This window comes from Mus pahari, chromosome 19, assembly GCF_900095145.1.
Source record: "Mus pahari chromosome 19, PAHARI_EIJ_v1.1, whole genome shotgun sequence".
In the NCBI taxonomy this organism is placed as follows: Eukaryota; Metazoa; Chordata; class Mammalia; order Rodentia; family Muridae; genus Mus; species Mus pahari.
This window is the reverse complement of record NC_034608.1, coordinates 68,519,592-68,574,591: the sequence shown is the minus strand read 5'-3', so window position 1 is coordinate 68,574,591 and position 55,000 is coordinate 68,519,592. Positions and strand designations below refer to the sequence as shown.

General features: G+C 35.9%; 1 pseudogene; it reads right to left on the bottom strand.

Annotated features, from left to right (window-relative positions):
- Window positions 1–28,865: 28,865 nt before the first annotated feature.
- On the bottom strand, window positions 28,866–47,644 carry LOC110336260 (annotated as a pseudogene).
- Window positions 47,645–55,000: the final 7,356 nt, after the last annotated feature.

The window sequence follows — 55,000 nt, the reverse complement described above, 5'->3', positions numbered from 1 at the left end:
TTCTTTCACTACATAAGGTAGTCATTAAATTACGTTAAGTTTTGACAATTCCATAGGTTTTTAACACATTCTAGGTACTCATTTCTCCTAACCATTATTTTCTTCCTCTCAGACCCTTTTGCAGTTCCCTCCTCCCTTCCAATCCTCTTTCTAGATTCATGGCTTTTGGTTTTGACTTGTGACTCATATACTTTAACCAGGTCCATCTCTGTGAGAATGAACTGGAACTATCATTTGTGTATCCAGTATTATACATGTATATAGCATATCCAATGTTTATACTGCAAAGACAAACACCCTTCTCTTCCTGCATACATAAAGAGTATTAAACAGTTCAGTTTTCTGGGCACCTCCTCCAGTCATGATAGGTCATTTTTATGAGAACTCAGTTTAATCGCCCACAGTTGCTTAGAGTTTAAGATTTCAGTAGCTGAGTTTTTTTTGTTTTTTTTTTTTCCAGAAGATTTTACAGTTCTTCTTTCTGTCCCCAGCTCTGTTAGCTTTTATGTATGCATTGCTCTGTTTGGTTGTAAAAGTCATTTTGCATCAGATAACTTCAATGTATCTTGGATGACCTTAATGCATCACTTAGCTTCCTTGTCTCCTTCTGTAATATAAGTCTGATGCTTGCTTTAAGACATTACATTCAGATACAACACTCCCTTGTGTTAGTGTCTGTTTGTCACGTTTTTTCTGACTCTCTGCCCACCTGTCCTGGGACCCTGATTCTTCCATGGATTGAGGGGCCCACTGAGGCCAATCCGTGGCAAGTAGTTAAGTTGCCTTTGAACAAATAATACAGTTAGGAAAATGTAACAAAAGTATACTGAACCTTATATGTTTTTTTTTAAAAAACAAAATTATTCCAATCTAAAGGAAATAAATGGGATACTATAGCAATTACTTAGACAGGACAATGATAATTCTCCCTCAGCTTGCTATAGATTCAATACCATCATGGTCAATAGTGTGCAACAGTATTGTCAAAATGAATAAAGGGGAAAACTGTACATAAATTTTATGTGGAAATGGTAAGAACTTATAATGGCATTATCAAGTAAGAGAAAAGATAAGTGATGGCCTTGATAGACTTAATCTACCTGTTTACAAACTATTAAGAAACAGAGGATGCTACACATACACATGACACACTATATCCAGCTGAGAAGTTCAACAGGACATAAAAAAATAATGGACTAAAGCTATAGAGTGCCTGGGCATCCCTCTTCTCACTCTTTCCAAGCAGGATGAACAAAGGGGTTCTTTATGAATACCAGCTTTAGTTTAACCTCTTCAGTCTTCATTCTAAACTGAAATTGGTTGCAACATAATGAGTTATGGTCACTTTGTATCTGTGGGGTGTTCTTATAAGAACACTTGAGAATATTAAAACATTTTCCAAATTCCTCCCATAAAACAGTGTATTTGAATAAGATTTATTAATTTCCCTCATACTTTTAGTTATTTCTAGATTATTTATAATACCAAAGTCAAAGTAAATATGATTTATCAATTATATTGCACCTCTAGGAAGTTTTAATTCTATTACTCCTCTACATAAGTAATGATGAGAAGGAAGGTTATATGATCAATAAGTAGGTAAGTTGATGATAGTTGATAGATACATAGATAAGATAGATATAGAGATAGATAGAAAGTTGATAGAAATTTCATATATAATATTTTATCATTCACTGACAAAAATCACTGAAAAGAATTTTTCTATTTAGAGGGCTATATCTATAGGTAAGTACAAGAGGCATCAAAGAACCTTCAGACCAGGGGCAGAATTAAGGAAAATATATTATAAGCAGAGTCAGTATATTACAACATCTAAATACAACCTTGCATAGTAAGCTGAGAAGAGTCCCAAGTATTGCTTTCTCCCTGTGAACTGAATCTACATCAGAAGGAAAGAAAATCCAAGACCTACAGCAACATATATATCTTTCTCAAATCAGGGGTACAGTGATAATTACACTCTAAGTCATAGCAGTGGGTTTTAGTGTTTGATGATGACATGTGAGTAATTAAAGGGAGTAATCTAAAATATTCGGCCACAAACATAAATTATTTGTTTAATTTTTGTTGGCAAGATATCAAACTAAGTCAGGAAAATAAAAATTAAAGTCACAATGAGGTATTCATTTAAATCCACCAGAATGTATTCTATTTAAATAACTGAAGATGACATATGTTAATTAGGATGTGTGGCTACTTGAACTCTCATCATGATTGGTAAGAGTGGAAAATTGTACAACCACTTTGGAAACTAATTAACCAATTTCTCTAGATGTTAAATATTCACTTACACTATAACTTAGTAGTAATTATACTCCCGAGTATTTGCTTAACATAACAAAAACATATGTCTATAAGCAGATTTGTTAGAAGCATATGTACACAAGAGATTTAGTGGACATATGGTACAATAGATTAAACAAAACCTCCCTGATACTTTGTCACAGGCTAAATCCAACTCTGTTTTAAAGACACAGAATGTCCTAGTATCTAAATCTAGGTAGAAATGTTTTGAAACCGCAACATTAATTTCATGTTAAAATCAAGTAAAATGTCTTCTAGCTTTGATATTATAAATCATTAGAATACAAATGGTCAGAAATGATAGGCTTAATAATCTATCATTGAGACACCTTATATTATGAGATTCCCTCCTATTCAAGGATGTTTCCCCCCTATCTCTCTAGCTTCCAACTATAAATCTCTGATAAATTTCTAAGATTCAATAATAATGAAAACCTATTACATAGTTTCTACCACACACCAAAATATATGATATCATATTCTTAGTAATAAATACAAGAATAAAAGACTGATATTGTACAGATCTGTGTGTAGAGAAATCAACAAACGAATTTATGAATGTCCAGGAGAAAACTGTTTTAGTGTTTGATGATGATCATGGAAGGAAACTTTGTATTAATACCCTTTTCAAGGAGAAAGAGGGAAAAGATGTGTGAATCTTTTTAAGGGAAGATCATCAGTAGAAACATAAATTGGAGGTCACAGGGTAGATGGAATTTGTGGCTAAGCTAAATATCAAGTTGGCTGGATTAATTAGGTGTGTGATTCTTCTTAAATAAGTGTGATAAAGCAAGAGCATTTATGAGAAAAATGGAAAAAAACTTGCATTTGTGAGTATTGACAATTGTCTAATGAACATAAAAACTTTATTTCTCAACTTATATATGTGAAATATATGCATACATCTAAAATGATAAAAAGACAAGGTTTATTAAGAAGTAAATAGCTATCACTAATAAATATTTCTGAAAACTATATCCCTTATGTGAAAAAAGACCTTTGCTACAATTGATTTATCATAAACATATAAATCATGTAGTAAAATCCTGCAACAAATATCATACCTAATAAGGACTCTTCTATCCTTTTATTAGATAACCAAATATAAGATTTATTATTAAGGTTATAGTTTAGCTGTCAATGGAATTTCTGATTAAATTTAAAAGAGCAAGGATGGAGAAAGGTGTTATCATGAGTTTTAAAAATTTGATCAAACAAACACAATTACATATAGACTCATATATAACTGTGCTAGAAATTAGGCAGGAGACAGTATAATCAGTATGATGTAATTGACAGCTTATACTCTAGGTAGCATGCCTGTGAATTTCACATTAGTGAAGTATTTCTAGATATACTAACATGATAAATTTCTGTTCATCCACACAAGTTTCTGCAAAGATTACTGTGTCACTAGTAGAACGTGAGTAGCTCACGGTTAAGCTATTTTTAACGGAGTAATCCTTAATTGATACAAAATAGAAAATTAATGAGTTGTATTTACAACTTTCTTAGGTATGAAGTTTTTTTAAATAATTTTTTACATTGAGAATGTCTAAATCAATCTTTTGGGGGTAACCAATCAATATCTAATTTGATGTAAAGCTCATGGCAAGATATGGAACCCAAACATTATGCTGTTTGGGTGACCAAGAACCTGAAACCATATAGCACTGGGAACTAAGGCAAAACCAAATCCCACTCTTTTAAATGAATGTAGCAATTAAATTACTCCTGATGTCATTCTGCTGAGTATAGCAGCTATACTCATAGATCAGTTCTTTGCTAAGTGATCATCAGAGAAGTTTCCTCCTGCAGATGGAAACAAATACAGCGACTTAAAACAATGCAGCATGCAATTAGAACTATGTTGAAGCCTCCATCAAATTCCTTCTGACAGGGCTCAGAGAGCCCCTCAGAAGAGGAGGTGAAACAGTGTAAAAAGCCAGAGAGGAGTGGGACTGCAAGGAAACACGAGCTTATAACACAGTAGGCCCTATGAAATCAGTAGCACATATGAAATCACAGTGACCGAAGATAGTGCCTGTAAGAAGAGGGCACATACCTCCTTCCCTAACTCTGGAGCTATCTTCAATTGATAACCACTTGTAAGTGAAAATTTAGTTTTCTCCAAGGGACTGTCTCAAGAAACAAACTACTCCTAGGTGTAGGCTGCATGTCCAGCAGTAGATGGCCAACAGAAACCAAACTCAATGACAGCTTTGGAGGCTCTTTGGCCGAAGATACTGTGTCAGGCCTTTTTCTTTCATTTTAATTTCATCTTATTTATTTATTTATCCCCTCCCCCTCTCTTTTAACCTGCATGTCGTTTGTGTAAGTGTTATGATTTCAAGTTTTGTGGTTTTTATGGGATTCCTGAGTATGTGAATTAGTGGGTCTTTGATTTTGTTCTATTCAGATGATTTTTTCACTTCATCTTATATTTAATTTTATTGTTATTCTTTAGACACCTGTATATTTCCTATTGATAGAAATTAAGGGAGCAAATTTAAAAGGGAGGGGATTTTTCGATCAAAGAAAAATATGCAAACAACTGTAGGTTGCTGGAAGCGATGAAACTTCATGTAGTAACTGTTGGTAAATGTACAGTAAGGGCACTTAGTTATTTTCTTGAATACACCATAATTCTAGAATGGTGACAATGTATGCTGAGTTTCCTAACTTATTATCCCCCTATTTTTTCTTACTGTCAAATTTTCACTAACCAATTATAAGTTATAAATTTTATATGCAGTTGAAAAGACAAAGTATTTTTTTCTTGTCAAAAGTTTTATACAGTGCAATTTAATTTTAAGAGGAACTTTTACAATGTCCAATTCTAATGGTGTATAGCAGAAACACCATATAGAATATGTTATAAAATTAAGAGAATGTGGTATATCAATAGCAATCCCTTCTCAAGATATCTGGGCCAATCATAGGAAAATCCAAAAGGATGATACAGAGAAAATCAAATTTTATTAAGAGATCAAGCCAGCTTTATAAATGACTTGCATTGTTCGTAGATACACATGTATTCAAGTTATAAACATAAAACTTAATATTTTGAAATCATTAAAAAATGCTCAGTACTTTAAAACAAAATAATGTTGCTACTAATTAATACTAATTAAGTCAACTTTTAAACAGGAAAATAAGGTTAAGTTTGACTTTTACCTAATTATACTATAATTGCATTAAAATACCGTTAGGCCTAGAACAAATACAAAAAAACAATATAGGAGAAACAGGGCACTAAGGATAGAGTCATCAGAACTTGATTGTACTATAAGATAATTAGTAAAGAGAAATAAGATAATTGTTTAATAGTATTGTGCAAATTGGCTCAATTCATAGGAATTTTTAAAAAGGCAGGAGTTCTTCCCCTCAGAACCTAAGGTTGTTTTCTTCTTGTTGTTATTTATATAAATTAGAAAATATATCCGTGTGTTTAAATGAAATGATTTAAAAGTAGGAGTGGGCTATAGGTAAGTGCTAGAGCACTTGCCTTGTGGAGATTAAGCTCTGAGTTTCCTTTGTCAATATTGTTTTCAAATAACTAAAAGACAAAGTAAAGAAGAAGAAGAGGAAGAAGGAGGAGGAAGAGAAGGAGGAGGGAGGAGGAGGAGGAGGAGGAGAAGGAAGAGGAGGAGGAGGAAGAAGAGAAGAAAAAAGTGGATTTTTAAACAATTTTGAAATTTCCTCAATGAGGTGTTTTGTTGTGTCTTGTTACTTTCAAGATTGCCATACTTTCTCATTCGACAGGCTTAAATATTTTAGAAATTTTATTTTATTTTGAAGATACACTGCTATATATTTTCTACTTGTATATATTAGAATGTAAGTAGCAGTATTAATTAAATTTTCCTCTATTAAAAGAATTAAAATACAACAAAGAAATGGTTTCTTCAATGGCAGTACTTTTTGCAGAAATAAGATTAATAATATTTTAGCAATTTTAAATTATGTGATGTATTATTACAATATTTGAAATTATCTATCAACTCTCAATTTAATTTTTATCACTAATTCTGCTGTAGAAAACAAGTTAGAAACATTACATGAAGAGTTTTGAATGTTGTTCATTAGAGTCATTAATGTTCTAAACTTTTAAAATTTAAAATAGGTTTGAATATTTGATCATATATATATATATATATATATATATATATATATATATATGACTTAAAATGTATTACAGATGATGGAAAGATGATATATGTATAAATATAGATTCATATACAGAGTCATTGATGCAAAGTTACACTATAAACAGGTTTATGATTTAGTATTGTGATGCTCTTTAGATGGACTGAGAATAGTGAATGAATTTCTCAATATGAATCCACTACTTCTAGAGAAAAATCACATATTTTAATCAATGAACCAAAATTAGGGAGGATGCTGACACTCTTACTGTCTCACAATTCACCTGCACTGTCCTTGTACAATGATTTAGAGATCACCCTCATTTCTGTGGCCAAACTCTTTCCACCAACCTCCTATGCATACTACTCAGCCAGTACCCTCTTATAATATGTTGGCAAGCTCCTTCTCTTCTCTACCTCTCTCTTGCTTTCAACAACACACTATCTCACTCCAAAACTTTCTAAGTTCCAAGAGTGTTAGGTGTGATTTCCAAAAGATAGAACTCTCTTTAGACCAAATCACCTTCCTTGGGTTTCTTCTAATACCCACTTCTTGCCAACTCACTCTACATGAAAACAACTCCTTCACTCCCTTGCACCTTTTACTCCAAAAGATTAAATACTACCTTTGGAATATTACACCAAATATAGATTACTAAGTTTTAACTCCAACCAAACTTTTTGTGAGGAAGGCACACACAAGGCTCTGAACACCCTCCCCAAAGTGATGGCAGCTTTCCTTTGCCTGGTGGGCATGCTTTTGAGATCCCTGTCCCCCTCTGAAATTCAGTAGTCTTGTGTTCTACAGAAAAGATTTAGATGGTTCTTAGGGTCCTGAGCCAGATGAAGGGTCTGACAATCATCCCTGTTACATATCTTCCTAAACAGCTTGAGACATCGATAAAAGTGGACAGACCAACATGTAAGACTGACCTTTAGCAAATTTGCTGGCTCAAGAAGTACAAAGACTGACCTTTGGACAGGAACATACTATTTCCTTCATTGTCTAAAATATCTTCTGTGTAACCTATGTTTGCAACTTTCCCTCTTTGTAATACATTGCTTTTCACCATCCCTTCCATTAGAGACGTGCTGTCCACTGGTATAATAACCCTATTGCTCCTCCCTACTCAGTTTTCACATTCTTGCGCAGAGGCTCTACAGGAACTAATGTACCATAATCCCCAAAGTACCTTAACTCTAATACCAAATTCAGATCACACCTATGGAATTGAGGGGAGCTCCTCTACCAAACTCCCCAGGGAACTTGGATAGGCAGCTAGGCTACATCATCCAATAGGAAGTCATTAAATTAGGTCCACTTCCTTTTGGGACCACATCACAAAAGGCAGAACTGGTAGCCCTGTGCCCTGAACAAGCTAAAGCTAAGACAATCAACATCAATGAAGACTCTAAATATGCTTTTCACATTCTCAACCATCATGCTGCAACATTGAATGAAAGAGGCTTTTTATGAGCCAAAAGCATACGAACTCATTCTTAAATTCCCTCAGACTTCTTAATTTCCTACAAAGACAGAAGTTGTCTCCTGCTGAGGACATCAACCCCTCACATTAGAGGTAGCTCAGGGAAACACTGTTGCTGACAAGAGTGCTCTAGAATCTCATCTAACTAGCCTACCATGACTTTCAAAGTTTTTCTCCCCTACTGATTTATCTAGTAAATGTTACTCATCTCAACTTCAAGAACTATATCAGGAGCTGTTCCTGAACCTTGGGGCTGGCTGATTGAGGGCAACCTCTACTACCTCTCTGAGGTGTTACCTACCATCAGTCACCTACATTACTTTATTTCACACCCAGGCTTGCCCAGTCATCTTGCTTCCTTCTTCCTCTGCTGTACCAGCATCATCTTTCTTCACTTACTTCCTAGACTACCCAAATGGGCATGCTCTGTACGTATAAATTTTTTGCAACCTACATTTGTTTTAATTAGGTATTTTCTTTATTTACATTTCAAATGCTATCGCCTTTCCTAGTTTCTACTCCAGAATCCCTCTATCTCTTCCCCCTTCCCCCGGCTCACCAACCCACCCACTCCCTCTTCTTGGCCCTAGTAGTCCCCTATATTAGGGCATAGAACCTTCACAGGACCAAGAGTCTCACCTCCCATTGATGACTGACTAGGCCATGCTCTGCTACATATGAAGCTAGGGCCATGAGTCCCAGCATGTATTTTCTTTGGTTGGTGGTTTAGTCCCAGGGAGCTCTGGAGATACTGGATAGCTCATATTCTTTTTCCTCCTATGGGGCTGCAAACCCTTTCAGCTCCTTGGGTACATTTTCTCATTCCTTCATCGTGGACCCTGTGGTTCTGCCTCCCCTCTAGTCCACCCACCACCCAACAGAGGTAATAGAAGAGAAATATTATTAGGATATGAGGGAAGTGGACCTTTTCAGCAATAATTCTTTGGGGGCAAGTTCTATCTTCTTTGACAGTAGTTCAGTCCTGAAGTAAACATCAAATACAACTCAGTAGCTGCAGTTCAGTCCTCTCACTAAGCATACACCAAACATGTACTCGCAGCTACAGTCCAGCCCTTTCAACAGGCTTGTACCAGGCACAAACCAGCATTTGTAGTTCTGTCCTGAAGAAACTGCAAGGCTTAACCACTGGCCTGGGGAAAGGAACCTCATGAGCAGTTCTTGATTGAGTTTCACTAGATGGCAATTTTACCACAAGCTGAGCTCAGCCTATACTATCTAAGGCAAATGAATTCATGTATGTTGTTAGAAACAGAGTAAGGTGGAGCAAACCAAACCAATGCTCAGTGTTTGTCTCCCACTGTCTGTGGAGTTGTATGTATACTCCTTCATCAATTGTCCTTTTACACATTTGCTATATCAAAAGATCCTTTCACCTGTGTCTGCTTCAGGGAAACGTTCTTGCATGTTTCTGCTTTCACAGGACATCCTTCCACCTGTGTGCCCCAGGAAAACATCATTTAGCATAACCGATTTTCCAAACAAACCAGAAATTTCCATTTTAGTGCTCTGAGCCAAAATTCCTCTCAAAGAGGCCTGAGTCCCTTAGCTTCTCTATAATCTAAGCAGCACTGAACGTCCCTCCCATGAGTCAACTGGCAGGTTGATTTTACACATGTGAACCCTCACAGAAGGCTTAAATTTTTCCTCAGTACAGTAACAATCTTTTTAGGATAGGTGGCATCTTTCTCCACTACTTTAAAGATGGATGACATGCTTTCTGCTCCTCTCCTAGAAGACATCCTTCCTGTTTTAGACTTTCTTTTTCCTCCTAGTCTGATAATGAACCATTGTTCATTTACCACTTATAGAATCATCCATAAGGTATCCAAGGTCCTAAAATTAAAATGGGAACTTCTGATCCCCTACAGACATCAATAATAAGAAAGATCGGATGAGATAAAGCAGTCATCAAAACCCATCTCTTCAAACTAACCTAAGAACTACATTGACACTGGCTCTATCTCCTTTCTCTTGCTCTAACAAGAGTAAGGTGTTACAACCATTCTCCTTTTTCTTAGTCTGTTGGAGCTCATATATAGATGCCTCTTCCTCTCCTAGAGTCTAAACTTTACTCTCCTATGTTTAACTTGCTCAGACACCTTTATGAACATGGTCACAATCTCCTCCACAAGCTCACACAGATCCAAATAATGTACCTCTCAACCCTACAAAAAACTCATTCCCAGTGCCTATACTCCTCTAGAGTGGACCTCACCTAGTCATACTCACCACTCCCATGATGGCTGAACTCCCAGGAGTCATACACTGGAGTTATTTCTCACAGCTCACATGCTCTAAGCCAATCCATCCAAGCTTCACCTCACCAGAAGATAAGGATGCTTCCACTTTCATAAGGCCTCATAAGCTTAAGATCCCCACTGTCCTCCCATCTCTCACAATACAAAAAATGTTTACTTAAACATTGTCACTGTCTATTCCTTTCTACCATCCTCTTACCTTTTTATGCATCAATCTCCTCTACTCCTCAATGTGTTTGACATTATCATGTTTTGTTCTCTGAAAGTGATAAAGATGAAAGTACATACTCAACTACATGTTCTGTCCTTTCTCTGGCTCCTCCATGTCAATTGTCCTAAGTTTCTCTTTCTGCAAGTCAACTAATTATAACAGATGCTATCCACCCTCACTCAAACAGTGAGGCACGAAATGTAGAAAAATATCTCTGTCTCACAAAAGAACAAATATAACCATGGTACATCACATAATAAAAATATTGTGTTTGGGAAATTTTTTTGATGGAAGGGCCAGAGAAGTCCAACCACCAGGAAGGGTATACAACCATACCAGAGTAGTAAAAGCAAAGTATGTTATCTCCACTACCATATATTTGGGGCATCCCCAATGAATGGCCAGGGTAAAAGAGTCTGTGGTTCTCAAAAACCCCTCTGAGTAAACACAAACATTTTAAATTTCTCCAGACCATTCACAGGCTAACTGCTGATTCCCTAATAGAGGTATTTGAGGTACAACAACTATTACCACCTAGTTACAACAATTCCTCTTAGATGATCCTCGAAAAAACAGGAAGGATGTTGTGGATAGACCTGGAGCTAATTATACTTAATGTTAATTCTGTTCTCCTGTGAGGGGTTGTGAACAAGGAATGAGCACTTGGGTGATTTCTTGTAAACCTTCTTCCCATTTGTAAATTAAAGGAGAGCTGAGAATTGGGCTGAGAGAGGGAAGGTGGAGGAAGGAGAAAGAAAAAAAAAAGAAGGTTTGAGAGAGAGAGAAGACGGGGGGGGAGGGAGGAAGAAGAAAAGCAGAACAGAAGCATATGGCCTGAAGAAACTGCAAGTTCTCAGGGGTCTTATAAGCTGTGGAAGATGGTAGTGTGGCAGTAGATATGCCCAATCTAGGCACATAGAATGTAATTGTGTTAAATGTGTTGCGTTTTCATTGTCTGGGCCATATTTGGGACAGAGAGATTTACTGCAACAGAAGGATGCCCTCAGTGAATCTCTATGAATCCTTAACTCATTAAACCTTACCTTCAATTATTATGCCTACTTCCTCTTCATTCCTCTCTGAAATCTACAATGGCAGTGGAATTCCTGTATAATATTTCCTATTAATTCATACACTCCTTCTCCATATCCTCCTTACTATATTCCTGATCCCTCTTCTGCAGGATGAGTTGACTATTGACACCATGATGTTAGACAGCAGAAAATGGAGGGACCTATATATTCTTCAATTAAGAATGTACCATTAAGTCAACTAATTTCCTAAAGCTGAAATGGAAATAGCAAACAAGCAAACAAATAAAAATAAATAACAGACAAACAAACAAACAAACAAACACCCTCTAAAATATAGCATACCATTTAAAGGCCAATGGATATTATTCTCCTTTTGGGCCATGGAATACCTTCTGTAGTATCTGTCCATGGCTCTTGTTCTTTCTGGGATTCCTTATTGGGCTTCTTCTCTTCCTATGCCAATACCTCCTCAAATGTGTTCAAATTCAAATAAATTAGACCATACTCTAAACTAACTCCTTCTGACCCATCTGTCTTCCTCATATCAACCTTAAGTTTGGCAGAGGTATTCTATGAATTAAGCACAAGATATTCTATAAACTGAACCAGTCATGTTCAGCCTTTTATCCCCATACTTGGCAACCCTCTCTAGGAAGAATTATCTAGAACAGACCACATATGAATCCTATAATCAACAAAAGGCTGCTCTAATTCACTGGATAAAAGGAACAGTCTCTTCTGGAGAAACAAAAACTACATGTTCTACACATCTCAGGAATCTAACAAAAGACAACACCTTCTTATCATAGCAACCTGCTATCACAGCATCCTGTGATCTTAATTTTTACAGCATCCTGTTCTGTTTAGGACAGTTTTCTGTTTGTTTTCTTCTTCCTTATCATTCCCCTGCCACTCTCCTGGTCAAATTAAACTATCCTATAAAACCCCAAACCTACAATCACCGCAAATTGAAATGCCTCGAATCCAGAGTAAAAGCACATCAATAATAGCCAGGGCAATATGTCACGACCACAGCCCAGCTATCCTACTACAGGAAAGATGAATATTCCAACACAACTGAAGGACAAGAAAATGACCTTAAATCAATTTTATAAAGATGATAGAGGTCTTTAAAGAGAAAATGAATAAATTCTTTAAAGAAATTGAAAAAATATATACAAATAAAAATTTGGAGGAAATGAATAAATCCCTTAGAGAAAAAGAAGAAAGCCAAGAAAAATAAAACAAACACTTGAAGGAAAAAAAAAAGGTCCAAGATCTAAAAATGGAAATAAAACCAATAAACACACACACACACACACACACACAACAATAAGGGAATGTCAGAATAGAAAATCCAGGTGAGTGAACAGGAACTACAGATGCAAGGATCACCAAAAGACTGGAATAGATGGAAGAAAGAATCTGGGGCATTGAAGATATGTTGGAAAAATAGACAAAGAAAATGTTAAATCTAAAAATTCCTGACACAAAGCATCCAGGATATCTGAGTCACTATTAAAGACCAAACCTAAGAATAGCATGGATAGAAAAAGGAGAAGAATTCCAGCTCAAATACTCAGAACAACATGTTTAGCAAAACTATAAAAGAAAAGTTTCCTAACCTTAAAAAAACATGCCTATACATGTACAAGATGCTTACAGAACACCAGATAGTGTGGAACAGAAAAGAAAACCCCTGAGCCAAGTAATAATCAAAACATCAAACTTATAGAACAAAGTAAGAATACTAAGGCTACAATATCAAAAGTCCAAGTAACATATAGAGGCAACCTATCAGAATTTCACCTGACTGCACACCTAGACTGTAAAAGTAAGAAGGGCCTGGGCAGAAGATTTGCAGTCTCTAAGTGACCATAGATGCCAGCCCAGATTACTAACTGAGCAAAAGTTTCAATCATCATAGATGAAGGAAACAAGATATTCCATTATAAAGTCAAATTTAAGCAAAACCTGTCCAAAAATCCAATCCTAGAGAAGGTACTAAAAGGGGGAAAAATACTTCAGTCTAAAGTGGTGAACTATACCCATGAAGACACAGGGAATAAACAACCTCACATCTTCAAAACCAAAAGAAATGGGATACATACACACACACACACACACACACACACACACACACACACGACCATTACCACCACCACCACCAACACCACCACCACCACCACCACCACCACAAACAACAACAATATAATAGGAATTAGCAGTTCACATCTCAATAAAGCTTCATTCTTTCTTCTCAATGCCACTCTAGTGGTCTTACTCTTTTAGAAACCTTACAAAAAAACTTGCATTATTTGTCTTTGTTTACATACACAAAAATCATTCTCATTGTGTAGAACTTTTGTCTTCTATGTGGATGGTTAGTGTGCTAATAAAACAGGTTGTTCTCAAGTTTAATATTGAAAAACCTGATATTGTACATATTCCCTTCTCTTTATAAGTCAGCATTTAAAAGGTTTTTAAGCACCCTGAACTATTTCATCAGCAGATTTAATCCATACCACCATATAATATACATAACACATTCAACACCAGCCAACAAAACACCAGTTGCTTAATGTTTTCATGACCTTGGTGAGGAGACCCTAAATTTCTTTGGTTTTTCAACCTCTCAGTAACGCTATTTACCATAACTTAACTTTTTTTCTTTTAAAGAATTATCTTACATTTTTTGATTTTGAGTCTATCCCCAAAACTCAGAATACCCAAGATACAATTCACAGACCACATGAAACTCAAGAAGAGGGAAGACCAAAGTGTGAGTGCTTTGGTCCTTCTTAGAAAGTCATACAAAGTATTCATGGGAGCAAATAGGGAGACAGAATATGGAGCAGAGACTGAAGGAAAGGCCATTCAAAGACTGAACCACTTGGGAATCCAACCCATAAACAGTCACCAAACCCAGACACTATTGTTGATGCTAAGAAGTGCTTGCTGCCTTATATAGCTGTCTCCTAAGAGGATCTGTCAAAGCCTGACAAATACAGAGATGGATGCTCAAGACAACAATTGGAATGAACATGCAGTCCCCAATGAAGGAGTTAGAAAAAGCACTGAAAAAGCTAAAGGGGTTTGCAACCCCATAGGAATAACAATAAAAAATCAACCAATCAGATCCCACAGAGCTCCCAGGGACTAAACCACCAACCAAGGAGTACACATGGAGGGATCCAAGGCTCCAGCTACATGTGTTAGGAGAGGACTGCTTGTCAGGCATCAATGGGAGGAGAAGCCCTTGGACCTATCAAGGCCAGATGTCCCAGTATAGGGGAATGCAAGGGCAGAGTGGTGAGAGTGGATGAATGGGTTGGAGAACACCATCACAGAAGCAAGGGAGGTGGTATGGTATAGGGGGACCAGGAAAGGAGATAACATATGAAATGTAAATAAAGAATATATCCAATAAAAATTATTATCTTGTAAATCATCGTTTTTAGCCTCTTTTATATAACTTTGTTATACACAATAGAGAAAACTAACTTCAGGAATGGCCTCACATGTACATTGGCTATTGTATCCTATCTGCATATAATATGTTGATGACTTATTCCTATTTCTGTTCATGATCACTTTAAATCATATCTAATGTAAAATCGTCAATCATCACTTGTATTTTGCATGCTAGGCACACAACTATCACCTTCCTCTGAGCTCCTTACTGTTGTTCTTGGCATCTAAAGTGTTCAAAGATTTAAATATATTACTGTACTGATGTTGATGAAATTAATCATGGAACTGTTACATGAAAACTACAACTTTTTCCTTTTACATCTAGGTAAATCCTCCATCACATAATCCATAAATAATATGTTTACACAGTGTGTGACTGTGTCTGTAATTTATACTTTTTGCCTTAGTTATGGTCACTATTGCTAAGATAAAACACCAGGACCAAAGAACCTTGAGGAAGGAGAGGTTTATTCAGTTTGCACTTCCACTTTACCTTTTGTCAGCACAAAAGGAGATGCGCTCAAGAAGGGCAGGAACATCTAAATGATACAGAGACTATGTTTGTTCCCATGGCTTGCTCAGCCTGCTGACTTATAGAACCCAAAAGGACAAGCTCAGGAGTGGAACCACCCACGATGTTCTGGGCTCTTCCCCATCAATCACTAATTAAGAAAATGTCCTATAGGATTGCCTACAGTCCAATCTTACAGATTTTCTAAACTGAGGTTTCACCTCTCTAATGAGTCTAGCTTATGTCAAGTTGGCATAAATCTGACTGATACAATTTTGTATTTCTATTCATGTCTGGATTTTTAATTAATAAGATAATAAATATTGGTTTATATCTGTTTAAGGTAGTTTGGAGAGTTATTTAATTATTCTAGTATTGAACCATTTTTTAATAACTAGGAAGAAGTGAGGTGAGTTTATATGAAATATTTCATATGTCTGATTTTAATTTGTAATATATGAGAGATGGACTATACAAATTATTGTTATCTGTCAGGTGTATATATTAGTATCAATCAGATCATGTTGTAGGTTGTAGGCCTTTGGGCTCAAAAGTCAGTTATGACAAGATGGTGGTTCTCTAGCCTCTGGAATGACTAGGACCTAATAAAGTACTCACCAGGGATCTTTGCCCTTCTGTTACATGAGAATGCTTGAGAAAGGTGCTATCTGAAGCTATTAACAGTTTGACAAATCTTTATCTGAGATTCTCTGCCTCTGGAATCCTCAGAACTAAATACACTTTACAGTTTGTTACAGGAGCATGAATGAAAACAGCAACAAAAGAACAAAACCATAGCCAGGGCTTGGGGAAAAACCATTAGGTAATCTGCATTGAATTAAAAAAAAAACTATTATTTTAATTCAGGTATTATTAGGCTTATAAGAGAAATGGATTAGTGTTCTGTCTCATCACTTTAAGGATGAAAATTTAGAATTGAACTTTATAGAAAGAATGAAAATATGGTGTTCATGTCTTTCTAAATATACACCTTAGCCAATTCATATGGATTTTCAAATCACATGCTACTTTGTTTATATTTGAACAATTTTATAAAACCTTATTTTCTAGATATGATTCCCTTACATATGAGCTTCCAAAATTGTGGCAGCATGCACAACTGCACAGGCTCAAGGCAGACACAACACAGGACTTAAAAGAGGAAAGGAACTTAAAGCCTATCATCTAACCAAAAAGCTATTAGGGATTGATAACTTTTAGGAAAGTAAATATCAGTTTTGTTCAGTAGATTATCAACCATTCTTCACAGTAGGCCCCATGATCATAAATGTTGGCCAAGAACTGTAACAGTTTTGAACAGGAAAATTGATTTAATATTCTTTTATAGTTTAGTTTACAATTAGAAGGTAAAATACTTTCATAGTATTGAATTAGAGCTCTGTGGAAATTCAGCAAACAATGATATTGTGAAAAACAAAATTGAAATATTTAAAAATAAAGTTTAATTAAGTTGTATACTATAGCATTTTTTAAAAAAAAATCATTGAAGAAAGTACCGAAGGAGCTGAAGGGGTCTGCAACCGTATAGGTGGAACAACAATATGAACTAACCAGTACCCCCAGAGCTTATGTCTCTAGCTGCATATATAGCAGAAGTTGGCCTAGTCAGCCATCATTGGAAAGGGAGGCCCCTTGGTCTTGTAAACTTTATATGCCCCAGTACAGGGGAACACCAGGGCAAAAAGTGGGAGTGTGTGGGAGCAGGGGGGGGGAGAGGGTATAGGGGACTTTCAGGATAGCATTTGAAATGTAAATGAAGTAAATACCTAATAAAAACTTGGGAAAATGGTGTGAAAAACCAACCAAAAACAAACAAACAAAGGAACAATAAAACCAATGAATTCATGAAATTCTTAGACAAATGGATGCAACAATAAAATATCATCCTGAGTGAGGTAACCCAATCACAAAAGAACACACATGGTATATACTCACTGATAAGTGGATATTAGCCCAGAAGGTCAGAATACCCAAGATACAATTCACAGACTAAATGAAGCTCAAGAAGGAGGAAGACCAAAGTGTGGATACTTCGATCCTTCTTAGAAGGGGAAACAAAATACCCATGGGAGAAGATACAGAGACAAAGTGTGAAGCATAGACTGAAGGAAAGGCCATTCAGAGTCACCCCACCTGGGGATCCATCCCATATTTAGTCACCTAACCCAGACACTATTGTGGATGAGAAAAAGTGCTTACTGACAGGAGCCTAATATAGCTGTCTCTTGAGAGGCTCTGCCAGTGCCTGACAAATACAGAAGTGGATGTTCTCAGTCAACCACTGGTCTGAGCACAAGGTCCGCAATGGAGGAGCTAAAGAAAGGACTGAACGAGCTGAAGGAACTTGCAGCCCCATAGGAGGAACAAAAATATGAACCAACCAGAACCTCCAGAGCTCCCAGGGACAAAACTACCAACGAAAGAGTACACATGGAGGGACCCATGGCTCCAGTCATGTTGGACATCAGTGGGAGGAGAGGCCCTTTGTCCTGAGAAGGCTTGATGCCCCAGTGTAGGGGAATCCCAGGACAGGGAAGTAGGAGTGGGTGGGTTGTTGAGTGGGGGGGGGGGGNGGAGATGGGATAGGGGGGTTTGGAGAGGAATGTAAATAAAGAAAATATCTAATAAAAAAAGAAAAAAGTTAAAAAAAACAACAAACAAAAAAATCACTGAAGTGATAATACACTTTTTCTAAGGTTAATTTTGTCAAGTTCTTTTGATAGATACATTATATATGCTTTACAAAAACTTTGTTAATTATTATTTTTTCCTATATATTTATATTAACTAAGCAGATATCATGGGAAAATTAAAAGTAGTGGAAAATACTAAGCCAGTAAAATATTGATAAAAATGAGTTATTATGACTTAAAACTATAATCATTTGTGATACATATTTAAGAATTATGACCACATATTAAATCACACCTCATGCATCATTTATTTTCATATATATATATCACATAAGTTGCCAGTTTTACTTGTAGTATAATACTCTCTTGATATTTTATTATTATATTTTAGGGATCAGAAATAAATAACAAAGTAAATGAAGTACAAAAGATTTTTTGGAGGACTGTAGGCAGATAAGGCTGATTGTCTCAAGAGATATTTTGTAATTACAGGATGATTTGTTTTTGTGTGGTCTTTTTTTTTTTTTTTTTTTCGTTTTATTTCTTTTTTGCCATCATTGTCACAAGGAGTCATTTTTGAGGCTGCATTAAGATAAGCATTGAGAAAGAATACTGATGGCTCTTCAAAATGACATGCTTTGCTTGATAATTATGCAAATCCCTGTAAAAGTCTCATTAAAAGATAATATTTAAGCTGAAATGTAAAAATTTCCTTTTAAATTCAGATCACTGAAGCATGACGCTAAGTAGCAGCTCACTCTACACAGTGACATTGATACACAATGTAAATATTCCACTTTTATTTTGTCTCCTTTATGTATCTTATCTCTCCATATGCCTTGTCTATTGTGATACAATTTCCTATATTTTAATAATTAGAGAAGGAATTTTTATGTAAATTTGACATTTTGAGTGAAATTGTAAAAATTCAATATAGGATCTGCACTTCAACTGAATTATATTAATATTATTAGTATAGATGTGAATGTGGTGGTATGAATTAGAATGGTCCCTATAGGCTCATATATTTGACTGCCTAGAAACTAGGGAGTAGAGATATTTGAAAGGATTAAAAAGATTAGGATGCATGGCCTTGTTGGAGGAAGTGTGTCACTGGGGGATGGCTTCAACTCTTCAAAAGCAAATCCCAGACCCACACTCTTTGCCTGTGGTTCAGGATGAGGCTCCCAGCTACTCTTCCACAGCCATGTGTGTAACCATGTTTTCTGCTATAACGATGATAGACTGAGTCTCTGAAACTGTAAGCAATTCCCAATTAAATGATTTCTTTGTCTTGATTATTGTGTCTTTTCACAGCAATAGGACACTAAGGCAGTGAGCATCTCTTAATATACCAATAATAAGTGTTTGGAAATCTTTTGAGAATTAATTAAAAGCATTCTTGTAAACCTACATACTTCATATTGCCTTTGTGTGGAAAAAAAACACCACATTAATCAAAGTATTTGAAAAATAATGGAATTCATTTATAATCCTAGTCTAGTACATATTTTTAGTGACTGGATTTGTCAAATTTAGTGACAACCTGAAGGGCAATGTAGCAGTTGCATTGATTAGCAATTTAGAATGCAGTTTAGGTAATACAGAAGGCATTCTGGGAATTGTTGATAGATGATAGTAATATCACGAAATACCAGCATTAAACTTATGAGATTTAAAGTTTTCTCATCTACATATTTCTAAAAAAAAAAGAAAAGAAAAGAAAAGAAAAAGAAAAGAAAACAAATCAAGATAACTGTCTTTGACGAAGGGGATAAAATATGTTCTTCACGTAGTACATGGATTATGCTTTATAACTACATCTGTAGTTCTCCAAAGATAAATAAAATTGAAAAAGAATTTAAGTTGATCAAAACAAAGATCCACTCACACTTGATGATTGCAGTATTTGTTTTCCATTCTTGTTTATTTACAGAGAATTGGCTTGCTTCATAAATATAAAATTATGTTCAAGCAAAAAGCTCTACATACACATAAACAAGTATCCTTGGAAACATTGAAGATTGTTTACAGCAATAACTTTGAACCAAGGTTAGAAACCTGTATAGTGAATATCTGGGAAAGTCAAAGTGCAATCTAAGTATTATTTTAAAGGTGGACTGTTAATTCTACAATGAAAATTGGAAATCAACTCTGTAGCAGTGAGACAGGTTGGCTCTGCTCACTTCCCATTGCTTTGTGGAGGTTTAATATCTACGATTTAACAGAAATCACTTCCCTTTCTCAGAACTTTTCAGTGAGTACCTATGAGCTTAAGAGAACACTATTGCTGTGATTTCATTTTGAAGGAGTTCTCATTAAATCACACACTGCTGTACTGAAATACATGATTACGCAAAAAGTGCTGACACAAATGTTCTTTGGTGTTACCTTTAACTTAGTTGATTTTCCTGTCAATGTTAAATCAAGGGTGAGGCCACCCTCTTCCTCATCTGCATAGAGATGAACGTGCTGCATAAATTCATTGTTCTTATACTTTAGACACACACATACATATGTCTAGCTGTGAGGGACAAATATTCTGAAGAAATCACTAATAAAACTACCATTTGGTGTTGATCTATGATTTTAAAATTTATACTGGTTAATGAAAATTTCATTTTTTGTCGTTTCAATAAAGTACATAATTTGTATGATTAACTAACCAAAAACACTAAAATGGGCCCTCCTCAAATCATTACAAATTAAGAGGATGACCTACAATTGTATCTTACAGAATCATTATTTCAGTTCAGACTTATTTCTTTTAAGATAACTCTCATGCCAAGTTGACATAAAACTAGTCTACTAGGCACACTATCTTCTAAAATGTACAACCAAAAGCAAAAAGGACACTTTTATGATGAGGGTTAAAAGATGCATTAATGTAAATGTATGATAAGTCATTAACTATCTGTCCAAAATCTAATCACTTAGCAGAGGAATGATAGTAGATTTACCCCGCCCCTGTGTTCTATGACCTATGTGGGTGTAGATTCTAGACCCGGATATCTGTGCTAGATACAATTCTCATCTTGCATTTTAGATCTTACGTCCAATCAGAAAGTGCTTGATTATTCTCATTACCTTAATGTTACTACTGCACCAGGGCTCATGACTTTCTAGGTTGATCATTGTTGTACCTCAAAGAATTCATAGTTAGATAAGACTGATGATTACTTCCCTTCTCTGTTAGCATGTGTAGCACATTTTATCAGTAGGAAGTTTACCCAAGAGGGATTATGCTTCCCCCTCAGCACCAGCATGACATATCCTCCTCAAATGCATTTTAACTTCAAATATTTCAGTATATCTTTGTGATACTGAAGTGATTAAGCTTGCCCACTTCAATTTAAAATCAGATTTACCAATGTGGCTTAGTTAAATAGAAATGTTTTTAAAATATTGTTCTTCTCTTCTGTAGCAATGGAAAAAAAAGTAAAATGCTAAAACATACTTTGTGATGAATAATAAAGTGATTTAAGTTCTTAGTACATCATTTTGAAGCATGAGATATCCCCAGGCATAAAAATGGGTGTATTATTTCAAATCTTATATTAATTAAATACATACAGATTCATGAATATTAATTGTGTTGCCTTATAACTCAAGTACTAATAAATATACTTTATATTATATGCCCTGTTTAATCTTTATTGTTTATGATCATTCATGCTTTATGCAAAAATAATATCAAAGAAAAATAACTCCTATTTTTATTGTTTTAAGGCCTGTAACCCCAGTTTATCAGCATAGTCTCAACATATATTTTGCTTTAATAAATATCAGTGTCACCACTTTTCATACATGTATAAACATCTGTTTTGTATTTTCAAGAACAGTAATGGTATCACTATATCTCTAAAGAAGTGATTGTACCTAGTTCATCAGGAATGGTAGCTAAGCACTCTATCATTGAGTTACAAGCTCTTGCCAAATTTACACATTGTTTTAAAAATAATTCTCATTATTATAGTATGTAAAGTAATAAATTATGTTTCACATGTAAGTGGCAATTTGAATTTTACTAAATCACTACATAAATACATCTATTACTCATATTATAAATGATAAAGTAGAGTTTTACGTAATATGGCTACTTAGAGTCATGAAATATAAATCTGAAAGCACACAAAATTAGTTGAGTTTAATAATATCTAAATGGAGAATATTGGTAGGTAGGAACTTTAGGAAATCCTTGACTTGAAACGTGGTATTTTAATAAGATACTGGAAAGTAAAAGTCTTGCTGGCACAAATGGATCATATCAAAGTTCCTAACAGAAAGAAAAATGGAGAATAAATCAGAAAAACTTCAGAAAATCAATTTTGTACAAATAATAACATAAATGAAAACATAAAAATAGCCTATGTGTATTCTCCAATAAAAATGGAATTCAACACAGTATTTTAAATAATATTAAGAGTATCATCTAGAGTGTTGAGGAAATTTTATTATAGAACAGTTATATTCAAACTTTGGCCATAAATCTGGTATGGTAGAGAATGCCTTTAATCCAAGAAATCCCAAGTATAGGCAGGAAGATATGTATGGTTGGCTAACTTGGTTTCCATCATGGTTTTCAGGTCATCCAGACTTAAAAGAACTGTGCTCATGTAGACTAACTTATACCTGTTTCTCTATAGTTATCTTTTTTTATGGATACAGTTGGTATTAGAAGGTTATAGTCATTATGTTATGAAAATGTATGCTTGCAATTTATTTGTTGAACTGATTCAAAAGGAGAAGGTGGAGTATTAATTGCAGATAGAAATGTAAAACAAAGTAGAATCAAATTAATAGTATATTTTAAATGTTTTATTAAATTGTATTTTTCTAAGTGCTTTCAGCCTACATTAAAGCCATTGAGATCATTCCAGTAAGTTAAAATTTGCATATCAAAAAAGCAGATTTATAGAACATCTTATTTTCTCAGGAGGACACATTTTTCACTACATTTTTTTTTTTCAGATATGATCAAAAATAACAAAGAAAGGAAGACCTCTCAGGAGCTGAAGAACTAGTCAAATAAATTAAATGGCTGAAAAATGCACTTGGGGGAAGATCATAGATTAATTAAGGATTGATAGATCCCATGGAATTTGAACGCAGTGTGTGATAGTCTCATAAAAGTGCTTCAGTCAGATTTCAGAATTTCAGTGTTAACTGGTGACTTCTAAGTGACCTCTTCCTTCATTTTGAATAGAAGTGTTTAAAGCAGAAATCATACACCTGTTTCACTTTATGTATTTTGTAAAGGGAAAGGACATATGTGTTGAGTAATGTCATATATTACTTGATTACTAATATCCAAATCACTTACATTTCATCTCAGTAAATAAAAAGTAGGGACTTTATAGAAGCAGTGACCTTAATCAAATGCTACGAAATTTTCTTATACACAGTAAAGTAATTTTAAGTCATTTTAGAATGGTAAAAGTCTACTATGAACATAATTTTAGGGAGATATTGCAGGCTCAAAAGAAAGCAAAACCAGGCCTTAATGTGAGAGCATGCCTATATTTATAAGAGCTTCACTAGGAGATACTGTGATCAGACAGTACAAAACAAGCAAATTATTGTCAGGGAATGAAGACAAGGACAATTGCAATTCTAAGATCTCTATCATTCCTTGCAAGACTTTTACTTACTACTAGAGCATATAAGTGGCAAACTTTGAAGACTTTTAAAAGAGTAACATCATAATGTAACCCATTGTTTATAATAGGCTCAGGTCTTTCATTATTTTGAGCTCTAGAGAAAAGAGCAGAATCCTGGAAGAGTGGAAGGTGATAGTAGAACATTTGTGGTATAGGGAAGAAAAAAAAAAACTTAAATTTGAGGTGTATGTTGAGTGTTAAAGTTTATTTACACACCTCGAGGCAAGTGGTATGTGGTTGTATAAAACATTAACTGTGTGAACCAATGGGTGCAAAATAATAATTAGCAATCCTGTGTGACCCCAGCTTCAGTTCTTGTTTCCAAGTTCATGCCTTGAGTTCCTGCCTAGCTTGAGTTGTCCAATATCCACACATAGATCTGAGGATGGAATATAGCTTACTAAATTACTAACCAAGAGATAAAACTCTGATGTAAACCGGGCATGGTTGTGTACACCTTTACTCCTAGCACTCGGGAGGCAGAGCCAGGCAGATTTCTGAGTTCAAGGCCAGCCTGGTCTACAAAGTGAGTTCCATGACAGCTAAAGCTATACAGAAAAACCCTGTCTCAAAAAAACCAAAAACAAACAAACAAACAAACAAACAAACTCTGGTATAAATATATGTTTGAAGCCTGTATTTATATACTATTTGTAGCTGTATGATGAAAGCATAGGAAAATGTAGGGATTCGTATACTGGAAACACTCTATAGTCAAAATTGAGTTAATTACCTGAAATGACTGCTCTTGATACAGCACAGTTATATTTTTGTATATTTGATACATATAAGAGTAAATTAAAAATTTTGTAGTTATATTTTTCCATATTTAAAACTTTCCTCTTAAGGGAGGTGGGTAAAAGTTATTTCAATAGAGTAGTTAGGAGAATATTATTAGTGTTATTGTAGTTCATTCTGTAGTAAATTATCTGAGATATTTGGTATACAATAATATAGAGGTGATAAATGGTATTCAGTTCTGGTTAGAGTTAAAGTTGTTCCTGGAAATATGAGATCATTAATGTGTTTGATAATAAATGACAGTAAACATACATATTAATTAAGATGATTGTATGCAATCTAATTTCAGATCAAACAAATAAGAAAACATGCATTAGGTAAAAACTAAAATACTGTGAATAAATTATATACTTTAATAATTATATGTCAACATTGATTCATTAATTACAACAAGTATACTAAACTAATATGAGATCTTCAATGATACTATTATTCAGTTTCTAGTTTTGGAAAATTGAATATTATCTTTGAGGAATTATTTTTGTAAAATTACAGTTATTTTCAAGTATGTCATATAACTGAAATAAAGGTTTTGAGATTTATGTTGTCGATAATAATTACATTCTTTTATATGAACCCTTGGATATGTATATTCATTGACAAATGCAACACTATAGGAATTGTCTGATTATTTCTTTAGAGTTAAGTTTGCCAAAGAATCGAGGGTATAATGAAGGACCAGGTCTGTGAATTTCATCTAATTCAATTTGAAATGAATAGTGAGGGACCTGAATCTAAATTGTTTTTTTTAATTAATATGGAAAACATGATTTTCTTTCATTGTCATCAAGTAACGTAGAGTTTACAGTAATAAAACAAGAAAAATTTAACTATGACATTGGTGGTAGCAATTTGATGGAGAAGAAGAAACTTCTAGAAGTAATAAAACATAAGAAAACTTTATCATCTCTACCATTTGAAGAAATATAGAATGGATGGTTAAAGGGAATTTTATGCATTTTTGACAAATATCTGAAGAAAAAACTGAGGGAAGAATTGAAATACAGATTTTAAAACTATTGGACAACTCAAAATTCCTGAAAGGAAATATTTCAGGCATTGGAAGACATGCAAGGAGTTAGGAAAGTAATTGTCAAAGACATGTTTCGTTCCTTAAACTGGCTGATATTAAAGTATCTGGACATTCTGTTGATAACTAGTACTAATTGTGATAAATGGAATTATAGAAATATTTCTGGCATGCCTAAAGCAATAGGTATAATGGGACTATCAATTGCTTACAGTCATGGTCTGAAGGAGCTGATAGGATTCACAGAGAAGACTAAAAATCGTTGGTGATGGTTGTTTATTGGACAATCATTGAGTAACTTGACTCCAAGTACCTGACTATGAATCTTGTCCTTGATCCATGAGTGAATATAGATAATAGTAGGTTCTTGTACTCATTTTTATTTTATTCAGCCCATGGACTGAATGTAGAATAATCTGAGGAAAGAGAATTTTCTTTTGCTTTTTTGTTTTAATAACAATTAATTTATTGATGGATTGACAAATATAATTTAATGAGACAATAAGGCACAACTGTGGATAAAAAACAATTTGCTATACAGCCAAGAGGGGATTTAATCTTAGAAACTTTTAATATTTAAATCAGGATGCTTCTATAGTATTTCTCAAACAGATCAGTATTAGACAATTATTCCCTTTATACAATTTTTACATCCCATCATTTGATCACAAAATATGACAGATATTTCATAAAGAATTCTCCTGTTCATGTAGACCTGTTCATGTAGACCTCAGCCATCTATTCTAGCCACTATCCTGCTCTTCACCTTTAACAATCCTCATTTCAGTGTTTTTGTTTATTTGGGCTAATAGCAATTTATTTCCTAAAGTATTGGTTATACAACTTGAATAGCCTTCCAAAGTAATGAAACAGGCAAGCAAGGAAGTAACATCAGAGAAAGCCAGCCAAGGGCAGATTCACAGAGACACAGGACAGAAGCGTCCTGATTCAGTGAAATCTAAATCAAGCTGACATTCACAGAGAAGTTGAGCTGGGTCACTCAAAGACATCTAGTGGCACCTCATTTTGTGCCACCAGTCCCAGTTCCCATGCTTCTAAGTGATCTGCATAGTATACACAAGGAGGTAGAACGGTCATGCCATTAGGAAGCTCATGAGACAATACATTCAAGGCTTGGACCAGGATTATTAACTGACTGCACATCTTCCAACATTAAAATTTGCCAATTATAAAATTCATTCTGAGTTTTTTGCAAAACTTTAAGACATTGAGGACAAACTATTTTTTTAGAACTGATATAAGTCAGGCACTTCTGTAACAATAGTTTTCTGTTTGAAAATGTGAAGAATCTTCCAGAGTACAGAACACTGAGGCATAACCCATGCTGTAGAGCAAATGGGGGCAGCACTCCATGGTGCTTAACCTTGTTCAGAAAACTACAAAATGGCTCTCTACCATATTGTCAAAATAGCCACTTAGGTGGTGACAATGTCCCAAAAAGAAGCATACTTCCTGGCAAGAGGCAATACACTATTTTCTGAATGTGTGTGTGTGTGTGTGTGTGTGTGTGTGTGTGTGTGTGTGTGTGTGTACATATATAAAATGTTTGAAAATAAAATGTCAGAACTAGAGAGACCTGAGAAGCCATCTAGGAAAAATGGCTCTGCAAGCTTCACCATGAACACTTTTTAAGAACATGTCTGTTCCTAAGCCCTGTGATGACAGACCAATACAGGGGACCAAGGGGTCCACATGCTTCCAAGAGTAGTAGTGCATTCTGAAAAGCTCCTGGATAGGCAGTGTCCCAGAGACACATCAGAAGGTAGATATAAATCACCAGTCCACTAACTATCCTGCCACATCAGGAACAGGCTTAACAGCAGAGCCCAGAGTCAAGGAGAATACATGGAATCTCAAAGAAAAGGGGGCAGCTAAAAGACTGGATGGAGAGAAGGTTAGGTGATTGGGAGGTTGGAAGTAACAGACACCAGAACTTAGGTACATGATGGAGTCTCGAGAAGGGAAGGCAGTATGAGGCAGTGGGCTGCGCATAGACAGCCTGGTCTCCAGTCAAGCATATGCCTTGAACCCCGGGGGATCTGATGGGTGGTGATTTCCACCTACATAGGATGGAAGGTGTTAGATCATGTCTCCTGGAGTCCTGGCTCCTGTCAAAATTACCACCCCCACAGCTCCTGCAGGAGAGGTGTGTGACTATAAGTCAAGCAAACATTGTCCCAAGCTTCTGGTATTCAAGCTAGACTCCACCCCCACAGTTACCTGACTATAGTCAGGTATGCTCCTCCCCACAGTTACCTGATAGCCCAGCCCACTATAAAAGGAGCTGCTTGGCCCCTCCCCGCTCTCTTTAAGCTCTCATCTTTCTTACTCTCTTCTCTAGCTCTCCTTCTCTCTCTCCCTTCCCCTTCTCTTCATGTGGCCATGGCCAGCCTCTCTCTCTCTCTCCACCCTGTCTTTCTACAATAAAGGTCTAAAACCATAGATTGTCTCTGCTCATCAAGGCCCACCCTGCTTGAATGATGGGACAGTCTTTCCCCTAATGCTTCTAACCTCCCACTGGAAGGCCTTCCTGCACTCCAGCCATGGACAGGACCAAGGACTCTTACCACCCAGCTCCTCCCTCTCCCCATGCCCTCTCCTCCCTTTGGCCCCCAGGCTGACCGAGCCACCCCTGGAGCCCCCATTCGGTTCTCACCTCTTCCATGGAGTCCAGCGGTGTCTGAGATGCCCAAAGCTGAGAACCTGGTACCTAGGTCTTCCCCTTGTCCACCACCCACCAAACTGCGATTCCATGGCTTACCACAGCCAGACACTCACCCAGGGCCTCATGGAAAGCATGCAGCAGTCCTTCTGGGTCCACCAGCCCAGAGCACCAGAACTCTGGCGGATGTGGTTTTTTCCCCAGTGTTTTTATTCCCTCATGCTCACTGCCCTGCAAGGCAGCATGGATATGTTCCTTTTCCAGTGGGAGCTTTGCTGGCTGGTTCTTGACATGAGACCCTGTTTCATTTCCTCAGACAGGATGGATGCATGGCACTCAGCAGGAAAACAGAGGAAGATGGTACTTACAAGTAAAGACCTGGTAGATGAATACTGAATAGGAATAGATAGAGGGTACCACTCTGTAACTCCCTGTTTATACACTAAAGGCAAGTTTGTATGCACAGGAGACACTTCAGGTTGCCGTGCAAGAACTGTAGTGTTCTTGGAATGGGGGATGAAAGGATGGGGTGAGGCTGGAGGAGAGAAGGAGTTTCAGATCTTAAATACTAGAAAGCAAGAATAATTTGGTTTTTGTCCTTTGGCGAAAAAAATTGGATGCTCATCTTCCGTTCTACATCTGCCTTCTCCAAAACCTTAACGAATTCTGTAAAACATGACACTATCACCATCTTCTTCAGCCTCCTGGATGATCCTATCTGCAATATTGCCCAGCTGCTCATCTGAGATATTCATGCCGACCATAAGTCCCAGTACCTTTAACAGTTCATCACGGGGAAATCTTGTCATCTTTATCCAAATCATAGAGTCTGAAAGCAAAGCGCAGTCTGTGGTTCCAGTCCATTCACATCTTTGTTCTTTGTTCTTTTCCATGGGTCAGAAAGTTCTCATGAATCCTTGGAAGTTTACCTGATCCTCTCCCTCAGAGAAAAGCATTGATGATCCGGTCCCCCTAGTGGGTTGATGGCAAGTTCTGAAATCCTCTGGAAATCTTCCCAGCTGAAAGCCCTGTTCTCCCATTTATCCAGGTGTGTGATCGGACTGTGGGAAAAGCCAGTCTCCTTCTTGATCTCCTCCAGTTATTCATCCTGCAGTAATGTGGGGCCCAAGAGCCCATCACCCTGCCACAGTGGCAGGATCTCTCTGGGAACAGAGGCACCAGAAGCAGTGGTGGCAAGAAGTAAGGAGAGAAAGAGTTTAAGTGAGAAATTGCTTCCCTTTGATTGCCTTTAGGTAAGCCAGTGGAACATTTTCTTCATTAAAGTTGTCTTTGGGAGAGCCAAGGCTGTCCTTTGTAGTGACACCTCTTGCCACTGGTATGTGCTTGTTTGAAAGATTAACTGAGTGAACTTTGGGGAGTAAAACAATAAGTCGCAGTCCTCTGTGATCACAGCTTCAATTCCTGTTTCGAAGTTCCTTCCTTGAGTGCCTTCCTGGCTTGCCTTAGTGATTGACTATGGTGCATGAGCCACAATAAATTCTTTCTCTGGAATTTCCTTTGATCATGGTCTCTATCATAAAAATGGAAATCAAACTAAGATATTCAGATATCTAAATTTGGGGCTAAGATATAAAGATATAAGACATAAAAACTCAGAACAAATACCTGGCTATGAACAGTGTGAGAAACATATAACAATGATTTGTTGCTTATCATGAAACTGGAGATAACTAAGGACTAGTCTCATAACACGAATAATTAAGCTTTACAAAGAAGAATGGAAAAAGCTTAAGAAGGGATATTGAAGTAATGTAAACTTTTCTCTAGCTTTTGTTTGATCTTGCTTGTCAGTGTAATGCAAAGCAAAAGAAAAATGAAATATTGATTAAATTCAATTTTATGTTAATACTCCCCCACAGAATTAAATGTTCCTGGAGAACAGCTATTCTGTTTCTTTGTTATATTTGCATACAGACCATTTTGCCTCCTCATGGAATTAACTACTCAATAGCACTCTCCTTTTATCACAAAATGAATTTAATAGGTGTCTGATTTGTTAAACTTATGTAGTACAACCCCCAGACCATGACTATACTTTTTTTTTTCTTTCTGAAGAAATGTTAATGCATTAAGATAGATGATGGATCATGTTTATCATCTCAGAACTCTGGAAGTAGAGGCATGAGGATTGCTCCTTCTTTGAGGACAGCCTATTCTACAGTTAGTCCTAGGATATTCATGCTAGATTTCCATGCAGTCTTACTGTCTGAGATAAAATTGCTATGCTTGCATCTCAATATGACTACTAATATTATTTCACAAGTTCAGTATAAAAATATTTTCTGGTAACTTCACCCATCAGTTTAAATATGAAATATGTTTTCTCTACATGATCACCAAAATCAGCATCAACAATGCCATCATGGTTTTTTCATAAGTAAAAAAAGAGTGCTCTTGGATCCTGGGATGATTAAGGTCGATTTTCAATTGAAAGGATCTGGAACTATCAAGAGTAGAAACATCTGGTCCGTTTTCTAAGGGAGTTTCTACATTAGGTTGCTTGAGGACCCACCGTAAATATATGCAACACCATTGTATTGATAGAGTCCTGGATTGAATAGAATGGAGAAATTAAGTTGAGTATCTGAATATCAGAATTCATTGCACTCTATATCATGCTATCACTATAATGTAACAGGCTGTCTCAAACTCCTGACACTATTACTTTCCATCCTAAAATTGTGAGTCAAAATTAACACTACCTTAAGTTGATTTTATAAGAAACAATACATATAGATAAACAGTCTTTTTCTTCCCAAAGAAAAACTTTCACTTCTGTAATTCCACTTATAGCACAATCCTTGCAAAATTTTTGTGTTGTCTTAAACCTTTCTCTAGTTACTCCCTACCTATGTCAATAAGAACATTGCTTACATTGATTCACTCAACCTATTTGTATTACAAGTTATCACTGATGTATAAAATTCTAAATATAATGGATATTTAGTTTGTAAACTCTCTGATAATTTTTAAAATAAATTTTCAAACAATTTCCATGAAATTATATTGCTATATTCCCTCATTTCTATTACTATTTCATGAATATCTCAATATATATATATATATATATATATATATATATATATTATGATTTATGTTACTTCCTAATTTTGAAACTCTAGAATAATCTTACTTTTTATTTAATATTCATCCCTTGGAGATCTCATACCTTCTGAAGCTTTAATTATCACCTCTGTGGCAAGGATTCTCCAAATATAACACCAATCAGAATTTTCCCCATGAACTCGATATACATAATTTCAAAAGACCTACTCAGATCCCCACATGGCTGTCAAATATTTCCAAATGTAACAGAACTATAAGGAGCTGAGTTACTGGTCTCTTTTTCATGTGGGAATTGGTCCATACCCACTCTTCTTCATTTCTTTAAGTATAACCTCGATTTTCTAGCTCCTTTAGAGAAAGAGAAAGTGGTATTTTCTGGATTATTCTTTCTGACAGCACAAATCTAATTATCAGTAAATTGTGTTATATATACTTCAAATATGAATTCTGTCTGAATTTGATTTTCTGCTTTCTTCTTTGCAATACATTTCTTTGCAAGTTGGAGACTGTTAAGGCAGTACTTTGAGGATATTTACTTCTGTGATCAAATGTCAGGAGTTCCTTTCTGACAGGACAAAGACAATGTGGTCTTCAGTATTACACAAGAGTCTATACTCCTCAATCTTCCTTGATTGCATTATCTTCTTGTCCTTCTCTTGGTTACCCTTTGACACATTGTCTGGGATCCCATTTGTAAACCATGATACACTTTCTCAATCTTGTGGGATTTTCTCTATTTCTTATACCTGTCTAACCCATTTCTCACAGAACTCAAGTTTGACTACCATCATTACCTTCTCTCTTTTAGTCTTAGGTCAAATGTTTGTTTCTAAATTATTTTTAGTATTATATGGTACAAGTTGCTTATTCTCATGACAGACAACTATATATTTGTCAGAATCTAACCTATTATGGTCTCTAATTTTATTTATTAATGTATGTGCATATTTTGTAACCTTACTTGTCCTCAGCTAACAGAAAAAGCATCCAATACTAAGTGCTATTCTTAATTAAAGAGATAAATAAAATGTGGAGAAGGGGTGTTATATAAACTCAAAAAAATAATTTCAATAAAGATGGCACTTTCAGTTTCAAATGAATTAAATAATATTGTTCCTAAACAGAGCAACATGTTCACTTGTGATTTAATAAAATACTGTGAAGTTCTCAGAAATTATAGCAAATCATTTCTGTCACCTGGTATCGTAGGTGAAGTATGCCCACACACCTATGGTCATTTGATTTTTCTCAAAGGAGCTAAAACCATCTAGTGGAAAAAAGACAGCATTTTCAACAAATGGTGCTGGCTCAACTGGCTGTTATCATGTAGAAGAGTGCAACTTGATCCATACTTACCTCCTTGTACTAAGCTCAAGTCTAAGTGGATCAAGGAACTCCACATGAAACCAGCGACACTGACACTTATAGAGGAGAAAGTGGGGAAACATCTCAAAGATATGGACACAGGGGAAAAATTCCTGAACAGAACAGCAGTGGCTGATACTATAAGATCAAGAATTGACAAATGGGGCCTCATAAAATTGCAAAGCTTCTATAAGGCAAAAGACACTGTCAATAAGACAAAAAGGCCACCAACAGATTGGAAAAGGATATTTTCTAATCCTAAATCCAATAGGGGACTAATATCAAATATATACAAAGAACTCTGAAAGCTGAACTCCAGAAAATCAAATAACCCTATTAAAAAATGGGGTACATAGCTAAACAAAGAATTCTCAACTGAGGAATACTGAATGGCTAAGAAACACCTGAAAAAAAAATGTTCAACATCTTTAATCATCAAGGAAATGCAAATCCAAACAACCCAGAGATTCCACCTCACACCAGTCAGAATGACTAAGATCAAAAATGCAGGTGACACCAGATGCTGGTGAGGATGTGGAGAAAGAGGAACACTCCTCCATTGCTGGTGGAATTGCAAACTGGTAGAACCACTCTGGAAGTCAGTCTGGCAGTTCCTCAGAAAATTGGACATAGTACTACTGGAAGATCCTGGGCATATACCCAGAAAATATTCCAACTTGAAATAAGGACCCATGCTCCACTATGTTCATAGCAGCCTTATTTATAAAAGCCAGAAGCTGGAAAGAATCTAGATAACCTTCAACAGAGGAATAGATACAGAAAATGTGGTATGTTTACACAATGGAGTACTACTCAGCAATTAAAGCAATGAATTCATGAAGTTCTTAAGCAAATGAAAGAATCTGGAGGCTATCATCCTGAAGAAGGTAAGCCAATCACAAAATCACACACATGATATGCAGTCACTGATAAGCAAATATTAGCCCAGAAACTTAGACTACCCAAGATACAATTTGCAAAACACATGAAACTTAAGAAGAAAGAAGACCAAAGTGTAGATACTTATGGGGAACAAAATACCTATGGAAGGAGTTACAGAGACAAAGCTGAGAGCTGGGAAGGAAGCACAGACCATCCAGAGACTGCCCCACCCGGGGATCCATTCCATATACAAGCACCAAACCCAGACCCTTGCATATGCCACAAAGATTTTGCTCTCAGAACCCTGATATAGCTGTCGCTTGTGAGGCTATGCCAGCGCCTGGCAAATTCAGAAGTGGATGCTCACAGTCATCTATTGGATGGAACATATGGCCCCTAATGAAGGAGCTAGAGAAAGTACCCAAGGAGCTAAAGGGGGTCTGCATCCCTATACGAGGAACAACAATATGAACTAACCAGCATCCCCCGGAGATGCATCTTGAGTTGCATATGTTGCAAAGGATGACCTAGTTGGCCATCAATGGGAGGAGAGGCCCTTGGTCTTGCAAAGATCATGTGCCCCAGTACATGGGAATGCCAGGGTCAGGAAGCAGGAGTGGGTGGGTTGGGGAGCAGGGCAGTGGGAGGGTAGAAGAGAGTTTCGGGATAGCATTTGAAATGTAAATGAATAAAATATCTAATAAAAACAACAACAAAAACAAAACAGAACAAAAAGTTCATAGCCAGGGTTGTGTAAATATTGACTGGGAAAGATCAAGAACACCAGATATAAACTGAAGTTACTAAAGGACAGTAGAAGAAAGTCTGAATAGAGTTAAGAGAGACCTTGAAATGACTTCTTTATTTTAAGTAAAGTTAGGCAGCATTTTCTGTGAACCTAATAAAAAAAAAACAATAAGTATATTCCACTTCTTGTATAAATGTGCAGAATAAGCCTACAATGTAAACAGGTTGATGTTTCACTTTGGTAAGAATGTTTGAAGGACACACACATTAATTGTGTTTGTAAATGAATAATAAAATATTGTTCCCCATATATTAAGCTTCATAAAGGGTGCAGTGAATATCTGAGGAAGGTAAATGATGTCAATGAAAAATTGAACATCATGTCAAAGGAATTTTCTTACATGTTCAAAAAATTGTTTGAAAGCACCAAGTAAGAAATGCTAGTCACTGTATTATGGCCATGTAAAAATGATTCATATATTCGAGAAAGATATCAAGATTGTGATTTGAAAATGAGTGGCTAACATGTGGTAGAAAGAGAATATGTGTTTGGAAATAAGAAACTGAATAAGCAAATATGCCTACTTGGTAGATAAAATCATTCTGACTAAAAAGAGAAAATGTAGAAGATACCAAATATACACTATTAAAGAAGACAATGGATGTATGCAAATTACTATTGCAAACAATAATGTGACATGAAATTTGGTGTCATTTAAAGCTATATTTTAAGAAGCTGTTAAAAATATTCATTTGGGCCAGGTAGTGGTGGCACATGCCTTTAATCCCAGCACTTGGGAGGCAGAAGCAGGCAGATTTCTGAGTTCGAGGCCAGCCTGGTCTACAGAGTGAGTTCCAGGACAGCCAGGGCTATACAGAGAAACCCTGTCTNAGGCAGGCGAATATCTGAGTTCGAGGCCAGCCTGGTCTACAGAGTGAGTTCCAGGACAGCCAGGGCTACACAGAGAAACCCTGTCTTGAAAAAACAAACAAACAAACAAACAAACAAAAGAAAGAAAGAAAGAAAGAAAGAAAGAAAGAAAGAAAGAAAGAAAGAAAAAGAAAAGAAAAGAAAAGAAAAGAAAAGAAAAGAAAAGAAAAGAAAAGAAAAGAAAAGAAAAGAAAAATATTCATTTGGAAATGGTAACCCAAACCAAGAAGTTATAATACTGACTCTATCACTTTTGTACTAGTGAGAATATTAAACACAATTGTAGTTAACAAATTAAGAATGAGTCTGTTTTTAACTCTACGTCTGATTTAAGCATGCATGTTTTATAGTCCCCGATAACTATATTTTTTTAAATAAATTTTCTCAAATTTCATACATTTGATTAAGGCTGCTTTCTTAATGGGAATCCATCCCATAAACAACCACCAAACCCAGACACTATGGCAGATGCCAACAAGAGCCTGCTGACAGGAGCCTGATATAACTGTCTCCTAAGGGCCTTTGCCAGTGAGTAGCAATTACAGAAGTGGATGCTCACAATCACCCATTGGATGGAGCACAAGATACCCAATGAAGGAGCTAGAGAAAGTACCCAAGGAGCTGAAGGGGTCTGAAGCCCCATAGAAGGAACATCAGTATAAACTAAAAAGTACCCTCAGAGCTCCTTGGAACTAAACCACCAATCAAAGAAAACACATGGTGGAACATGTGGCTCTAGCTGTATATGTAGCTGAGGATGGCCTAATCGGTCATCAAGGAAGGGAGAGACCCAAGGTCCTGTGATGGTTCTATGCCCCAGCATAGGAAGTATACTTTTATTTTTGAAGGCCAGGACTGGGAATGGGAGTGGGTGAGTTGGGGAACAGGGGAATGGGGGGATAGTCGATTTTCAGAGGGGTAGCTAGGAAAGGGGATAACATTTGAAATGTAAATAAAGAAAATATATAATAATAATAATAATAATAATAATAATAATAATAATAATAATAAAGAGTCGAATCATACTTACCAAGAAGTCTCTCAGAAAAAAATAATAATAGACATTTAGGTGACTCTTGAAAGTAAATTGTCAATCACACTGTTTGTCCTCAAAATCTTGTAGGTCAATAAGTAAGGTATGTCAGTATTCAGCTGCTCACAGGGATAAATGTGATAGAAAAATTACAAGTTTCTTATGTTGGGAGTCAGAGCTATTTTCAAATAAAGTCATGATTTTCATGCTCCCAATTAGAGAAGCATAGCATAATATGTTGAAACTACAGTCATTTTAAGTATGTCACTTTTCGAAAAGAAGAGGAAGCCATTGTTGATAAAGTGAAGTTTGAGCTACATCCATTTCCTACCATGTGATAAGATATATACATGCATGAATCTGTTTCCTAGGAGAAAATTCAAAAACTCCATGATTTAAGATGTTCCACCACATCGCAAGTACTGTGCTGCACTATGTTCATAGCAGTCTTATTTGTGATACCCAGAACCTGGAAACAACCCAGATGTTCATCAACTGAAGAATGAATACAGAAATTGGGATTCATTTGCACTTGGAATACTTCTTAGCTATTGAAAATGAGGACATAATGAATTTTGCATGCAAATGAATGGAACTAGAAAGTATCATCCTGAGTGAAATAATCCTGACCCAAAAGCACAGACACGGTATGTACTCTCTGATAAGTGAATACTGGCCAAAAAGTTCAGAATATATACGATGTAACTCACAGATCATATGAAGCTGATCAAGAAGGAAGGTTCAAGTGTGGATACTTCAATCCCATTTAGAAAGGGAAACAAAATAATCATTGGGAGGCAGAGGGAGGGAGGGACCTGTGTGGGAGACATGAAGGGGAGTGAAAAAGGGAGTCAGGATTAGGTATTGGAGAAGACAAGAGAGAAGCCCAGAGGGTGAGGAAAGTGAATAGAAATATACATACCAGAGATGTAAGAGGCTCCCAGGATCCAATGGAGGTGACCTTAGGCAAAATGCTCAACAATGGGGAGATGGAACCTAAAAACAGACCACTTCCAGACATGGCTCTCATTTCAGACATGGGGCTACCCACCCATCTTTGAAAGGTTTGACCCAGAATTGTTCCTGTCTAAAACACACACACACACACACACACACACACACGAACAAAAATGGAGCAGAGACTTAAGGAAAGGCCATCCAGAGACCAGCCCAACTTAGGATCCATCCAACCAAACCATAACATTGTTACTGATAACATATTGTGCTTGCAGACAGGAGCCTAGCATGGATCTCCTCTGAGAGACTCTACCAGCACCTGGCTGAGACAGATGGAGATACAGCAAACCATTGAACTGAAGTCAGCCACCCCAATGGAAGAGTTAGGGGAAGGACTGAAGGAGCTGAAGGAGACTGCAACCCTATAGGAAGAACAACAGTGTCAACTAACCTGGACCCCTCAGAGCTCACAGAGAGTAAGCCACCCAACAAAGAGCATACATTGGCTGTTGAGTGGCCTTGCTATATCTGTATCTGAGGACTGACTTTCCTATCCTCAGTGGAAAATGATGTGTTTGATTTTATAGAAACTTGATGTTTCAGGGAAGGGGAATGTTAGAGGTATGTGATATGAGTGTGTGGTTGAGTTGGGGAGCACCCTCTCAGAAGCAAAGGGGATGGGAGATGGGGTGAAGAACTGGTAGATGGGGTAGCAAGAAGGGGGTCAACATTGTTTAAATCTAAATTAATTAGTTAATAAAAAGTAACACTGTGATTACCAAACTGAAAGAGTGGCAGAGCTTTCTTTTTCTCAGCATTCTAGAAAATAAAGTTTCCAAAGAGATGAATTTGATGTAACACAGTAAATTTTTGTTGATTCAGAAATAATGAAACTATTGGTTTACACTTATGCCAGCTATTCAATAGTCCCATGTTCATATTTGACTTGAGATTGGAGACAACAAACATAGCCTAAAACTCTCTAGAATCATGAAGTATAAAGTCTAGTGCATCATATAATAATACATTATTACCACGTGGTAGTAGTGAAGGCTTTAAAACATCCAGAGTGTCAGATACTCTAAGAAATTTATGAAATTGGGTGAAGTCATGATTAAGCCCTGGTTGGTGAGCTGTTTGAAATTACATTTAGAAGATGGTTCCTGTTTCTGACTTAGGAAAGTAGATTCTGGTCCACATTTCAACCTGATGTTACATATTTGCTCAGCTAAGGAAAGAAAATATGACCCCCAAAAGGGAATATTCTGCACAAAGAAGACTGGGAAAGCAGATTATCTGTCTCAGGGTGGCTGTGAGTGGACTGTTTAAATAACAAATGCATGGGACTCTTCAAGTACAATTTGAACCTGAATTTAAAATATTGTTTGTTCAAAAACTAAATGTGTGTTAGCAATACTTGCAGGAGTTAATAAATAAAATGTCTTTTAGAAGGAAAGAACTCTTGTTCTCAGATATTACCTAGGTGGAAAACGTTAACTGAAAGTCTGTGTAACTCTAAATTTTGTTTTTTAAAGCTAGTAACATTATAAGAAAGAAATTAATGAAAGTGAATATGAGTAAGAAATAATAAACCCTATGATTCTATTTGTAAGCATTTAAAATGTAATTTGAGGTTATAGAATGCATGACTATTATAAGTTCCTTTATATTTACCTATAGAATATACCACATAAAGAACTGTGAGGCAAAAGTAGGTATTAATGGTAGCAGAATGTTTAAGCTAAAAAAATAAAATTTTTAGGATTATTTTTGGATGCAAATGTGAAGTTATTTTTTGATGTTAGACAGCAATACTTCTTGTCAAGCAGTTCATTAAGACATACTATTGAGAGAATTATTCCAAAGTAAAGATATTTTTGCTTACACAATTAAAACACAGAGAGAAGAGATGACTTAGGAGTCAAGAACACTTGAAGTTCTTGTAGAAGAACAAAGTTTAAAACTCACCAATTTGGGGGGGGGGGGCTCAGAATTGCCTGTAGCTCCATCTCGAGGGGCTCCAGTATTCTTTTCCAGCCTCTTCTGGTATATAGACTCTTAAGTATATAAACACATAAACACATGTAATTTAAAAATAAATTTTAAATACAAAACAAAACAATCCTGACAATAATGGTTAAGAGAAAAAATTTCAGATAGATATCATGAAATCCCACCACCTTAAACCTGTGTGCTGGAGCAATTTGTCTCCAGCTGGTGGTACTACGTATGGAGATTTTGACTCCTTCAGGAAGTGGGTTTTAGCTGATGGGGACACATTGTTGGGGCTCTAGGGTGGAGCATGAAAGTTAGAATGCTGTTCTGAATCTATCTTGATGCCTGTTTTCAGATTTACCAAGATGTTAATTGCCCCAAATTAGTTCCCACAATCATGCATGTAGTATCGCAGTAATGCAACCTCTGTGCTGATAAGCCTATCACATTGATGCATGAGACATTCTCCTTTGAGTTATTATGTCAGATACGTTGTACAAGTAACAAGGGAAGTGAGGTGGTAGATAATAGCAGCCAAGGACCTGAAAAGTGCTGAAAGTTATTTTCATGTTAAAAATTCTATTATCACACATAACTGCAATACCTAGCAGCATTGTAAAATTTATATGCATATGATATGTACGTATATATGACTGAAATTATATAGCAGCTACATGATGTTAAAGCATTTAATTGACTTCAAAAATATAACACTGGGTAATTAAATATATGCAACAAGATAGCATCAAATAAAATTAAACTAGTTTTAATAAGAAGAAACTTTATGATTCTATCTTCCTTGAAAAAGTAAAACACAGGTGTTACATGACACAGTTAATAAAAGTACCATTTCGGGGCTGGTGAGATGGCTCAGTGGGTAAGATCACCCAACTACTCTTCCAAAGGTCCGGAGTTCAAATCCCAGCAACTACATGTTGGCTCATAACCATCCGTAACAAGATCCGACGCCCTCTTCTGGAGTGTCTGAAGACAGCTACAGTGTACTTACATAAAATAAATAAATCTTTAAAAAAAAAAAGAACCATTTCTTTGTATATTTTCAAAATAAAATGAGCACAAACATAGTTCTTATATTGATAATAACTAAAATACTAATTACCACAGACATATATTTTACATTTACCAAATCACAATAAAGGTGCATTAATCAGAGTCATTTTATTGAGTGTATGCCTTTTTACACTATTGAAATACTGTTTATCACACATGTATTGCTTTGTCTCAATTGGGGAGGTTTTTCTATTTTTTAGAATTCTTGACCTTTTAATCTTGGTGTTTATGGTTTAAAGACATTTCCAGGAGTGATATTGTTGGATATTCCAGTAGTACTATGTCCACTTTTCTGAGGAACCACCAAACTGATTTCCAGAGTGGTTGTACCATCTTGCAATCCAGCAACACTACTCTTGGGCATGTAACCAGAAGATGTTCCAACTTGTAATAAGGACACATGCTCCACTATGTTCATAGCAGCCTTATGTATAATAGCCAGAAGCTGGAAAGAACCCAGATGTCCCTCAACAGAGGAATGGGTACACAAAATGTGGTACATTTTCACAATGGAGTACTACTCAGCTATTAAAAACAATGAATTTATGAAACTCTTAGGCAAATGGATGGATCTGGAGAATGTCATCCTGTGTGAGGTAACCCAGTCACAAAAGAATACACATAATATGCACTCACTGATAAGTGGATATTAGCCCAGAAACTTAGAATACCCAAGATAAAAAAAAAAAAAAAAGGAAAAAGGTTTTCCATTCTTGTTTGCTTTCCATGTGATTTTAGTTGAAATAGCTCATACAGATATCTTTAACAGATTGCTTTTTCTTTCATTTCTTCCTCATCAAATTATCTTCAACATCATCATAATCTTTTTCACTGTCATCATAATCATTATTTTCCCTGTCATTCATTTATATGTGTATCCCTGCTTTTCCTCTCTAGCTACAAGCTGCTCACCAATAATGTGCACTGGCCCTGAACCACATTTCAATCAAATTATGGTACCAGTCACAATTCTCTGAAACTCCAATTATAGATACAACCAACACATTTACAACCAACAGGTTCCTTTGGTATCTTTCAGTGTACGCTGCCTATTATTGTCTTACGGCAATTCATTCTTTGGTGCTGCCATTAACATCACTGCTCTTATGGATAATTGTTGCTTATGTTCATCACTATCCTTAGAGTATAATTTTCAGCCAAAAATAAGTTCAGAGGGTCCTGCATGTCCGTAGAGTCTTCCATGAAGGGGAGGGACAATTTTTGGTGTGTAGATATGACTGATTACTGCTTTTCAGAGCAGACATGCAGAATAGAATCATACCAGAGGAAGTCAATATATTCTTAAGTAAAATGTATTCTATTTAGGAAAGAATGCTAGGAAATTAATACTAAAAGAAATTTAATACTGTAAAATGAGTAATTGCTAAGAATGATGCCATAATAAATTTTGAAACTGCAAATGAAGTGTAATAAATATTTTAAAAAGATATTATATAATGAAATAATTATTTAAAATTAGTATTTACAAGTGGCAACAAATAAAGGAACAAAATAATGTCTATTGGACTAATGTCTCAATACCCAATGAAGTTGTCCTGTTCTCAGACCATTAAATCCAATTGCACTGAGGGGTGGGGCAGTTACTTCACAGGCACCGATGAGTATCACAGCCACTGCATTCATTCTAAAAGGTCAGTGGTCATATTGCAATGTCTTGCCTAGAAGGCGTACAGCAGCCCGACCACCACAAACGAAGCCATCGATGCCAGCACTAGATTACTCTAATTTTAATTTGAACATTTTTATCAGTTTGACTCTGAAGCCTGAAATTCCTGATACCTAATCTCCATACTCTCTCCTGCTTTATTCACAGAAGTCAATGCTGCATTGTAATCAGCAGTTTCCACATCCTGTTCTCTTATGCCTTTTTCTCTTCACAGGCTTGAATGACTCTACAGTAATTAGTAAAGAAAATTAAACTGAAGTAATAGAGATAAAACTAAGGAAGACAAGTAGAAATGCTCATCAATTTCATGCTCTTTATTTGGCTTCTCTGGTACTCACTCAGTTGCAAAGCCCTTTGTTGGGTGATTTTGAATTAATATAGACAGTGGAAACCACCTTTATGACACAAAGTTATCGAAATATCATACTAGAAAGCTGTCAGCTTTTCAGTGTCCCCAAGCAATAGCAATGCAAGGGAAAAGAAATACATACACAAAAAGGAGACTTACTTCTCTCATGATTGTCTTTTATTTATTGTTTTTGCCTCTATTAATATTTAGTCTTGTATCATTCCCTTCCATTAAATGTGGGCTGAACTATGTAATTATCCTCTGACAAACAGACCACAACATTCATGAAATTGTATCTTTATGATTAGGTTTCTAAAATTAGAGCACTTATCTTACTAATCTCCCCTGTACTGTACTAGTGCACTTGTTTCCACCCTAGTCTGTCTCTTGGTCTTAGCTTCACATTCCACCAAGCACAAGTACATCTGAGCTCATTGAATCTTGAGATGATTTAGTCCAGACTGATACTCTCTGATAGACTTTGATCTAAAACATACTATATGAAGGCATGCCATGAAATACGACATATAGAAAGTATATATGAATTAAAGCAACCTTATTTAGTTACAATTTATTAATGAAAGAATACCCAGGCAATAAATTTAAAATGGACTTTTGAAAATTCATTTGATACCCTGTGGAGACAGAACTTGGAGAGCCCATCTCCTAGGTTCCTCCCTTCTCCTCTTCTTCTTCTTCTCCTCCTCCTCCTCCTCCTCCTCCTTCTTCTTCTTCTTCTTCTTCTTCTTCTTCTTCTTCTTCTTCTTCTTCTTCTTCTTCTTCTTCTTCTTCTTCTTCTTCTTCTTCTTCTTCTTCTTCTGGCTAACATCTACTTATTTCTGAGTACACACCATGCATGTGCTTTTGGGTTTGAGTTACCTCACTCAGGATGATATATTAAGGATTCCCTTCAATGGCTTCCTGTCTAAACTTTCCTTTTGTGGGGAGGAAAGGGGGTTATTACAGAAGCCTTAAATGTCTCTCATTCTTAATTATGACTCTACAGTCATCAATACCACTGGAAAAGAAGCTTCCTTGTCCATAACAACAAGAGACAGCATGGATCATAGACTCCTACAAGGCCTCCAGCAGCAACAGGGACACAACATGACCTCAGGTGGCAGCCCAGATGTCTGCATGACCTCCAGTGGTAATACTGACCTCTGGTGGTATCACAGACCATTGACACCAATGTGACCTCCAGCAGCATCCAGAACCGTGTAGGTCTTTTGAAGGTACCCACTCTAACAAACAAACAAACAAATAAACAAACAAAAAACAAAAGCAAAGAACTTTTCTCCAATTCAGACAATCTTCTATTGCTCAGAGAAGACAAGGCAATTTTGAGACAGAGCAGGGCATTCTGGGCCAGAGCCCGTGTGAGCTCCAGTCTGTTCCATACTACCCTGCAAGCTCTATTTGTCAATGACTTGCTTCCCTGTCCACCACTCTAATGCTACTATATACAGCTACCTTCCTACCTCTCCATGACCATTTACTCATCAGACAGACAGACAGACAGACAGACAGACAGAGTTTAAACTGTTTTATAGGCAAATACTCATTGCTGTTATTGGTCATACTCATTATCAGTCACTGGTCTGGTTCAAATTTTCTGGTTTCTGAGGTTCCATAAATTTTGGACTATCACTGAAGCTTGTCTCAGATATCCTGTTGTTGCCCTGGGTAAGGGTAATTTTGCAATTTAACCAGTCATCTTGGGTCAGAACTCAAGAGAGCTTCAGGCTGCTGTATACCTCTGCTTTCAACTGCTGGCTCACTGTGGGGGGCGTGGGACCATCAACCATTGTACTTAGAGTCCATGGCAGTATGCTAGTCTCGAGCTTACTTCCATCAAGTGAGGGATAGGGTTGCCATTCCACAGTTAAAACTTTGACCCATAATTGTTCCTGTCTGAAAGAACTGCAGGGATGGAAATGGAGAGGAGCCTGAGGAAAATAAGGTCCAGCCCAAAGTGGGATCCAGCTCAAGTGGAGGTCCCATGGCCTGACACTATTACTGAGGCTGTGGAGTGCTCATAAAAAGGGACCTAGGATGAATGCACTCCGGAAGACCCAACAGGCATCTGAAAGAGTCAGAAGCAGATATTTGCATTCCACCAAAGGACAGATGCTTCTGACCTCTGTGGTTGAATTAGGGAAAAGCTGGAAGAAGCTGGTGACCCTATAGGACCAGCATTCTCAATTAATCGGGACCCCAGAGATCTCTCAAACACTGCACCACCAAACCAATAACATACACCAGCTAATATGAAGCCCCAAACATACATACAGTAAAGGACTTCTGGGTCTGGGTTTAGTCAGATAAGATGCACCTAATTCTCAAGGGACTGGAGGTCCCAGGGAGTTTGGAGATCTAGTGGGAAGGGGGTGGGGACATCCTCATGGAGACAGGGGACAGGAAATATAAAAAGAAAATAAACATTAGAAAAAAGAAAAAAAGAAAAAGAACATTTATATTTATTAGTTTGGCAGTTAATTGATGTAGAAAAATATTTTACAGAATGTAACTCAAGGGAAAAATAATGAAAAATACAATTTAATTCTGTAAGCATTGAAGAAAATTATTCAGGGTATAGAGATAGACTCATATTAATAATATATCATATGCAGAACACCAATTAATAAGGAAAGGTCAACAAATCATTTTATTATCATAGTCTATTTTTGTTAATACTAGGGTTAGTATTTCTAATCAACTTTATTCACTTGTTTTATACATAATACATTAGTATTTCTTCAAGAAAAGTTTTATCATGGATTATTGAGCACATAATCTAAATAGATAGCATTATAATTGAGGACTTTATATTACATTCATCAATTTGGAATTTCTCATTTGAAATGATCACTCTTATAAATCTTTCCAAATCATAAATCCTAAGAAACTTATCAGGCATTTAACTATGGTAGGTGGGTTGGGAATACCTAAAGAGATTGCATTTCTAATCATGATCAAAGCATTTAAACCAAAGCAAAACAGAAAATTGTGCTTGAGTGACTGGTAAGATCAGTGTGATATGAAAAATAATTAATAATATATCAATTTTTCTAAGGATATCAATTTATTATTTCATTTGCATTTTGAACATATTTAAGATACTGACAATGAAATATGATCATTTATTTCTTATTTTTTCCATAAAATAATTGTGACAGATTAAGGTACTTAAAACTCTACGAAATTAAAGTTCACTGACAGAAACAATTTAAATTTACATTTTCTCAATAGGAAGTAGGCTCCTGAAAAGGAATTTTTAATACCAATAACTTAATACTGAATAAATATTTATGAAAATATATCTACTTTAATGATCACACCAAAATTTGAAGGAGATAATATTCATAGCTTTAAAGAAATGTAATAGGAAACTTACTGTATCTTTATTCTACCTACATTGTCCTTAACAAACATTGAGCAATGGTTGGATATATTTTGCTTTACATAGAGTTTTTCCTGTGATGTTGTAAGTACAAAATAAGAAAACCACTAAAAGCAACCTGACCCAATGGCACAATCCAATTGAGAAATCTCCTCTACTCTCTCTCCTATACGGTCTCATTCTGAGCTGTCATCTGTCATTCAACCTCCAAATACATGACTTAAGGTTTGGGGGTCATTTTACAATTCTGACTGAGCTCAATGTCAATTTACCAAAAAAAAAAAAAAATCCATGCATTAATATTTCCAATTGATTATTTTTGTTGATTTTTGAACTCAGGATTTATGCACCTGAATTCCTAGTAACATTTTCTGTCTTACTAAATTGCACTAGTGGTTATCCTGATAGAAATTCAGAAATATTGATATATTATTCTTATATTTCATCTACTCACTCCAGTCTTTTGTTTATCATATTATAGCAAAATTATGATAGTACACAGTTTTCAAATCTATTGATATCTTTCAATATCAGAACTTACTAGGCTTTCTTTTTGATCTTCCAACTAATTTTTTCAGAGAGATTCATTTACACAGTTTGTCCACATATACAAATTATACACAGAGTCTTATTAGATTGCAGTATTGAAAATGCTTGAACATTTGGTTATGTAGTTTTGACTGTTTCATAAAGCACTGAAATGTCTGACTATTCCTCCTTAAGAAATAAATTTTACAGTCCTGGATATTGTGTGGTTACCATTTAGGAAATTCAGGTACACTGTATTTTTGTAGATTTGTTTTTCATTTTCATAATCACATACTTATTACTTAAATTTGAATGAAATTCTATGTGAACTATTTCACCAGTATATTAAATTTCTTTCTTTATGGTTACTTATAAAACAACAGACTTAAACTCTGCTGTATCTTTGTGGTAGTGGTTATACTCTGTCTGTCCCCAACCTTCTTCCCCTCCCCTCCCCTGTCACTTCTACCCCCCTGTGTCTGTGTTTGTGTGTATGTGTGTGTGTGTGTGTGTGTGTGTGTGTGTGTGTACAGGGTTATTGGAGCCCCAAGTTCACTCTGCCTCTAGGGAGGCAGGACATGGAAAGCTGACCCTGCTTAACATACAAGGGTACAAGGTAGGTGCTGGGCCATACGGCAGCTCCTTGGGACACTGCTACAGGGGTGGGGAAGCACAATATGAACAGCCAGAGCTGGCTTGTGGCTCTCCAGGCCTGTGAGGAGGTTGGAGCTGTCTCTTTCTGAGGCTCTAGAACATCCATGCACTGCTGGTAACTACAGAAGAGCTGAGAACTGAGTAGGGACCTATGTGCTGCAGGGAAAACAGGGGAACCCTGACTGGTCCGAGCAAAGAGTTCTTGGCTCAGGGAACAGCAGTCTTGGGCTTGGGCTTGGTGGTACCCAGACTGGGAGCACAGAGAGGCCTTCTACAGGAGATTAGATGGGCCCTCTGTAGGTGAAGGCCATCTCCATGGCTTCCCATGGTGGATCCTGATGAAAAGAGGCAGTCCATGATTTTAAGACATTTATTGCAATGTTAGAAAGTGGATGAGTAAAATTGTACCCCACTTCTCAGGGTAGGCCTAAGATTAAATTCATTTTGCAGGGAAAAGTGTCTGAGAAGGAAATCTTATTGGTTAAGTCCTCTAGGCCTCTAGTTACCTCATTAAAATTGATATCTCTCTTGAGCCTATGAAACTACAAATCACATCCTCTACAAGTGCAGGGGTTTGGCCCTTACATGACTGATGGCCACAAATCCATAGAGGGCTGTGACGAGTGACAGGGGCCTGGTGCTTGGGAACAGGCGACATGCCTATCATCCCTTCAAGTTATTCAGGGTTTCAAGGTCAACCAGGAAGAAGGCTACCTTTCATATTCCTGCATGTGTAGAGTTGAATATGATTAATAAAATGATAGAAATGACATAAACTTAAATTTTGATTTTTGTTACTGAGGTCAGTAATTTGAAAACACTTAGTACCTTAATTTTAGGATTAGGCAACCAAACTTAATTATAAATGAGCTCAACCAAATGCATGAAATCATCAACCAAAGCATTTTTTTTTTTAATTTCACAGGGCAGTGTGGATCTGAGTATTAATTGCAAACAGATGCTAATGTTTCCTTCATATTTTCTTTCTGCAATTTTCATATATTTAGTATGACCCATAAATGACTATATAAATCAATTTAGCTGTTCTTCAGAAAATAGAAAATAGTTCCACCTGAAGACCCAGCTATACCAACCCTGGGCATATACCCAAAAGATGCATGACCATTCCTCAAGGACACATATTCCACTATGGTCATAGCAGCTTTATTCATAATAATGAGAAGCTGGAAATAACTAAGGTGCCTGTCAAACAAGAATGAATACAGAAAATGTGGTTCATTTACACAGTAGGATACTATTCAGCTATTAAAAACAGAGTCATCCTGAATTTTCCCGGCAAATGGATGAAACTAGAAATTATTATCCAGAGTGAAGTAACCCAGATCCAAAAGGACCTTCTATGTACTCACTAATAATTGGATATTAACCATAAATTATAAGATACCCATCATATACTGCATAGACTCAAAGAAGCTAAACACAGAGAAAGGCCCAAGCAAGGATGCCTGAATATCATTTAGAATGTACAATAATAGGAGTCAAAGAGAGTGAGAGAACTGGGTGGGAGAAGAGATGTGGCAGGGTATGAGGGGAGGGGGGCAGGATCAGGTGTGTGGAAAGGCAGGAGAGAGGACCAGAGGACCAGGAGAATGAAAGGAAATCTCTTGCTTCTGGGGTTGGGAGCAATGGGGAAATCTCTAGGAAGTGCCAGTTACTTGGGATGGGGGAGGCTTCCAGGAGCCAATGATCATGCCCTTAGCTGAGATACACAGCACTGTGGAGCTGGAAGATGTCACCCCCTAAAGACAGGCGGGACTCCAAGTGGAGAGATAAGGACACCAACAAAACTTTTGACCCAAAGTTTGTCTTGTCAATAAAACAAAAAACAAACTAACAACAGCAAAAACCAAAAAAACACCAGGATAAAGATAGAGACTGGGGGAATGGGAAAAACAAAATCAGCCCAACTTGAGACTCATCCCCATGGGCAAGCACCAATAACTGACACAATTAATGATACTCTGTTATGAATGCAGACAGAAGTCTAGCATTGCTATCCTGAGAAGTTCTACCCAGCACATAACTAAAACAGATGCAGAGACCCATAGGCAAATATTGGACCAAAGCCCAGGACTCTTAGGGAAGAGATGGGGACAGAGTTGAGGGCACTGAAGGGAATGGAGACTCCACAGGAAGACCAACAGAGTTAACTAACCTGGACCCTTTGGAGCTCAGAGACTGAACCACCAACTAAAGTACATACTCAATGTGGACAGAGACTACTGGTATCCATGTAGCAGATGTGCAGTTCAGTCTTCATGTTGGTCCCCAAGAACTGCATGGGGGCAGTTCCTAAAGCTGTTGCTTGTAGGTGGAATTTATTCCGCAACTGTGCTGCCTTTTCTAGTCTCAGTGGGCTAAGATAAAACTAACTCTTCAGAGATATGATGGCCAGACACCATCTCAGAAGAGAAGAGAAGGGAAGATGGGGAAAGAAACTCTCTAAGGGGGGACCGAGAGGTAGGGCAGTGGTCAGGACATAAAATGAATAAATAAATTAATTAATGGATAAAAAAGACTTATTTACAGGTTAAGTTCCAAGTCCAAATGTTTTGCGACATTTTCCTTTCAAATATTGAATCTTGGAAAAAAGTTCAGGTATAATTTAATGTTAAATTTCTATTAAAAAAAAAACAAAACAAAACAAAAATAAGTACTTGAAAAGGGTGTCATGCCATTTAGGTTGGTTGGAGCTTTCTGTATCTCTGAGGTTGACCATGAACTAGGATGTTTCTGTTTCTACTACATAAGGACTCAAGTTATATAACCACACTACTGCGCTGCAAAGCCTCATCTTTAATATGGTAATGGGTTGTTCCAAACACAAACTTAATGCATAAAGAAATGAATAATGCGGTATAAACGCATTATCAATTTCTTTATCAGAAATATTTACACTATTTTTAAATGCTATTCCATTCCCTAATCTCAGACTAAAGAAAGACTGTCCTTTGCTAGTTTTATGAGCCAAATTAAGATGCACTTTCTCTGCCTAAACCTGTTTCTCTACATAAAGATATCTTTAGGCATAATTGCAAAATATTATAGAAAGTAACTCTCTCCAAGAATGTTGTATATTCATGTGAATATTATGCACACATATATCTATGTACACATGCACACACACATACAAACATATCTATCTATCTATCATCTACCTATATGTATGTATATGTATATGTATATCTATAACTATATCATCTAGATCTATATCACCTATATCTATATCTATATCTATATCTATATCTATATCTATATCTATATCTATATCTATATCTATATAATGTGATCAAATCTGCTACAATGTATGTATCCTAAAAAAACATATCTATGAACAACTGTAAAATTTGTTCTTCTAATTTTGTTGATTAGTAACTTAGAAAAATATTAACTAAAGGTTCACAACCTTAAGAAGCTCATCCAAAGATGATATTCAATATTATTTTTAATTTGAAGCATGCATCCTATTTTTTTCTAATTTTGCATGGTAAGATAACATAGAAGAAAGGAGAAGGACCCAATTATGAGTCATTAAAGCCCTCTAAAACTTTGAATGCTCAATGAATGTATTTTCTCAAAGTATTGGAAACATGAACATAAAGTTTTCTTCATGTTATGAACTAGAGTATTTGTCATATGAAGGAATATTTCTTTGTATCAATTTCAATGTAAATTTTAATTTTAATAGCATTACATATAAAAAAAGTACTATTATATCCACAATCAATTGTGGTTTTATTCATATGAAGATGAGTTTACTACTAATTTCTTGTTTCAGATATCCAGCATTTATTAGCATAATTTTTATTGCAAACTTCACTTTGTTCTTAAACCTCCACATTAATTGCATTTTTAGATGTAGCCAGAAACTTAGAAATGTATGTTAGATTATAATTGGTAATAGAATAATACTGTCATGCCTGTTTGCATGTAAATTACTGCATTTTAGGAGCTGTGGAACTACCTGAATTTATAAAATTATGTTGGATTGTTATTACAATCGATGTTAATGTTGCTCTTTCCCAGTATTCATTATAGGCACCAACTATCTGCTTGATAGATTGTCCGTTTTATTCAACAGTATAGCATCTTGACAAGTCTATCTGACACTATGTAAGTATTTATTAGAAATATAAGTACCCAATGAAACGCTATTTATTCTCTGTGAGAACAAATGTGCAACATAATATTGCTCTGAAGATTTATTTTAAAAGATGTGAATGTATTGAATATTATCAGGCAGAAAATGATGAAAATGGACAACTTATCTTGAACACACTCCATCCCCATAGAAATATTATATATTTTGTACAGGAAAGTTTTATGGTAGTGAATGGTATTTTATAATAAGATTTATTATTCACTGCTCTTTCCCTTTTAAAACTTTCGTATACTAACATCTTTTAGCTCATGTCTTGGATGTTTTACCAATATCAAAAGAGTATATTTGTTACAAATAGAATTATAATTATAATATTTCTAGTTGTCACATACTGTGACAACCATCTTTTTGATTTGCTTGCTTGCTTAGATTAATGTCTGGATGACATCCAGAACATTTAAAGTTGTACTACTAATGGCTTCATAGAGTCCATCATATTTCATCATATTTATGATGACAATTATGGATAAGTTTTTGTCATTTATCATTGACAATTAATCAATAAACTATTTTTTAATTATTGTGTAAATGAATGGGAGGAGTGATAAGGATGAAGTAAACCTGTGCACCTCTGATAATTGATGAAACAGTGAGTGAAGTGTCCCAGTATATTCCTGAATTTTCATAATTGTACTGGCCATTCTTCTATTTTATAACAGAACTCTAACTAAAACTAATGAATACACTTCTTGCATTACACTTCAGTGTATTTCACAAAAATAAAATATCTCACTGATCATCTCAGGGACATATTATTTTTTTTTGAAATACTTACTTATGTTTGGCAATGGCATTGTTTTTACATATATCTTACTATATAATTTCCATTTCAGATAACATATGAATTGAGGAAATCAATGTTAGATAATATTCACAATAGATTTATGCTCATAGACACATTTTTCTTATGAAAATATGAAAGTCAAGGGCTACTGAAGTTAATGAAGTGCTGGAACAGAAGAGCAAGATGATGACTATGGACTGACAAGAAGTAGTAGTTGGTATTAGGGGACCTAACCTGGGTGTCACTATGAAATTTTTCAGCAATTAGGTAAATAACAAAGTAATAGATCAGAAATGTAAAATTATATTAAGATTTTTCACATATGTTATAACTACATAATTCATAAGCAAATTCTCATAATTATTTAATCTCACTTGACATCAATATCTTCAGCTAGGAAATTATTAATATCTGGTCCAAATTTTTCAAAGTATCTGTGTATGTTACTGATCATCTTATTCTTATAAAGCATTTTATCAGACATAAATTTAAACAACAATAATGCATAGAGGTTTTCTTTTGGTGGAAGTGTATATTGAACTCAGGACCTTGGTGTGTTAGTCAACTACTCCATTAATGGACAGCACACTCGCATGACCATTATTCTTTTCCTTCTTACACAGCCAGTTATTGTCACAGAATGCTGTTTATTTTGCAGAGCACTGTATTTATATAACCAAATATTTCATAAATGATGAATGACTATTTGTCCAACATAAGTGTAGTTTCAGGTTTCCATTTAATTAATGAAAGAAAAAAATAATAAAGGTGTATTTTTAAAACTTGAATTTGGAAATGATGAAATACTAAAATAAATGCAATTTTTAAAAATATTAAGCTACCATTTGAAGTAATGGCTACAATAAAGTTTATTTGCTACTTTCTGAACCCTATAAATTAAGCCAGTAATTGAACCATTAGGAATTGAATTCAGCATGTCATTGTGGCAGATGTAGGTTGAACGATAATTATAAAATGATATACATTAACCCTAAGAATTAATACCTGATTTGTAATGGATGGTTTCCCTATTCACCAGGTATTATAGTTTTTAATTATGCTACCTGTATATGATACATGGGGCAGAATCACCAACCAAGCCTGAGTTCTGCATGTAAGAGCTTAAAGAAAGAAAAGAGATTATTCTATGAAACAAAGCGGAACTATAAGTTAAGAACAAGAGTAACACAATTAAATGCTAAAAAGCAAAGAAGATATTTGACTTGGTATTCTACAAAATATGAAGATAACAGAAGTCTGACAGCCTAAATGCAGATACAGCTGGGAAGGTGTTATGTAGCCAGCCAATGAGCATTTCTAATTAACTTTATAATTTAAATTGGTTGGAGGGTTGAGAAGCGAATAGATATCAAACTTTCCTATTCTTATATACAATATAGTTTGTCTACTTCAACATAACATAGACAGTATATCCTGTTTAAGGTAATAGGTATAAAGTAATGGGAAAAGAGGTGTTGATTAATTAAATTTTTATTGGGTTGCTGGAACATTTCAACATTGAACAATTACTGCAAATGGCTGGGCCAGTTTGATAAAATAAGGAGGCTTAATATTACTAAAAGACAAGTGGGAGAGAGAGAGAGAGAGAGAGAGAGAGAGAGAGAGAGAGAGAGAGAGAGAGAACACTGGGATAATACAACAAAAGTTCAACAGAATAAGAGAACTTAAGAGGTCAAGGTTAGTTGTCAAGTATGTCATAGAAAAAAAAGTTCCAATGAGAATTATGTGGGAAAGTTCTTCATTTTACAATTAATGCAGTTTACTTTTTAAATAATAAGTTTGAGAGCTATAAGTTAGAAGATACCGTTGTCATGAATGTTAGAGCAGGGTTCTAAAGAGGTAACAGTGAGAATTAGCATTCAGGCAGAAATAGGAGAGAGTGCATACTTTTAAACTGAGTTTCTCAGGGTAACTAAATCTAAACTAATAATCTGCTCTTCCAGAGGAGAGAGAAATCATGAAATTAACCCTAGAAAAACCAATCTGAAAAACTTCACAGAAGTTTATGCAGTTTACAAAAAAAGACCATTAAAAAAGGGGAGAGACTGGAAAAACATAACATTTTCTGTCTTCGTCTGTGGATTTGTAGGTACCCCATGCATGTGTTTGGAGATAAAATCTGGAGCTGGAATTAGTAAACAGCTCTAATGATACATGAACACAATAGTTTCAGCAGGAAAACTGGATATGTTGTATGACAGAATGAGCTGTTCTTTTCAATTTATCAAGCAGATCTTAGAGGATCAGCAGTGAGCTTCTCAAGAGCTGGATATGAAGACAGATATTAATAATTTAAAACATGAGTGGGAGCTGAGGAAGCAGAAACATTGAACCCCTTTCAAGTGGCATGGTGGTAGAGTCACAGAAGGAGACAAAGAAAAAGCTTAATTGGAAGAGAGCGCTGCATCCTTTGGTGGCGTATAGTTTGATGTCTTTAGGATGTAGTGGATCCACCTGTGACAATATCTTTGTACAGAAACTGTCACCTCAAGTTGTACTTTACATCGTGATCCTGTCAGACCTTTCTAAGGTTAACATGAAAATAGCAAATTAAAACAAATATATTCAGAAGCAATAAATTATTCAACTATGACTATTTCTTCCTTAGCAGAGAATGAAGATTTTATCATCATTCCCTTCATGGTGCTAAGCATATGACAGTCTTATAGAAAGTGAGTACCATTTATGCAAGGCAAGTAAAATGAATTCATATACAGAAGACATTTGGTGAAGAGGAAAAGAGGCATTATTTAGTAATGCCATAATTAAGTCTCACTATCTTCCACATAGGCCTTCACCTTTGTGTGAGGTTTTAGGGTCCTACTTAGACATGTACAAAAGACCGACATATGCACATCACTAAAATTCAAGAGGTAGAAAGATATTTAACTGTATTTTTCTAGTATTTACAAACCGTTCACATACTATTTATGGCTAAAATAAAATTTATTAAGTATGTAGCAGAAGATGGCCTAGTCAGCCATCATTGGTAAGAGAGGCCTCTTGGTCTTGCAAACTTTATATGC